This window comes from Nannobrachium achirus (genome assembly GCF_963921795.1).
Source record: "Nannobrachium achirus genome assembly, chromosome: 1".
NCBI lineage: Eukaryota > Metazoa > Chordata > Actinopteri > Myctophiformes > Myctophidae > Nannobrachium > Nannobrachium achirus.
In genome coordinates this window covers 5,871,485-5,934,035 of record NC_137810.1, presented here as the reverse complement: position 1 = coordinate 5,934,035, position 62,551 = coordinate 5,871,485, and the positions used below count along the sequence as shown (strand labels likewise).

General features: G+C 43.6%; 2 protein-coding genes and 1 long non-coding RNA gene across 3 annotated transcripts in view; 2 read left to right on the top strand and 1 right to left on the bottom strand.

Annotated features, from left to right (window-relative positions):
* Positions 1–8,866: 8,866 nt before the first annotated feature.
* Positions 8,867–17,595, top strand: LOC308284499. The gene is made up of 3 exons (XR_013962021.1): positions 8,867–8,996; positions 14,663–14,777; positions 17,465–17,595. It is a non-coding gene; the product is annotated as an uncharacterized lncRNA (long non-coding RNA).
* Positions 17,596–17,891: 296 nt separating this feature from the next.
* On the top strand, positions 17,892–32,629 carry traf3ip2l (TRAF3 interacting protein 2-like; the record flags this gene model as incomplete). Its single annotated transcript, XM_080753789.1, has 8 exons — positions 17,892–18,219; positions 19,475–19,517; positions 19,662–19,723; positions 21,519–21,616; positions 22,499–22,567; positions 24,500–24,616; positions 27,053–27,127; positions 32,420–32,629. Coding segments are annotated over 8 exons (939 nt in total), but the record flags the coding sequence as incomplete, so codon positions are not given.
* An 11,641-nt stretch (positions 32,630–44,270) lies between these two features.
* Positions 44,271–62,551, bottom strand: part of wwc3 (WWC family member 3) — a 144,809-nt gene continuing 126,528 nt past the window's right edge. The window contains exons 21-24 of the mRNA XM_080724135.1: positions 60,561–60,653; positions 54,256–54,507; positions 51,067–51,194; positions 44,271–45,134 (exon numbers count right to left, since the gene is read on the bottom strand). Coding sequence (XP_080580261.1) covers positions 45,068–45,134; positions 51,067–51,194; positions 54,256–54,507; positions 60,561–60,653 — 540 coding nt within the window. The 3' untranslated portion in view covers positions 44,271–45,067. The remainder of the gene's footprint in view (positions 45,135–51,066; positions 51,195–54,255; positions 54,508–60,560; positions 60,654–62,551) is intronic.

The following is a 62,551-nucleotide window of genomic DNA, read 5'->3' as shown; positions in this document are numbered from 1 at the left end:
CAGAGGAGGGCTTGTTTAAAAGTGACCTGATGTTAAAGAGGGCCAGATTTATTTTTTGACATTCTACTGTACTATAGTCCCTACAGGGTATGTAAGTTAAATTTGCTAGATTAGCAGAGCCACTGCTTGTCCTGGACACTCTATTTGAAATTACAGTAGAAATATTGTGAGCCTGCTTAGTAAAAGCGCCTAGAGGAGCATCGGGTCCAGATACGGTTGTTGCTGGGTATAATATCGGACCCAACTGATATCAGTGGCTGAATGTATTGTTCAGCTGGGAGGCCATGTATTGGCCCAGTATTGTCCCAGCTCGTTGAGGTCGTGGAGCCATGTTCAGCTGGGAGGCCATGTTTTGGCCCAGTATTGTCCCAGCTCGTTGGGAGGCCAGGTTCTTCTTTCGTTTAGGTCGTGGAGGGATGGGTGGGGGTGAAAGAACCCAGGCCACAGATTTCTGGGGCATGGCAGGGTCAGTTTCGTCCGTTTTCAAAGATGGTGGTTGTGGAGCCGGGCATTTGGCCGGTGGCGGTTGTGGAGCCGGGCGTTTGGCCTGGCGTCTGGCCGGGGTCATTTTAATCCCTTTGTTAATTAATTCATTCATCCCATTCGTGAAATCTAGGAGGGGCATTGGCGATAGGGAGAAAGAGAAAGATTGGGAAGATGGGGCTTGTTCTTCCACGGTTGACTCTCCAGCCCCTTCCTCTTCCTCTGTCGACTCATCGGTTGACTCTCCAGCCCCTTCCTCTTCCTCTGTCGACTCTCCGTTGTCTGTTGACAGTTCACTCTCATGGTTCGAGCCAGCCACGGCTGAGGCAGGGAAACCATAGAACGTTTCTTCGTTACTCTCCTCTTCCTCTGTCGACTCTCTGTTGTCTGTTGACAGTTCACTCTGCTCATGGTTCGGGCCAGCCACGGCTGGGGTAGGGAAACCAGAGAACGTTTCTTTGTTACTCTCCTCTTCAAATATTTCCCTGATCAACCCAATCTCTGCATTGACGTCATCTGCTTCTTCTGTGGAGTCTTCCACATTCTCGTCTTTGGCAGAGAGGGCTTTGGCAGGGACAACGGTGTCTGTTGTTGTTTTGAAATCTCCTCCGTTCGCCAAGGCCGTTCCCCCCTCGGCCGGGGGGGGCACTTCGGTAGCCAAAACACCATCTTTTGCAGCTTCAGCAGGGGCAGCTGTGACTTCAAGGGTAGCAGATAAAGGTTGCTCATCACTATCTGTTGTTTTGGATTCTTGTGTTCTGGCCGAGGCTAGAGCATGGAAAACATTTTGAGTGAATAGTTTCACCCCTTTTTTGTTTAGTTGTTTCGCATCAGCGAAAAGGTGTCTTCTGTCATAGAAAAAGCTGAAATTGTCAATAAAATGCACATTTTTGTTGGTGTATGCAGCTAAAAGCCATTTGCTCAGAGAAAACAGTCTGCTGAAGTTCTCATCTGTGCCTCTCATAGGCGGTAGGGGGCCGCTGATGCATATCTCTATGTCGCTGAGGGAGCTCAGTGTGTCGAATAGAGCCCTGAATCTCTCCCTTAGGATTTCCGACTGGTTTTCTTCTGTGTCACATGTGCCAGTATGTAGAATCAGCGTTTTCACCGTTGGGTGTTCGTTGACAAGATCCAAAATTCTGTCTTTCATGTCAGAGATTGTGTCTTTGGGAAAACAAATAGCTTTTGCCTTCCTGTTTCTTATGCTTTTGACATCTTTTAAAGCGGCATCGCCCACAATCAAAACATCAGGATCAGTCACTGAGGTGCTTACCCTGCTGGGTGGGACGTTCTCTCTGTCAACAGAGGGACTTCGGGGGGCTTCTTGCAGCTGTTCTGTTAGCCAGCCCGGGGAAATGCTGCCCCTGTCATCGGAGAGGCATCTTTGGTCCTCGGCCAGTGGCGTGAATCTGTTAATCAGCTGCACACTCGGCGTTTGTGGAGATTTGACTGCATTTGTGTTTTTAGCAGTCTTTTTCCCCTTGGCAGTGGCCCATTTATGAAGGGGTGTCGAAGCAGCGCTGTGCCGGGGTAGTGCCGGCCAGTCATCATCGGTGATAAGAGGGCTTTGGGAGGGAGTCCTGCCCGTTATACGTTCTTTCATCTTCTTTGGCTTTTCGCCAAGGGAATTCCAGGCGAGTGGTTTATCCAGTCTTCGGATTTGTTTGAATTGAAATATTTCCGTTTCCAGTACTGCCATCTTCTGAAGCAGTTTTTGATAGTCCTCTGTGGAAATAACAGGGGGCATCCTGGTGCTAGTTAGCTTTAGCTAAGTGCCACGTAACCAGTCACTGGAAATACAAAGTAAAAAAGAAAATGTATTTTGAAACGGCAGAGCAGTCCCAGACGTTTATAGCGATCCACTTGTAGTTTCCCAAAGTGAAAAAATAAAATAAAAAATCGTTATCAGCAGAAGAAATGTAAGCATAGCAAGCATAAGCAGGAGCAAGCAAGGACACGTCCGCACACGACCAAAGCAGCGGGGGGAATTGACAAAATGGCCGCTGTAAAATGTATGTTTTGTAATATCTTGACTTAAATAACATGGAACATTGATTTCAATGGCTAAACCTACAGTTTCAGGGTCAAGGAATCCAATGGTTCAAGTTATCATTCATTATTTTGTAACATCCCATTGAAATGCATAATCCACCATATGGGTAAAAAAAATGGCACAGCTCAGGCAGTAAGTCAGAGTTATTATCTTGAGTTATTTTTATTGAGATGTATTTTAGTAGTGAACTTTGGATGTTTGTGTAACCATTTTGAACATCATGACATGTGTAATCATATACAGTTTCTAGCATCATCATAATAATTTTCATCACTTCAGATTTACACTTGTATTGGACCATCTCAAGGATGGCCTTTGGGGCTGGGAGGACCTCTGTGGTCGTTGGTTTCAGCATGCCAATCAAGTGTTTGAAATACCCATTTCGCAGGGGATCTAGCTGTGGATCCTTCAGTGCAATGGCTGCTTGTGTCCATGCCCTTGTTTGGACATGGACCCTGAAGATGCTCTGCTTCAGAGCTCCAGGTGTTTGCAGAACAGATGCCATGGCATTGCAGGGATTGTCTTGATGTTGATGTATATACAAAAAACTCCAGTGTTGACAGCATTTCTTCCATAATTTCAGCTTCATCCAGTCTGCAGAGCATTGTTAACATCGTCATCTGTTTTGAGGTAGACAGGGAAATCTTGCTCTTTCGACAACGCAACATTTCGACAACGGAGCGTTGGCAGGATATTGCCTCACCCCACGGAGGTTAGGGTTTGGGTTAGGTTTGGTTGTCGAAAATATGACATGTAGAAACAGCGACATATGCTCCCAAGGTAGACTCTGCAGCTAGGTTGCCTTGCCTATACAGGAGAACCTCCCTGTGTGACAGCCTGACAGGGAGCGTGTCGCTATTTATACAAGTCATCTTTTCAACAACCTAAGCGTAACCTCCGTGGGGTGAGTAGCGATACCTGCTGACGCTCCGCTGTTGAAATGATGTGCGTTCGAAAAAGCGAGATTTCACCTGTGTGACAAGAGAAGATATGCCCCATGAAGACCAGACACCTCAAGCTGGAGATTCTACCCACCAAGATGCAACAGATACAGGGTTTACAATCATTAGACAGCACTAGTGGATGGCATGGTGTTTGTGCAGAAGCTGAGCAAAAGAATTGCGACTGTAGTGACAGTCAAGGATCTGAGTGGCTTATTCAATGACAGACTGATGCAACTAACACAAGATTATGACAAAAGATTCTCTGAAGAGTGCAACCAGAGATAAACAAAGACAAGTAGAAGCTTCTATTAAGTATCAAGTCAGAGATGACACCAACATCAAACATAATATGTGTTATGTGCCTGAGGTTGGTGTCAGACAAAGGCTGATCTATCTTGCTGCCAACACTCTGTACAACAGGGGATCTTCCAAGCTGATCATCACATCTGCTTCTAGATACATTTAGACCTGGTCTTTGAAGAAAATAACCATGAAGAAGGAAAACCAACCTAATGCACAGATCTAGCTCAAAACAGATGAATACGTTATCAATGCTCTGTAGATGCTTTTGGATGAAGCAAAAGTGACAGAAGGAATGCTGTCAACACTGGAGTCCTTGTATGTGCAGCTTACTCACCCAAGAGAAACAACATCAAGACCATTCCTGAACTGCGATGGCATACTGTTCTGCAAACATAGAGCAGACGTGACAAGCTCCCTCCAACACCTGGAGCTCTGAAGCAGCACAATCATGAGAGTCCATGTCTGAACAAGGGCATGGACACAAGCAGCCATTGCTCTGAAGGATCCACAGCTGGATCCCCTGCAAAATGGGTACTTCAAACACTTTATTGGCATGCTGAAACCAACGACCACATAAGTCCTCCCAGACCCAAAGGCCATCCTTGAGATGGTCCAATGCAAGTGTAAATATGACTGTTCTTCTAGCAGATGTTCCTACAAAGCTAAGCCTGTATTGACATGTATCATTGCAGCAGCCAGTTCCAGAACGATGATGATTCCCAAGCTCTGATGCACAAAAGTGATGATTGTTGTTGCGACCGAAGGTCGCAGTATACCATGAGAAATGTTGCAGCTTGTCTCCCTCTGTGTCAGTGCTTCCTTCAGTCAGTCAGTATCATCATGCTCTGATGTCACTGTGATGTAGAGGAACCACTCTTAACTGAATGGGTATGCTGCTCTGACATCACACTCCTGGCTTCATGTCCCTTTTATGCCCATATATTTTATACCCATATACATGCCCATATATGGGCATGTTCTGACATATGGGCATTCCCATATCACACTTGCACATTAATTACGTCCTTGTCGGGTCTATGCCCATATATGGAGATCCCTGCCCCGATGTCATCAATATTAAGGGCATATCTGGCAATGCCCATATACAGTATGGGCATGTTCTGCCAATTTCAACAGGCACTGTTGAGATTGGGTAACTGGTCCGATATACATCACTGGCCAGATAGCCAAGAATTGGCCTTTAGGGCAAGGTCGCATGTCGCCCTGAGGCGTCTTACTAGTAATGATTATGATGATGCTTAGAGACTGTCTATGATTTTACACGTCATGGTGTTTAAGATGGTTACACAAACATTTAAAGTTTACAGTTAAATATAAAAGAACTCTGAGTTGGTGTCTGACTTACTGCCTGGGCTGTGTCGGTTTTTTACTCATATGGTGGATTATGTATTTCAATGGGATGATACAAAAATGAAATGATAATTGGACCATTTGATTCCTTGACCCTGAAAATATACAGTAGGTTTAGCCATTAAAATCAATGTTCCGTCTTATTTAGAAGCCAAGATATGACAAAACATATTCCAATATGGCCGCCATAAACACCTCTGGACAAATGGAAACATTGATTTTCTGATTTCTTAGATAATAATCTTTCCAAAAAATATATAGTTTTGGTAAATCTTCAAAATAATCTGACAAAATTACTTGGCCGTTTTTACTAGGCCGTTTTGGACTCAGTCATGCATCTAAGGGTTATTTTGTAATTATTTGAGATTTATAACTACCACCATTGGATTCCTTGACCCTGAAAATGTAGGTTTAGCAGTTGAAATCAATGTTCCAGCTTATTTAGAGGCCAAGATATTACAAAAAGTAATTTTATGGTGGCCATTTTGTAAATTCCAATATGGCCGCCATAAACACACCTGGGCAAATGGAAACATTGATTTTCTGATTCCTTAGACAATAACCTTTCCAAAAATGTATAGTTTTACAAATCTTCACAAAAATCCAACAAAAATAGATAAGGGACCTGACTAATATACGCTCTTGGACTGAAGAGCTGTTTAAACAGTGTGTGCTGCGTTTAAAGCCTGTCAATCAGTTAACAGCGCACGCTCATACACGGCTGCAGACAGTGGTCGGCAGTTATTGCGATGGGACATAGGCCTGTATAATAAATAGTTGTTATTTAAATAATGAGTGACAAAGGAATGAACAATCTGCATGGCGTGAGAACAAACGAGAGAAAGAGAGAGATAGAGAGAGAGAGAGTGAGAGTCTGCTAAACGTTACAGTATTATTTGGACTTTTTGCTTACTGTGTTCCAAATAGCCTAACAAATAGATAATGACACAAAACCCAGAGGATTGTTTCCATTGGGTCACACACACACACACACACACACACACACACACACACACACACACACGCGCGCGCGCGCGCGCGCACACACACACACACACACACACACACACACACACACACACACACACACACACACACACATGATGATGATTTTATAGGTAGACTTGAAATAAGTCAAATTCCTCCTATTTTCTAACGTTTACATAAAACTGAGGCAAGTTGAAAAAAGTGTAAAAAAAAACATCTGTAAAATTTCTGTATAGTATGTCATCATTGTGATATCTTGTTTCCCTCTGTGTGTGTTAATAAGCATGTGCAGCAGCTGTAACTGGTATGACCATACAATGTAACCTTCTTCTAACTAGTATTTGGATCTATCTATCTGTATTGCGCTTCTTGTGCAGATCCAAATAAAATAATTCAAATGTGCGTGCGTGTGTGTGTGTGTGTGTGTGTGTGTGTGTGTGTGTGTGTGTGTGTGTGTGTGTGTGTGTGTGTGTGTGTGTGTGTGTGTGTGTGTGTGTGTGTGCGTGCGTGCGTGTGTGTCACTGTGATCACGCAGTCAGTGACCTAACTCAGTGAGCTAATTGGTACCTGCTTCAAGTTCTGCTTCATTCTGATTAGATAAACAACAAATAACAATACGAAAGGAGAAAAAAAGATGACCAGCATATGAGTAGTGTTGTCCAGATGTTTGAATGTTTATGACCCACAATGGAAACAATCCTTTTCTGTGTAAGAGAGCATATCTAGGGAGTAGGAGGTCACAGGTTTGATTCCCCAGCTTGACTATTTTGTCTCCAACATCTGACATTTTTTATCTTTTAACACAAACCTTTCTTATAGGAGCTCCTGGCACTACATGTTTTCAGATAAGGGTCTGCGGCCAAATCCTTGAGAAAATCTTGAGAACTTCTGCGCGGAACAGGGTCATCAGAGCTCAATGGATACTGCCTTGAGAAGTCGGAGGTATCTCCATATATGGGCACAAAGGGGATTTGTGCCATAGTGACCCCCCATATTTGTGTTATTAAATGTGTTGCAACACGTTGTGAGCTATATTTTGTTGAATTTTATGCATGTTTGATACTTTTATCAGGCTTGCTTTACTAGCATGGGTACAATTTCAACCTTAAAATGCCAAATGTGTACCGTACAGATTTGATGACTGAAGCAAAGTAAGACATCTTTACTAATGACTTCTCAAGTGAATATCAATCTGTATGATCTTCCATGCATTGCCCACAACCCCCAAGCCGGGGGTCTGGGGGTCCTCCCACAAAACATTTTTAACATAGTAGATGTAATTTCCTGTGTTCTGGTGAATTTGGGGAGTTTGATACCAAATCCAGGAGAAATTCAGGAGAAATGCCAATCTTCCAGGAGCATGGCAGGAGATGGGGTCAAAATCCAGGAGACTCCTTATTAGATAAATTATTAAAGTGAAATAAGTATGGATCTATATAAATCCATAATTAAAATAAGACAAAGAGACCAAAGGACTATATCTTAGATTGCTGTATTTTAAGAGAGCAGACAAGGAAGACAGACAGTGAGCATACCATAGCGGCAGCTTTCTAAATCTCTCTCTCCTCCAAGATGGAGGAGAACAGTATATAAAGAGTACAGTTTATGACAGTAAGAAGTCGTGGGACTCATTCATTTGTTCCCAGATCATAACAAGGAAGTAGTGCCACGTAGTGCTTGTAATTTTCCACTAGTGACTTATACAGTATATCATGATTACGTAGTCAGGGCAACCAAAGTTACTATGACCTGTAATCTATTTAGCCTGAACCCACAGTATCCGACCAAAATGTGGTCTCTACTGTAAGTTCAGTTCATATTATATATATTATATGGTCATATGAGCCTCATACACAAACCATGAATTATGTATCATAATTCTTATCTTATCACTCCTGCCAAATCTTTACTTATTAAACTGAAGGCTGACTTACAAAAGAAGCTTCAGCAATGCAAGAGACATCTGCTGAGTGAGAGAGAGAGAGATGGCCCATACTATAGGATTAGATACATAGACATAAGTGACAACCAGAAACTTCTTGATATGTATATATTCTTCGTTCCCTTTCTTTGTTGTACCTTGCTCTTTACTGTACAGTGTTCTTTTTTTTTTTTTTTCATACTTCTCTGTAACTTTGTAAATATCCTTAAACTGCTGTGCTGCCTCCGGGCGACTGATTTCCCCCCTTGGATAATATTGCATCCTCCTGACACATTTACAACAGGATACAGTTGAATGGCTCTACATCCCATAGCTGGAAGGCAGGGATTGAAGGCATGCTGTGATTGGCTAATCGGTCTTTGCGACCAGCCAATTGCAGCGAGATATTGTGGTAAAATGTTGGAGAAAACAAGTGATGAAGCTGTGTGTAATAATTATAATAATGGCCTAATACAAAATCTGTTAATAAGTTGTTATTACAGTTCTCACATTTCTTTAACAATGTTAGTTATTTTTTAGCACTTCTCTTATTTATTCCTTGCATTAATAAAGTTAATTTTTCAGTAAATATGATGAATATTATTCTTATTTTTGTTATCCTATTACCTGTCAAAATTGTTCCACGTCGTTTACTAGGCGGTTGCCTGGCAACTCTATGCGACCTATCAGAGCAGGCCTTGCCCTCAGGGCTATGGGATGGTGAGTATGTAAGCCAGGGTGAGGGAGGAGCTGAGTTCACATGTTCAACAGGACGAGAAGAGAACACATCATTATTCATAATCAATAAATACATGTTATGATACTTTGTAACGGCTGTGATTACACTAGGATTTACAACACACTTCATCCTAAAACTTTACAAGACTTTCTACTTTTATCCAAGACTTTCTATAAGACTCACCTGCATGTGAAGGTAAGGAAGTGATCCTCAGTTATTGGCTACACAAGACTTTTACTGTTTTATCATTTGGATTTGTTTAAAGAAAAACTTGTTTCTTTAATATTACAGGTTTATATAGGCTATGGAATGTTTTTAGCTGCTAGTGAAGAATGAGCAAAGACGGAATGTTGTGTTCTTAAAAGGTTGTGTTTATTCATGTTTAATAAACATTGTGTAATACATGTGAGAGAGGAGAGGAGAGGAGAGGAGAGGAGGGGGGAGAGGAGAGTATAGACAGGAAGACAGATGGAAACTGACAACACCACATTTTTAGAGATTAGAATTAGATTTGCGCTCATCTGCACTTTTCGCCGTGTGTGCTTGTGTGCGTGCATGCGTGCGTGCGTGCGTGTGTCGTGTGTGGGGGGAGGTCAGCAACAAACAGCCACATCTGGGTCAACAGACAACACGCCTACAAGTAACTGTTGATGTTACTCCAAAATTGGCGACCTATAGAAAAGTTGTCTGATAGGTGAAGTTTCAGTGGTTCTCAACCTGTGGGTCGTGACCCCCAGGGGGTCCCCACATGTTTTTTTTTAAACGTTTCTGAACCCTTTATGTAATGGTGCTTGTAGAAGTGGGGATATACTAGCCTACCTGTAGGTTTTTCAAATAGCTTACAAAACATATCTTAAATGTCCTTTTAAAGTCTTTTAATGTGAACCTTTGACATTGTGTTTCACCATTAACGTGAGGTAATGCCGACACGTAACCATTATTCTTCCCAGACTCGTCCTCATGTCAAACATTCTTGTCAACATGTTGTCATATCAAAGTCACAGACTAAGATAGATCACCACCTGCAGTGTAACACTGACAGCCCTCAGGCCTGTGTACACAATGTTTGGATGGTTCATAGTGACTGATCGTCATCCCAGCTCCTTGTAGGCAGGGACGTGCAGAGAATGTTAAAGAGGCAGAGGCTGACATTTCTAGAAGGGCCTTTTGGCAGTGGTGTCAGTTCAGCAAAAGCTAGGATGTGGCAAAGATGGCAGTCCTCATGGAAAAGAGGCATTACATTTTGGATAACACGGTTCTATTGTGAAAATAGCAGATCTACATGCTCGACTTGTCAGTTTTTTACACAGGTTTCTACGGTTTCTTGGGCTGGATATGGCAGCCTGGAATGGTTTTTCAAGTGCAGCTAAACTTATCATCTTAGTAAACGTGCCACAATTAACAATAATGCATTGCACCTGTGCAGCTGACTTGCGGAACCTGGGAATATACCATTTTGGAAAGATGGGGAGAATACAAGTGTGGAGAATATAATTATAATACCTTGTTAAAGTGACCATTATGTTAAATTTTGCATTTGTAGTTATTTTACTGTCATTTAACAACATAATAACCAGCACAGATAGACAAAGAGACATTCATGGATTTATATTTAAAAGTAACTTTTATTTTCCCCCCTGAACCCAGGGTATGGCAGCTGCATAGCCCTGCCATACCAAATTGACGCCCCTGCCTTTTGGCGAAAATATAGAAAATAGCAGACCTCCAAGCACAATGTGTCGCACACTCACCTCCACCCACCCACTTTCACCCACCTCCACCCACTCTCATCCACCTCCAGCCATTTATATCAGTTCGCACCTGTTGGTGACGTCGCCTATAAGAATGCTGGTCCCTCATTGGCTAAAGACGGACGGAAACAGATGGCACCGAATGCAGTACTTGTGTGCTCTGCTGGCGCAAGCTATTAGGCCAAACCCTTTACTTAGTTGATCAGATCACAAACGGGCCACACTAAATATATGATCTACAAGCTCAGCAGCTTGTAGATCAGCAATTCTCTCCAAATGTCCAACCCAGGAAAGAGATGCTAGGGTTCTAGCATTCTCTCGAGACAGAGTCATGACAGCTCAAAGGAAGAGGGACAACCTGAGTGGGCGTTCCCTTTTCTTTGACGATGATTGGCCAGATTGGGATTGAAGTGGTGCAGGGAGTGTGAGCGACGCTGAGCGTATGTTTCAAATGTTTTCTGGTTGTAGTAGGAAGTACCGTAGCCCCGGGCCTGAGCTTTGTGGCCCGTGCGACCGCGGTTTTCCCAGTGAACCTGAGCACAACGGTGTGGGCGTGGGAGTGTGGGGAACACATCACTGACTATTGCTGATGATGGAGAGGTAATAATATATAGTTTTATGTATTGAGAGGCACTCTTGACGATTTTGTAAGAGACTCGTCGCCAATTGCAAGATATTTAAAAGTTATTTGGGGCCATGATGATAACCCCTTCTTCCCACTACCAGACTAAGGATTTATATATTGTCTGTTATTGTTTACAACCACAATTATTCACGTGTGGCAAGATCGCGGTTCCACTAGTTTTACTAGTAGGCTGGTGTAGGCTTTGAAGCCTTTTCAGAAGTTAATTTAATGTTTTCCATTTAATGATTTCCTTTATCCTCATCTAATCTTGTGCTAATGCACGCAACTGTTTTCGCCAGGTTTTAAGGCCCAGTAGGCTTTTCAGAAGTTGATTTAATGTTTTCCATTTCCTTTATCGTCATCTTGCGCTAATGCACGCAACTGTTTTTGCCAGGTTTTAAGGTCTTATTGTAGTTGTTTCTCATAAGCTTGCGACCCTCCTTACCCATCGACCCCCACCGTTGTGCTTAGGTTCACCGGGAAAACCGCGGTCGCGTGGCCCATAGGGAGGTAGTGTGATGTCATGTCCTGTCCCGTCCCGTCCTGTCCCTGGCCTGGACATGATGCTAGCATGTCGCTGGGACCCCCAATCCAGCCCTCGATGCTGAGGGCCAACCAGGGAGGCACTGGGTCCCTTTGTTTTTAGTACTTGGGTATGATGTGGCAGGTGTCATTCTTTCTGGTAGACCAGTGGTTCTCAAACTTTGACATTTAAAGGTCTACCATTAACTCTGACAGTGTACAACTTTGTATACTGTCAGAGTTACAGACTTGTAAGGGTCAAATTAGACCCCACTAAAGGAACCTAGAGAGTCCATTTGAGAACCACTGTTCTAGTACATTAGTAATATGTGCCCAGATATGTGTGTGCCTGTGTGTGTGTGTGTGTGTGTGTGTGTGTGTGTGTGTGTGTGTGTGTGTGTGTGTGTGTGTGTGTGCCTGTGTGTGTGTGTGTGTGTGTGTGTGTGTGTGTGTGTGTGTGTGTGTGTGTGTGTGTGTGTGTGTGTGTGTGTGTGTGTGTGTGTGTGTGGTTAGATCCTTCCGTGACACAAGCCTGGTTTCCGCTGCAGTGTAAAGCATCATTTCCCATCATGTCTCGTTATCAGCAGCACAGACTAACAACCAGGGTTGTCATACCAAATTCTGGGCCCTGGAATCTGGGCCCTGGGTACAAGGATTCACTCACATTTTGTGCTTTAACTGTTGAAAAATAGCAGATATACAAGCTCACAGCGCGGCACCGAGTGCCGCGCTGCGAGCTTGTAGATCTGCTATTTTTGAAAAATCGTGAAAATTTGTGCGGCGTCTGAATATTTCAAATCCTTTTGTTTTTGTTTTATTTTATTTTTGAAAAACCTAAGTTTCTATGTCAGTGGTGCTCAAATATTTTCATGTGAAGGACCCCCAAAATGATATTTATTTGGCCACGGACCCCCATCTCAAAATATTTAGTTCCAGGGACCCCCCAGAAGCAAAATTTGAGTTACAAATGTTCGCTTAAAAAGTACATATATTCAAAGATTTGCACAGATTTTCACGACTTTTCAAAAATAGCAGATCTACAAGCTCGCAGCGCGGCATTCGGTGCCGCGCTGTGAGCTTGTATATCTACTATTTTTCAATAGCTAAAGACAGGCCCCTCCACCTTGGGCCCTAGTAACTCAGTCCCACACCCCCCCCCCCCCCCTTGTGACACCCCTGCTAACAACACTGCTCTATCTGTAGTCAGCACAGACTGATAGCTAGGAAATTAAACCTTTAACTCAAAAACATTATTTTAAAAGGAAAAGACGCAAGGCCAGATCTCAGGACGATAAAAAAATGTTCCTTCCATTCAAAGAAGTTCTCTAGAATACAGAAAGACACAGGTTTATATAGGCTATTGAAATTAAGTCACTCCTCTTCAAGGCACAGCTCCAAGTTCCAAAGTACAAGCAGGACATTACTCAACAAGCAGTCATGGGACAGTGGAAAGCTGAGGCTGTTGATTAGATTCATCGGTTCACATCCTTTGACAACAGTTAAATGAAACAACAAGTCAATGTAGCAGGCAGGCTGGGTGATGAGACAGTCACAAGCTGATAGTTGTTGATTGGATGAGTCAACAACTGAGGCAGGAAGTCATTGTATGTTTGAGTTCATCACAGGTGTAGCCTCCTTTCCCAGTGTGAAGTCCCAGGATCCTCATCAGTACAGCAGGATGTGTCAATAGATGCAGACAGCAGAGGAGTGGTGGTCTAAGTTTCTACTGTATGTCAGTGCAGTGGTGCTCAAATATTTTCATGTGAAGGACCCCCAAAATGATATGTATTTGGCCACGGACCCCCGTCTAAAAATATTTAGTTCCAGGGACCACCCAGAAGCGAAATTTTAGTTACAAATGTTCGCTTAAAAAGTACATAGCCTATATTCAAAGATTTGCACAGATTTTCAAAAATAGCAGATCTACAAGCTCGCAGCGCGACACTCGGTGCCACGCTGTGAGCTTGTATATCTGCTATTTTTCAATAGCTAAAGACAGGCCCCTCCACCTTGGGCCCTAGTAACTCAGTCCCACTCCCCCCCCCCCCCCCCTGCTAACAACACAGCTCTATCTGCAGTCAGGCCCACGGGTGGAGGTTTCTACACAATGACACCAGGTGTTTTCAGCTGCTGTGCTGCCATGCAAATACAGTCCTATAGCATAACATTACAGTCAAATCAGCAACAGATGAGGAACAACTTGCATACAGTTGCATACATATTATCAAGACAACTGTATCAGTTAATTGTAAAGGTGAAGTTGTTCTTGTCCATTTTTATTTGCTTCCATTTTGTACACTCTCAGACCCATAAGGGTCCACTTATGGTTCTTAACTATCTATCATTTAGCTGGGGACCCCCTGGAACTCCCTCAAGAACCCCTGGGGGTCCCCATACCCCACATAAGCGTTCTTGTGCTGCCTTTTTGGACATTTGAATTGCTACTTTTTATGCATACTGAGAAACCCCAATGCTGATGAGCAACCTCTCTCTCTTATTTTGACATCTTTATTTTGTTATTTTGTTGTTACGGTTGTTTAACTCAGTGTTTCTCAACCTTTTTTCTGCATGGGCACACTTTTCATGTCCCAAGAATCCATGGTCACACCAACATGATACGGTGGTGTAAATATCACTGTCGGGAAGAAACCTTATATCTCCAAGTTTCAAATATGTATGTTTCTTCGCTAAGTAACACCCTGCTTCATCATACAAGGCTGTCGCACAACAGTAGTGAAAACAGCAGATCTTGTAGATCTGCTGTTTTCACTAGTTTAAATCATTGCTAAAATAATAAATACCAAACTGGCTTTCAAGCAGTTTCAAGGGGCACACTTGACCCTTCTCAGGGGCACACCAAAGGTCCCCAGGCACAGTGGTTGAGAAACACTGGTTTAACTGTTAGAGACGGCATCTTGTTTTCTTACCCAGGGTTACAGTGAGCATCTTGTGTTTCTCTCCAGGGTTACAGTGATGTCTCCATGGTTACAGTGAGGTTACAGTGACCACATGGACGTCCAGTGGAACAGCCTCCATGATGCTGCCCTCAGCCACATGCTCAGCCTCCAAACACAATAGGTACACACTGTAATAAACACCTACATACACTTATACACACACAGCAACAACTACACTCATTAGTTTCACACCGTAATAAACACCTACATACACTTATACACACACAGCAACAACTACACTCATTAGGTACACCATACAACAATAACACAGTGGATTTCATCTGTTTGTGTTCTATTCTTTATTCGGATCCCCATTACAGTAGCCTCCGCTGCCGCGGTCGCTAATCTTCCTGAGGTCCTCATAAAACATCACAAACATACAATATTCAAACAAACAACTGACACTCGTCAGTCAAAATCTAAGTTACATTAAAATGTCAATAATAAAATACAAAAACATAGGTAAAACATCAGATTATTCAAATTGTGTGCGGTAAATAATAGTTTTTTTTTTGTATTTCTGAATTTGGTTTAGGAAGTTCCAAAGACCCAGAGCTTACCTGTCTAGTTTGATAACCATGTTTTAGACCAGCATTAAGTCATTGATCTCTAAAGAAATCTGGCTTCCCCTCAATAATTGCATTTCTAGGCTCACCAATGGGCAAGTCAAAATCTCAAGGCACACAAAAGCTAATCAAACCTAACGCTAATAATAATAATAATATATAATCTCCACTCAGACTCACAGTAAGTGTTGGTGAGGTGCTGGGGTTTGGCTTGATGTGATTGTGATTCATGCTTAGATTTAGAAACATGTTGGTTTTCTCCTCTCTCTGTCAGATCAGATCAGATCAGATCAGATCAGATCAGATCAGATCAGAGCAGTAGAATGAGTAGATGGTTGAGATAGCAGAGATAAAAGTAGAGCACAGACACTTTCAGGCTGACTGGAGCGGAAAGTTTTAGAACACCTTAAAGAGCTCAGTGGTCTCTGCAACGGCCCCACAGTCAACCTGAGTGCTTCTCAAACTTTAACAACTTTGACTGCCATAGTTTTACCATAACTAATGTAGACCCATTTATTATTACGCAAAAAAAGCAGATATACAAGCTCACAGCGCAGCACGAGAAAAATCTTGAAAATTCATTTTTTTTTTAAACTACCGGTATGTTTCTGTCAGTGGTTCTCAGAATGTTTCATGCCAAGGACCCCCAATACTACATGTATTTGGCCACGGACCCCCATCTCAAAATATGTTGTTCCAGGGACCCCCCCCCCCCCCCCCCCCCCCATCTCAAAATATTGTATCAGGGACCCCCCAGAAGCAAACACGTTTTCACGTTTTTTTTTCAAAAATAGCAGATCTACAAGCTTGCAGTGCGGCACCGCTGTGAGCTTGTATATCTGCTATTTTTCAATAGCTAAAGCATTCAACAATTCTTGGCCTAAATTGGTTAACACTTCTATTAGGGTTAGGGTTAGGGTTAGAATGCATCAGTTACCATTTGACTAAAAGTCTGGGTTTCCGAGGCTACCATTTTACCATTCAGTAACAGCATGTTCTCATGTGTCCTCACCCAGCCATTCAGTAACAGCATGTTGTCCTGTGTCCTCACCCATTTTACCATTCAGTAACAGTATGTTCTCATGTGTCCTCACCCATTTTACCATTCAGTAACAGCATGTTGTCCTGTGTCCTCACCCAGCCATTCAGTAACAGCATGTTCTCCTGTGTCCTCACCCATTTTACCATTCAGTAACAGTATGTTCTCATGTGTCCTCACCCAGCCATTCAGTAACAGCATGTTGTCCTGTGTCCTCACCCAGCCATTCAGTAACAGCATGTTGTCCTGTGTCCTCACCCATTTTACCATTCAGTAACAGTATGTTCTCATGTGTCCTCACCCAGCCATTCAGTAACAGCATGTTGTCCTGTGTCCTCACCCAGCCATTCAGTAACAGCATGTTCTCCTGTGTCCTCACCCATTTTACCATTCAGTAACAGTATGTTCTCATGTGTCCTCACCCAGCCATTCAGTAACAGCATGTTCTCCTGTGTCCTCACCCAGCCATTCAGTAACAGCATGTTCTCCTGTGTCCTCACCCATTTTACCATTCAGTAACAGCATGTTCTCCTGTGTCCTCACCCATTTTACCATTCAGTAACAGCATGTTCTCCTGTGTCCTCACCCATTTTACCATTCAGTAACAGCATGTTCTCCTGTGTCCTCACCCAGCCATTCAGTAACAGTATGTTCTCCTGTGTCCTCACCCATTTTACCATTCAGTAACAGCATGTTCTCCTGTGTCCTCACCCAGCCATTCAGTAACAGTATGTTCTCCTGTGTCCTCACCCAGCCATTCAGTAACAGTATGTTCTCCTGTGTCCTCACCCATTTTACCATTCAGTAACAGCATGTTCTCCTGTGTCCTCACCCATTTTACCATTCAGTAACAGCATGTTGTCCTGTGTCCTCACCCAGCCATTCAGTAACAGTATGTTCTCCTGTGTCCTCACCCATTTTACCATTCAGTAACAGCATGTTGTCCTGTGTCCTCACCCAGCCATTCAGTAACAGCATGTTCTCCTGTGTCCTCACCCAGCCATTCAGTAACAGTATGTTCTCCTGTGTCCTCACCCAGCCATTCAGTAACAGTATGTTCTCCTGTGTCCTCACCCATTTTACCATTCAGTAACAGCATGTTGTCCTGTGTCCTCACCCAGCCATTCAGTAACAGCATGTTGTCCTGTGTCCTCACCCATTTTACCATTCAGTAACAGCATGTTGTCCTGTGTCCTCACCCAGCCTGCACAGCAGCTTCTTCACCCTCAGCCTCAACACTCCTGAAGAGGACGACGAGACCATGAGCAGCAAGGCAGACCCCAGGGACCCCCGGGACCCCCGGGACCCCAGCCCAGACCCCAGGGACCCCAGCCCAGACCCCAGGGACCACCCCGACCACCCCGGTCCCAGCGACCACCTCTCTTCCTCCCACATAGACTCAGTGTACAGCGGCCATCGGGGCCACAGCAACCAGCAGCACAGCGCGCCCCAGGAGGTGCCCTGCGGGTACCTCCCCTACCAGCCTCCTCAGGGCCTGCCGGCGGGGTACAGCCAGCCCACACCCTTCCCCAGCCGCGCCCAGGAGGAGGAGGAGGAGGACGACGAGGACGAGGAGGGGGGCAGGCCTTCCTCCTGGCTGCACCCCAGCCTGGCCAGCGGCTGGACCCCTGGGGGCGCGGGGGGCTTCCTGCCCAGCAGCCTGCCGTCCTACCCCAGCCTCAAGGACCCCTCCCCCCTCAGCTACAGCTCCTCCTGCTCCTCCTACTCCCTGCCGGGCCGCTACAGCCCGGTGGCGGGCAGCCTGGAGCAGCCCCGCTCGCTGCACTCCAACCCCCCAGCCCCCGCCTCCGCCTCGGCCAACCTGCCACACCACCACACCCTGTCCCCCTACTACTGCTCCCCGCCGGGCGCCGCCTGCTGCGCCCAGTGTCCCGCCGACGCCTTCACCAGGGGCCCGCCCGCCAGGCCCGGGTACCACCCCAGCTACGCCCACTACTGTGAGATTATACTGCTGTTTTTATCCTCCTTGGCAGCCGTAAACCTCGTATGTCAGCAACACTGTCTCATTCCCCAAAAGGCATTATGTAACTTCCATTTAGGCCTCGAATTATTGAATGCTTTAACCAGTGAAAAATAGCAGATATACAAGCTCACAGTGTGGCACCGAGTGCCGCGCTGCGAGCTTGTAGATCTGCTATTTTTTTTAAAAGTCATGAAAATGTGTGCAAATCTTTGAATATATGTATTTTCAAAGCGAACGTTTGTACCTCAAATTTTGCTTCTGGGGGGTCCCTGGAACTAGATATTTTGAGATGGGGGTCCGTGGCCAAATAAATATCATTTTGGGGGTCCTTCACATCAAAAGGTTTGAGAACCACTGACATAGTAGTCTCTCAAGAACAGACTAACTGAGCTCCATTTAAGTGAAAAGGACCTTTTCTTTGACGATGGCTGGCCAGATTGCTGACATAGAAACATAGGTTTTTTCAAAAAACCTTAGAAGGATTCAAAAGACACTTATAGAATCGGGTCAAAATTCTAATTTTCACGATTTTTCAAAAATAGCAGATCTACAACCTCGCAGCGTGCCGCGCTGTGAGCTTGTATATCTGCTAATGGTACACAATAATGTGTACCCATGCTAAATGGGTACGGGGACTTGAAGGGGGTTCCTTTCTAATCAAACAGTTCCTTCCTGGGCGGTTCTCAGACCCAAGGCGGTTGGCCAAAAGACAGACAGACTCGTGCCGAGCCAGCCGCCGTGCCGAGGGTTGAGCCGACTCAGTGCCGCTGAGTTAGGGACAGAATCCTAACTCCTGTTCCCCTTAAAGTCAACATGTCCCTTATTGCCCCCCTTCAAGTGACCGTTTGTGCTCACATTTGTCCCAACAACTCACAGTAATACTGTATGCATTTTGGGGATGAGACAGCGTTGATGTCAGCTATAGGATAAGGAATCAACAGAGGATCCTGGCAAATGTTACGTGAAAAAAAAAAAGAATCGTGTCACAACAACGCATTGTGAGTTTGTAGATCGGCTGTTTTTACTTACAAGGTTTCATGCCTGAAAGCAACTATTTGCTGTTGTGTTGTGTTGCTGTAGAAAAGCTCTTTCCTCATTCAGTCTGTGTGTTGCTGTAGAAAAGCTCTTTCCTCATTCAGTCTGTGTGTTGCTGTAGAAAAGCTCTTTCCTCATTCAGTCTGTGTGTTGCTGTAGAAAAGCTCTTTCCTCATTCAGTCTGTGTGCTTCAGATGCAGATGGACAGAGACCTCCTCCTGCTGCCTACGGTGTGAGGTGAGCTTTCTGCCTTATAAGAGCTGTTTATTTAGTTTGTGTTGTGTTTCTTTGAGAATGACTAAAGATGGCCTTGTGTATCACAAGGCACAACGTGGATAGGTAGCAGGTAAACATGGATGGTTTCTCTCTCCAATGCAGCAGCCACTACAGTTCATCTAAACAGAAGAATCCTGCCTATAACAGCCCTCTGTCTCTGGAACAGCGTGAGTACTACTGTATGACGTCCAGTGTTGATTTTTTCACTGACGAAAACTAAATAAAAACTAAGCTATGATGACTAAAACTAAGACTAAATATATTGACAATTTTGTCAACAAAACGCTTTGTGAGCTTGTAGATCTGCTATTTTCAGCACACAACCAAGTGTAAAATCAGTCATTACGATGCCATCAAGGCCTGCCAAAATACATTGTATGATATTTAGTCGACTAAAATTAGACTAAAGCTAATACTTTTCAGGTGACTAAATTATGACTAAAACTAAAATACATTTTATTCAAAAGACTATGACTAAAACAAAATCAAAATTTGCTGTCAAAAACAACACTGATGACGTCTCTGTATGTCCAACAACTGTTACTTTTCAAAAATAGCAGATCAACAAGCTGAAAACCAAAGCCTTTCCACACCCAGGACCCCAAAGTAGCCTCTGTCTTTAACAGCAAAAATAGATGATCGAGGAGATCACACTGCTTCGTGTTGTGATCTTGTACATAGTTCACAACATACTGTAGATTTTTATTTTTTATTTCATTGATGGAGTTCATATGATCTCTGTCTGTCCCAATATTGACTGAAAACTCCCAAGTTCTTATGATAAGACGATAAGATAAGTATATTATATATAGATAAGTATGTATTAGGGGGAAATGGAGCTGATCCAGTGGAATTCACACACAGACCAGATTAAAATACTTTAAGGACCATTCACACTGTTGTTGAAATCTTTTGATTGATTCATTGAATACTAGCAGTTTGCAAAAAAAAGAAGAAAAAATTTTAAACCCAAGAAAGCAATATGCCTTGTTTCCATCGGGGTCCATTTACTCAATTCATTTGGTAGATTCTAGGTTCTTACCTAGTTACCTAATATCATAATGTAAAAAAATAAAAAATAAAAAAAGGTAAATGGTGAATTTATATAGCGCTTTATTCCAAAGCGCTTTACTTAGATTGTGCATTACATTCACCCACACATTCATACACCATAGCTGTGTGAGTGTACATACTGTATCTGTACACTCTCACAGTTACAGGTCTGTAAGGTTAAGGGTCCTCACTTTGAGACTGTATGGAATACTCTATGTATGATCTTAATATCTATCTTCATATAATGCTCCTGATATGTATACAGTATATATCTATTAACGCAAGAACAATGGCTTTTCTTTTCTTTTCTTTTTTTGAAAACATAATCGTTTCTATTAGCTAGGATTCCCCATCGATGATGTCACTGGTAGGAGTGTGGATCACTAGCATGTAGCATCCTTTAAAATTGCCCTGAAAAATCACTTACAGGCAGCAGCCGTTCGCAACTGGTAAAAAACTAACCTAGCCCAACCCTACCCTCCCCTGCCCCTTCTTTGTATATACTGTTTGTTTAGACTTACTGTTTTCTTTTTTCTTTTTCTTTACATATCTACTGCATAGTACTGTGTTCTATTTGTCTGTCATTCAATGTTATATGAGATACTTCAATGGTTTCCAGTGAAAATAAGCTTAGTCTTTTCATGGATCTCCTTTTAGTAGACCTTGTACCAGTGAACTGTACCATCATGAAACTGTACCTTTTCCTATGCAAACTTCTAATAAAGTCTTCAATCAATCAATCAGTATCTGAAGTCTCCACAGCCCTCGATCCTATGAGATGACAGAATGGTAGCATTTTATCCGGAGCGTTATTGAGGACCAATTAGAAGGAATCATTCAAATACTAAAGGATCTCAGCCCGATGTGTGACCTCCATTGACCTCCATCTCATCTCATATTGTTTAACAGGACGGGTGTTTGTGACGTACGAGGCGGACAACGACAAACATGTCAACGAGATCATCAACTTCGTGGCTCTGCTGCGACACAACGGCTTCGACACCCATGTACGTACAGTACAGTACAGTACAGTACAGTACAGTACAGCACTGCACTGCACTGCACTGCACTGCACTGTACTGTACTGCACAGCACAGCACAGTACAGTACATGAGATACTTAAAGTGTGGTTCCTGTGGAAATAAGCCTCGGCTTTCTAGGATCTCCTTTTAGTTGACCTTGTACCAGTGATTTGTACTGTCATGAAACTGTACTTTTTTCTATTGCAAACTTCTAATAAATTCTTCAATCAATCAATCAATCAAGCACAGCACAGCACAGTACAGTACAGTACAGTACTGTACAGTACAGTGCAGTACAGTGTGCTGTTTGATTTCTGCTTTAAAACCCATGGAAAACTACTATAGAGCATCGCAGCGGAAGTGGTTTACTGGGGTCACTTCCCTAACTGGGATCGCCCATTCATTTTCCCCATAGACTTTTACAAAAATATTTATAACAATTATGTTAAGCCTCGAACCAAGCCATCCAGGATGGCAGTGAATCATGACCATAAAACCTTTGTTTCTATGAAAAGAATGTTTTGAAAATTGCTAAACAAAGGGTATTTATTAAATGTAAATCAAATAATGTAATATTAAAATATGTTTTCACATAGGATCAAAGGATTCACTGCCATCCTGGATGGCTTGGTTCTAGGCTTAACATAATTGTTATAAATATGTTTGTAAAAGTCTATGGGGAAAATGAATGGGAGATTTTAAGTGGTACCAGGAAACCACTTCCGCTGCGATGCTCTATAGACTATAGCATAAAGTAGTATTTGACGTCATGTGATGTGTGTGTGTGTGTGTGTGTGTGTGTGTGTGTGTGTGTGTGCGCGTGTGCGTGTGTGTGTGTGTGTGTGTGCGTGTGTGTGTGTGTTCCAGATTGACATGTTCGAGCAGCACTTCAGGAGCATCAGCAAGATAGACTTCATGGAGAGATACCTGACTGAGGTACACACTACTACACACTACACATAGACAATACATTATATGCACACTACACATTGACAATACATTATATGCACACTACAAATAGACAATACATTATATGCACACAACACACAGCAAGATAGACTTCATGGACAGATACCTTACGGAGGTACATTTTACTGTATGTATTTATTATGACAGGACAGTAGCAGTTGATGAACATAAAACATGAGTATAACACAACATGAGTACACGTGTAAACTAGCTGGAGTTAGCATAAGCTATACCACACACTGGTTGTTGGAGGGTTGCCTCTCTTCCCGGTCACGTGTTGGTGGCAGGGTCAGGTAGCGTCGGCTGTTGGTAGATTCTACTGGTGAATATAGTTTTTGTACGCAAGCTACACAGTCTTAAATGCATCCACTGCAGCTACATTGATGATGTCAGTTACACCAGAGCAGTTTAAAACGTCATGCCCAGGACACGCACGCACACGCACGCACGCACGCACGCACGCGCACACACACGCACACACACACACACACACACACACACAGAGAGAGATTCCTGTTACTGAACAGACACTCTATAGCAACGAGTGCTATCAGAATATGTAAGCCATTTACCATGAGAGGGAGTGGGTTGTTGGCTGATTGTCTCCACCAGCCGAAGGCTGAGGGAGAGTATGTTTTCCCCTCCGTCCGTCCGTCCTCGCAGTTTGTGAGCAGCTAATCTCAGTCACCGTTGGCCCGATCGCTGCCAAACTGAGCACACACACTCCCTGGATGCCAATCTAGAACCTCTGCCCCACATTTTTCAAATCAGCCTCATGGTGGCGCTATAACAGGCCGATTTGTGTGGCCTGGTTGTTACCAGCTAATCTCCGGCGCCGTTGGCCCGATCGCTGCCAAACTGAGCACACACACTCCCTGGATGCTAATTCAGAACCTCTGCCCCACATTTATTAAATCAGCCTCATGGTGGCGCTATAACAGGCCGATTTGTGTGGCCTGGTGGAGACCTGTGCTCGGAAGAGCACTGCTTCTAGTTTACCACTGTTTCAGGGTTGTGCCACGAGCCGCAGGCGAGTGGCACACAACCCTTGAATGGTAAATTGCTTTTCTACCACTTCTTCCATATAAATGAAAGAAAACACAGTTGTAACTTGCAAGGATCTTTAGTTACAATCATTAATTGTTTCAGTGGGCGAGGTCCATGAGCCAACTCAAGGTTGTTGGCCTATTTACCACTGTTTTAAACCAATCAGAATCCAGTATTTGAACATGTGACTAGAAAAAGTGGTAGAAAGAGCTATTTAACACTTATTTTAACCAAATGAAATCACTAAGCCTACCTTTAAACAGGAGGGCAGAATGGAAGGAATGGTTTGGAACAGCAGGAGGTTGACAGGCCTGAGTAATCACTGTTTCTGCCCTCATTAAATGAATTCCCCTCGGGGAGAACAGCTTATTTTTATCTTATCTTAATCTCCTGATCTGTGGAGGTGAGTAGGCAGGTTGTGAAACTCGTGCAGAGAACTTCAAAGTAACACACATGTTGTCGCTAACGGTCGCTATAACAGCCCTTCTTCAAAGAGTCTCTTGATGTTTACCTTAGTGTTGTCGAGTCATCGCTTTAGTTTTGTTTTCTCTTGGTTCTCACGCAGAAGGAATGCCTCATCAGCATAATCATTTATTTTTAAATGTATTTTTATCCCATAATTTTGTAACCCATTTTTCACCCGGTGTCAATTATCTAATGTAATCCTGGGTGCCAACCTGGGGAGAGCAACAGATCCTGACCTCATGCTTCCTGCTATGCACGAGGAGTCCAAGTTGCTTCTTTTCACCTGACAGGGGGGAGTTAAACCCAGAACCTTCAAGCTGTGAGGCGACAGCACCGACTGCGCCCCCGTGCCCCCCTGAAATAATCATTTCTTTTGGTTCTCAACAGAAGGAATACCTCATCATCATAATCATCAGCCCAAAGTACCACCAGACGGTGACGGCGCCCCCTTTCAGCCTGGAGAGCGACGAGCGCACACTGAACACTGTCTACATACATAAACAGGTAGAGAAACACTGTCTACATACATAAACAGGTAGAGAAACACTGTCTACATACACAAACAGGTAGAAACACTGTCTACATACATAAACAGGTAGAAACACTGTCTACATACACAAACAGGTAGAAACACTGTCTACATACACAAACAGGTAGAGAAACACTGTCTACATACACAAACAGGTAGAAACACTGTCTACATACACAAACAGGTAGAAACACTGTCTACATACACAAACAGGTAGAGAAACACTGTCTACATACACAAACAGGTAGAGAAACACTGTCTACATACACAAACAGGTAGAGAAACACTGTCTACATACATAAACAGGTAGAGAAACACTGTCTACATACACAAACAGGTAGAGAAACACTGTCTACATACACAAACAGGTAGAGAAACACTGTCTACATACATAAACAGGTAGAAACACTGTCTACATACACAAACAGGTAGAGAAACACTGTCTACATACACAAACAGGTAGAGAAACACTGTCTACATACATAAACAGGTAGAAACACCGTCTACATACACAAACAGGTAGAGAAACACTGTCTACATACACAAACAGGTAGAGAAACACTGTCTACATAAACCAGTAAGACTCCCTAATCGGGAGATAAGCGACCGTCAGGTCGCATGTAAAAATCGGCCTGATGGTGGCGATAAATGGGACAGATCCATGTTGATGACATGACTGTAGACATACTGTGTACCCCTTAGCGTGATTTTAGGGCAAAATGTGTAGGAGCAATGTCCAAAAATGTGTTTTGCAAGAATCGGCCTGATGGTAGAACACCTAGAAGAGGGCCATGTAAGAAATAAGGGAGTGTGTGTGCAAAGTTTGGCATGGATCGGGGCAACGTTGGCAGAGATATGAGTAGGGAAAAGTGCCACATACATAAACAGGTATTAACTCAACACCGTCGACATACACAAACAGGTAGGAGCAGGCATGTGCACACATAGACATCAAAGGGGGCTTGAGCCCCTGTCCTTTTATCTGTCTGCAAAAAGTGCCCTCTCCAGACCATGAATGCAGTTTTTACTATGGTGAAAGAAACGCAAATGCCCCCTCTTTCCATGCCATACATGAAATCCATGCCATTATGCCACATCTCCAGTACTGACTTGATTATGCTTAGTTCAGTTCAGTAGGAGACGCGTTGCCTCTCCTACATTCTCTGCACGTCCCTGTGCAGCAGAGAGAAGACACTGGAGCAGCTCCCATGTAGCATAACAGAATGACTTGAGGTTTACATCTTGCGATCTTCCTTCTGTTTTGCGACGGAATGCCCTGCACATGTTGTACATTTGACATAGTCTACTTGCACACAGTACAGAGCCAAAGGTCACGTTTACTAAGTATTCATGGGTTGCATTTGTAGTCCTAATCGGCCATGTTGAGGACCAACACAGGGGTTTCATTTGTAGTCCTAAACAGCCATGTTGAGGACCAACACAGGGGTTTCAATGTGTCTGATTGGCACAGAACTAATGTTCTACGCCAATCAGAACACCTGTGTTGGTCCTCAACATGCAGTGTTGGGGAAGTTACTTTGGGAGCGTAACTTGTACAGTTACAAGTAACTCACCATGGCAGTAACTTGATCAAGTTAAAGTTATACCCCTGTGGAGAAATATAAAGTTTCAAGTTACAAAGAAAAAGTAATTTGGGTAACTTGAGTTAATTTTTCTTCCGCGTTAAATTGAGTTTCAAAACTGAGTTTTATATTTTATTTCAAAAAGGTTGACATTTTCTTTAGTAAACATCTCAATCTGTGTTCCTAAAATAAAGTTAAACAAATAAGAAAATGATGATCTGTTGAGGACATTTGATCGTAAAATGATAACTTCGCTTGTAACTTGAGCCAAAAATGACTCAAAAAGTATCTCAGTTACTTGACGAGTCTTCCTATCGCCAAAATAAAAGTCTGGGTTTCCGAGGCTACTTGACGAGTTACAGAAATATGAATGTAGTTACATAACTCAGTTACATGTAACTTTAACTTCCCCAACACTGTCAACATGGCCGGTGTAGGACTACAAATGAAACCCATGAAGGTTACCCTTGAGGTTATTAAGTAGTTCAATGTCTGAAAATACACATGAACATGAATCCAACGTACCGTATTAATAGAAAAGATCATGTGTAAACAACCAAACAAAGTAGCTGTCAGACAGACAAGTCTATGAATACATCTGTGAAAATCTTTAATCTGAAACACTATTTTATGTAGTGGGGGTCCCTGCTTCATCTCTCTCTTTCTCTCTCTGCTAAGGGATCCTTGGGCTGGAAAACTTTGAAGACCCCCAGTGTAGAGTTTTCTTGTGACACTGTGTGTGTGTGTGTGTGTGTGTGTGTGTGTGTGTGTGTGTGTGTGTGTGTGTGTGTGTGTGTGTGTGTGTGCGTGTGTGTGTGTGTGTTCCAGCTACAGAATGAGTTCATCCAGAACGGCAGTAAGAACTTCAGGTTCATTCCCATCGTGTTCCCTGGAGGCAGGAAGGTGGGTTCACTTCTACTGCTGAGCCTCCATAAAGACGTCATGTTAATGCATTGAGGCCCAGGATTATTTAACACTTTAACTATTGAAAAATAGCAGATATTCAAGCTCACAGCACGGCACCGAGTGCCGCGCTGTGAGCTTGTATATCTGCTGTTTTTGAAAAATCTTGTTCTTTGAATATATATTTTTAAAGGCGAACATTTGTACCCCAATTATTTGCTCCAGGGTGGTCCCTGGAACAACATATTTTGAGATGGGGGTCCGTGGCCAAATACATGTAATTTTGGGGGTCCTTGACATGAAAAAGTTTGAGAACCACAGATTTAGAAGACAATTATAGAATCGGATATTTGCTTCTGGGTGGTCCCTGGAACAACATATTTTGAGATTGGGGGGTCCGCGGACAAATGTAAATTTGGGGAGTCCTTGACGTGAAAAAGTTTGAGAGCCACAGATTTAGAAGGATTTATAGAATCGGGTCAAAAACATTCAAAGACTTGCACACATAATGTTCACGATTTTTTCAAAAATAGCAGATCTACAAGCATTCATATGAAAAGATATGAATGAAAAATACAACAACTAGAGGGCATTTAAAGGTCATATATTCCTGGGGGGTTGAATGGCATGTTAATTACCTGCCATAAAATAAATGCCATTTTAATGGTTTTCCCCCCACGGCAGTATGAGGTTTAAGTCCTTGTTTTTTTATGTTTTATTCTTGTTTCCTTTAAGTCACACGCATGTACTGTACTGTACTGTACTGTACAGCCGTGGTTCTCAACCTGTGGCCCAGGACACCCCAGATGACAGTGTGAAGTGATAATTTAAGACCTTTTTAATACCTCAAAAAGAAAAAGACCATTACTGCTAACAATATTAGCAAACTGTTTGCCTCATATATTATAAGAAGCAAACATTTTGAAAATAGCCGAGGAGTTGTGAGCTTGTAGATTTGCTGTTTTCACAACATTTATCTGTGGAACCGAGTCAAACTAAATGTAACCCCTCAACTCCTACCATTCCAAGTGCATGATAACTTTACACATTATTTTATGCTTTAACAAAAACAAAAACAAAAGAAACAGCTTTTTCAAAGTGAACATTTGTAACTCAATTATTATTATATTTTTTTTCTCAGGGTCCCTTGAACAAAATATTTTGAGATGGGGGTCCGTGGTCAAATAATTAAAGGACAATTGTTTTTTTTTTTTTTTTTTACAACAAGGGTTCATATTTTTTTTCTTTGTAATTAAAGAAAATAAAAGATTTATTTAATTTACTTCATTTACTCCTTTCTATAGTTTAAGAGATTTTAATGACAGTGGTTGGGGGCATGCATACAAGTGGCTAAATATGTATTTTTAGATACAATAAGCCCATTCCCAAGATGCACTGCAATCTTTCATGGGCATGTGTGACTTATGGGGGCTGGTAGTGGTGCTGTAAATAGTATTAAAGAAATCGCTGGCTTATTGTGTCTAAAAAGACATATTTAGCCACTTGCCACCACCCAAAGAAATCAAGATCGCTAAACATGCTAAAACGATAGAAGGAAGTAAATGAAAACATTTTAACACTCATTGTAAAGGTTGACCAAGGGCCAAGGCTTCCAACAAGTGTCCAACGATGCAAAGTTTGGGTTTTTATTTCTACCCAAAACAACTTCCACCAACAGGTTCAGAGCAATATAAATAGTGGTAAAGGCCTTTAAACAATAAATCAAAATACAACTCTACAAAAATACGGAAAATACTTGACAGCTAAAGAAACTAAAGAAAACAAACTAGGAACTTAAGAAAGGGTTTTAAAGAGGCACCACCTGGCAGCTCTCCCCTTGATGCTTCCTAGTCAATGCTCCAAGTCCAACAGATAACTGCCTTCCCAGCCTCCCTTTTATACTAGGCAGGACTATGCCAAGATAACAGTTCTGTTATTGTAAACCCCTTAACTCAACCTAGAGTTGGCTTACAATTACCCCGTTTTACCATACCAAATTCAAATGCATAAATACATGTCAGGCGACAAAACAAGATAAGATAAGACAAAATAAGAGCTCTTAAAGGTCAAATGACATTCTGTTTTTACCAATCATAAAAGTATTTGCCCTGGTCCTAAAAACATGTTTTAAAATTTTTAAACTTCAAAATCCACTCCATGGAGCTGTGGTCTCTCTCTTTTATGGGCCCTGTTGAAAAAAGGTCTGTCACCTGAAATACTCTATAGTCACCACCAGGGGAGCCTCTCTCTCCCACTCATTCTAACAAATATTAGTATGGTGCAGTACTTGAGTACAATTTTGAGTATTTGTACTTTACTTGAGTATTTCCAATTTTCAATTCTTATACTTCTACTCCACTACATCTCAGAGGCAAATGCACTTTATCTCTCCACTACAATCATTTGGAGGCTTTACTAGTAACTTTGTAGATTTTGATTATTAATACATTTCTATCACTTCAGCCCTTATAGGCCAGCGGTTCCCAAACTATGGTCCCGACCCAGTGGCCACACACACACACACGCACGCACACATACACATACGCACGCGCACGCACTTACAGATCTGCGGCCGCCCCTCCACCAACACACAGAGATGCGTGCTGCAGATACAATGTGGATTGGGTGCGTGCTCGCATTTTCGTTGATTTCGCACAAGACACAGGACACAGACACACACAGAACCATGGCAGCTAAAGAGGCTCAGCGGGGCATTGTGTTCAAAATACGAGCCGAGCCCGAGGCGCGGGTGTTTTTTCTTACCCCGGGAACGATACATTACCGGAGCCTTGTGGTTACATAATGTACCTTCGCGGAGTTCAATTTAGACCGTCCGCGCCGCGGTAACGTTCCAATAGCTCCGCTCCGCTATGCAGAAAAACTTCACGGTCCTTTGCCTCAGTTTAGAGAACCACATTGTCCACATATTGCTTGTGTTTATCATAGCGTTTTACTCTCTGCTCGCTGGCCCGTGCCATTGGGTGTGTGTGCGCTGTGCACGGTCACAGCAAAGACAGCCTAGTGTCGGTAAGAGGAGGGAGGTTCCACTGAGCTCTGTACCCGGGGAACGGTGCACTGTGCTCGGACACAGCTGACACAGAGTGTCGGAGACAGAGGCTGGGAGGAGGCCGAGGAGGAGAGGGGCGTGGCCGAGGAGGAGAGGGGCGTGCACTAACTGCTCATGACGACACAGTCCGAGAGCCAATGATCAGAGCATCAGAGCCTCATTATGCATCAGAGCCTGCGTTTTGCAGGACCACTTACCGATCATCACCACGAAAGCGTGGGATGGCTCAAAGTAGCTGACAGAGTACAGCATCTTGCAATGGGCCTGGTGTACAAGATACACTACACCTCCAAGATTCCCATGTACCTGACAAACTACTTCTTAAAGGTCAAGGATGTTCACGACCACAACACCAGAGGCAGCTCCACTAATCATCATCAACGTAGATTTAACACTAAACAAGGCTCTAACTCGTTCTCCTGCTACACCATCAACATGTGGAACGCCCTTCCTCAAGCCCTAAAGGAGAGCAAATCCCTAGCCTCCTTCAAAATTGGTATGAAAAGTCACCTTCAGACAGCTGCTACCCGTGACTTGTAAATAGACTAAGCCCCCATGCCCCCCCCCCCCCTTTTTTATTATTCTTTTTTCTGCCTTTGTATTTGATGTTATGCTTTTGAAACTGATATTATCCTAGATAAAGTACTATGTTCTATCCGTCTGTCTTTCAATGTTATATGAGATACTTTAAGTGTGGTTCCTGTGGAAATAAGCCTCGGCTTTCTAGGATCTCCTTTTAGTTGACCCTGTACCAGTGATTTGTACTGTCATGAAACTGTACTTTTTTCTATTGCAAACTTCTAATAAATTCTTCAATCAATCAATCAAAAAGCACTGCATGTTGAAAGTTGAGTTTTTTTTTGTGTCATTGAGGCTAGGAAACATTAAAAAAAAACATTAAAAAATTGAAAAATGATTTTCATATCCACTTTAAACATAGGACAAAACCCCCTCTCCTCTACAGTACTTGGTACCTTCCTCCACTCTGTCAAGAGACTGCAGAGAGAGTATATTACAAATATGGAGAGTATATTACACCCACAAACTACCATTGCAAATATGGAGAGAATATTACACCCACAAACTACCATTGCAAATATGGAGAGAATATTACACCCACAAACTACCATTGCAAATATGGAGAGAATATTACACCCACAAACTACCATTGCAAATATGGAGAGTATATTACACCCACAAACTACCATTGCAAATATGGAGAGTATATTACACCCACAAACTACCATTGCAAATATGGAGAGAATATTACACCCACAAACTACCATTGCAAATATGGAGAGAATATTACAAATATACAATTTGACCAGCGATGATTCATTAGAAGTAGTTAGTTGTGTGTGTGTCTCTTCTAGTGTCTTTAGGGCACAGGCTGCCCCGTGACACTCATCTTTGCTTTTCTCTAATTACAATGTAAAATATGAACCCTTGTTGTAAAAAAACAACAAGTTGTCCTTTAAAACTTTGAGCATAGATGACATGTTCTAGGTATGTTTCTTATTGTGTTAACCCCATGTTGTCTCTCTCTCTCTCCCTGTCCCAGCGTCACGTGTTAACCCCATGTTGTCTCTCTCTCTCTCTCCCTGTCCCAGCGTCACGTGTTAACCCCATGTTGTCTCCCTCTCTCTCTCCCTGTCCCAGTGTCACGTGTTAACCCCATGTTGTCTCCCTCTCTCTCCCTGTCCCAGCGTCACGTGTTAACCCCATGTTGTCCCTCTCTCTCTCTCCCTGTCCCAGCGTCACGTGTTAACCCCATGTTGTCTCCCTCTCTCTCCCTGTCCCAGCGTCACGTGTTAACCCCATGTTGTCCCTCTCTCTCTCTCCCTGTCCCAGCGTCACGTGTTAACCCCATGTTGTCCCTCTCTCTCCCTGTCCCAGCGTCACGTGTTAACCCCATGTTGTCCCTCTCTCTCCCTGTCCCAGCGTCACGTGTTAACCCCATGTTGTCTCTCTCTCTCTCCCTGTCCCAGCGTCACGTGTTAACCCCATGTTGTCTCTCTCTCTCTCCCTGTCCCAGCGTCACGTGTTAACCCCATGTTGTCTCTCTCTCTCTCTCCCTGTCCCAGCGTCACGTGTTAACCCCATGTTGTCTCTCTCTCTCTCCCTGTCCCAGCGTCACGTGTTAACCCCATGTTGTCTCTCTCTCTCTCCCTGTCCCAGCGTCACGTGTTAACCCCATGTTGTCTCTCTCTCTCTCCCTGTCCCAGCGTCACGTGCCCACATGGCTCCAGAACACCCAGGTGTACGGCTGGCCGCGCGACCGCGACGACATCCTGAGACGACTGATGAGGGTGGAGAAATACAACCCTCCACCCATAGGACAGCTGCCCACCATCATCCCCATCCCCATCTAACAGACCTCCACCCATAGGACAGCTGCCCACCATCATCCCCATCCCCATCTAACAAGACCTCCACCCATCTAACAAGACCTCCACCCATAGGACAGACCCCCACCCATCTAACAGACCTCCACCCATAGGACAGCTGCCCACCATCATCCCCATCCCCATCTAACAAGACCTCCACCCATCTAAGAGACCTCCACCCATAGGACAGACCTCCACCCATCTAACAGACTTCCACCCATAGGACAGACCTCCACCCATAGGACAGACCCCCACCCATCCCCATCTAACAAGACCTCCACCCATAGGACAGACCCCCACCCATCCCCATCTAACACCTCCACCCATCTAACAGACCCCCACCCATCTAACAAGACCTCCACCCATAGGACAGACCCCCACCCATCCCCATCTAACAAGACCTCCACCCATAGGACAGACCCCCACCCATCCCCATCTAACACCTCCACCCATCTAACAGACCCCCACCCATCTAACAAGACCTCCACCCATAGGACAGACCCCCACCCATCCCCATCTAAGACAGTGGTTCTCAACCTGTGGGTCTGGACCCTCAGGGGGGTCCCCAAATTAATTTTGGGGGGGGTCCCCAGATGATCAACTTAATGTGCAACATTGTTTTCTCACTCAACAGTAAACAAACCAAATAAAGTGTACGTGTATAGAGGGTATTGCACATTTCTAAAGTGACAATTTAAGGACTTTTTAATACCTATAAAATGACAAATTAAACCTTGGCCAAATTGTCAAATATTAGAGGCAGAAATTGTGAAAATAGCAGATCTACATGCTCACAACTTCTCGCAATCTGCTATTTTCACAATAGAACCGTGTTATACAAAATGTAATGCCTCAACTCTTAGTGCTCGTCAGGGTGGGGGGGTCCCCATTTAAAATATGATTATTTTGGGGTCACGGCCTGAAAAGGCTCAGAACCACTGATCTAACAGACCCCCCCACAACCAACCAAGACCACCCAACAGGGGGCATCTCCATGCTGGCTTGTGGTGGAGAGTTTTGTAAAAAAAAAAAAATCCACAGACATAAAAAGTGAGTGGACAATAATATTACCAGGAACACACAACGAGCTAGCCCTGAATGATCAGAACAGCTCTGTAACTCTGAGAGTGTACAGAATGGAACCAAATGGACCCGTACGGGTCCATTTGGTTCCATTTGTACACTCTCAGAGTTATGGTGGTTCCTTTCAAATAGACCATTGTGAGAACCACTATACTACTAGTGGAATGACATTAGTCCAGTGTCATACGTGTTCTGAAGAAACCCTGGAGACTTAACATCCAGTTAACTGGGTCTTATGGATCCGCCATTCTGATGGTGTGTTAGAATAGCCAGGGACCCACTCACCCAGGATGACCTGTGATGTCTTGCCGTACTTTTTATTTCTGGTTATCTATTAGTTTGGTCATTAAGGTCCACAGAATGAGAGGCCTGCTCTGCCGGAAACATCACGAAAAAAGTTATGGCCATTTGTATATTCACTGTCCCATTGACTCCACTACACAGGAACAGAAAAATATTAAAAAAAGAAAAATACTCTGCTTTGAGTAGCATTTAAGTAGCATGTGAGGGGTCAAAACATATTCCTTGGGCTACATATTCCTTGGGCTGAAATTTTGCCCAAGGAATATGTTTCATGCAAAACAAATGCTTGCAATGGATTCAGAATCATGAAGAACCCTTAGTTTGACCCCTCACATGCTACTTAAAGCAGAGTATCTTTCTTTTTTATATATATATTTTTTTTTCTGCTCCGGTATAGTGAAGTCGATGGGACAGTGAATATACAAATGGCCATAACTTTTTTTCGCAATGTTTTCTGCAGAGCAGACCTCTCATTTTGTGGACCTTAATGACCAAACTAATATATAAAACAGAAATAAAAAGTACGGCAGAACATCACAGGTTCAACCCTATTCCTTGAGCTTTTGGGCTTGTGGCTCCCTGACTAGAAAGGACATCTCATCATTTGCCACGGACAAGGACAAGGACACATTTGTTAGTGTACTGACGTGTGTATAACAACCCCTGGTCCCCCCCCACCTTGGACTGGGGAGGGGGGCATGGACCACATGGACCCTAAGCTCCTGGGCATGGTATTAGTAATGGCTAGATCTACAAGCTCTGCTCTTTTCTGCAAAGACATTCTGGTGAAAGACGTGAGTCCAAGTACAGAGCCCTGGGGGACACCCACCCTGGCCAATGTGACAGCTACTGTAAACTTCACACACACATGCTGATGATATATTTTACACTCAGGGTTCAGCACGCACTCATAAAAACTCTCCTGTACATTCCAGAGAGGTACAGAGAGGTTGCAGGACGTGTTGAGACACCTGCACAGGACGGGTGACCTTTTCTCCCTTCTGTGTGTGGCTTTCTTTGAAGATTCTTTTTACCCCTTTTGTTCCTTGACAATTTAGTCTTTATACTGTACCAATGAATTGCTCACCCACACACATTCTGTTGTGTTGTCACTGCTGTTGTATCCTACTGACTCACCTGCCAGTGAGGAGCCCCCACCGGGAGAACTGTACTGTTGTATCTTACTGACTCACCTGCCAGTGAGGAGCCCCCACCGGGAGGACTGTACCCACCTACTGGCTCACCTTCCAGTGAGGAGCCCCCACCGGGAGGACGTATACTGTTGTATCCTACTGGCTCACCTGCCAGTGAGGAGCCCCCACCGGGAGGACTGTACTGTTGTATCCTACTGACTCACCTGCCAGTGAGGAGCCCCCACCTGGAGGACTGTACTGTTGTATCCTACTGGCTCACCTGCCAGTGAGGAGCCCCCACCGGGAGGACTGTACTGTTGTATCCTACTGACTCACCTGCCAGTGAGGAGCCCCCACCGGGAGGACTGTACTGTTGTATCCTACTGACTCACCTGCCAGTGAGGAGCCCCCACCGGGAGGACGTACTGTTGTATCCTATTGACTCACCTGCCAGTGAGGAGCCCCCACCGGGAGGACGTACTGTTGTATCCTATTGACTCACCTGCCAGTGAGGAGCCCCCACCGGGAGGACTGTACTGTTGTATCCTACTGACTCACCTGCCAGTGAGGAGCCCCCACAGGGAAGACGTACTGTTGTATCCTACTGACTCACCTGCCAGTGAGGAGCCCCCACCAGGAGGACGTACTGTTGTATCCTACTGACTCACCTGCCAGTGAGGAGCCCCCACCAGGAGGACGTACTGTTGTATCCTACTGACTCACCTGCCAGTGAGGAGCCCCCACCGGGAGGACGTACTGTTGTATCCTACTGACTCACCTGCCAGTGAGGAGCCCCCACCGGGAGGACGTACTGTTGTATCCTACTGGCTCACCTGCCAGTCAGGAGCCCCCACCGGGAGGACGTACTGTTGTATCCTACTGGTTCACCTGCCAGTGAGGAGCCCCCACCGGGAGGATGTACTGTTGTATCCTACTGACTCACCTGCCAGTGAGGAGCCCCCACCGAGAGGACGTACTGTTGTATCCTACTGGTTCACCTGCCAGTGAGGAGCCCCCACCGGGAGGATGTACTGTTGTATCCTACTGACTCACCTGCCAGTGAGGAGCCCCCACCGGGAGGACTGTACCCACCTACTGGCTCACCTTCCAGTGAGGAGCCCCCACCGGGAGGACGTATACTGTTGTATCCTACTGGCTCACCTGCCAGTGAGGAGCCCCCACCGGGAGGACTGTACTGTTGTATCCTACTGACTCACCTGCCAGTGAGGAGCCCCCACCGGGAAGACGTACTGTTGTATCCTACTGACTCACCTGCCAGTGAGGAGCCCCCACCGGGAGGATGTACTGTTGTATCCTATTGACTCACCGCTGAACACTCCCCACTGACATGTGTGATTTGTAAATTTGAATTAAAAAAATACAGAATTATATAATGATTTAATTTCCTTATTATTTTGTATTTATGTAATTTCTTAGAATTGTTTGTCTGTTGTCTTTCTGATGCTGCAGATCAAAATGCAGATACCTCTCAAGTAGTCACTATGATTTTTTGCTATGGACAGAACAGTCTTCATGCCCCCCAATAAAACTCTCTCTCTCTCTCTCTCTCTCTCTCTCTCTCTCTCTCTCTCTCTCTCTCTCTCTCTCTCTCTCTCTCTCATAATCCCACAGATCAGTGGTTCTCAATGTGGGGTCCAGGGACCTTAACAGGTCTATAACTCTGAGAGCTTATTGGGGGCCCAATTTACAATCTAGGCATTTAGCAGACGCTCTTAATCCTGAGCGATTTACAATAAGCAAGGACAGAACAAGTTAATACATCAAATGCATAGAAACTAATCTAGGATCATAAACTGAGAACATAATTATAATCAGTCTAACTGTAGAATTACCAAAACAAAACAATAATCTATACATTGAAAGAAACTAGACCCACTAGGATGCCAGGTCAATAATGACCTGGCAACAGTCTTCTAAATCAGGGGTTCCCAAACTCTCAGGGCACCCCATAAATATTTTTTTAATCCGAGGCACCCCTACATTATAATTTTCACTCCCAGCACCTTATCTTTATAGCATATCATTGTTGTCGGGTGGAAATCTTGTATGACCATCTATAAAATGTACTAAACTACTGAAAACAGCCGATCTACAAGCACACAACGCCTCGCATCGCGAGGCGTTGTGTGCTTGTAGATCGGCTGTTTTCACTACTTTTGTGCGACAGTCTTGTATGATGAAGCAGGGCTTTGAGCTTTGCGAAAAGACGTACACATTTGAAACTTGGAGATACAAGGTTTTTGCCGACATTGTGGATATTTTAGTGATTATGTTGTGAGGAAAACGTTGAGATAATAGCCATTTTGGTTAGAACTGACTGAAAATAACTTTGTACTTCAAGTTTAGTGTCCAAATAAATTCCAAATATTTTCAAATGATCTCGCGGTACCCCTGGACTGCCGTCGCGGCACCCCTGGGTGCCCCGTCACCCACTTTGAAAACTCCTGTTCTAAATCAGTGGTTCTCAACCTTTTCAGACCGCGGCCCCCCAAATTAATCCTATTTTAACTGGGGACCCCCGACTCTTTGTGTCTCCAACTGCTGGTCGTCAAATGATTGGCTTAGGAATTTGACAAAAACTAAACAATATTCATGAATCCAAGTCTCCATGGGATGAGTGATGGATATCATTGTTGTGAGGTGAACTGTTCCTTTAAAGGTAATCTGTCCTGTAGGCCTGTGGTTCTCAACCTGTGGGTCAGGACCCCTAGGGGGGTCCCCACAATATTTTGGGAGGATCCCCAGATGATTAACTTAATGTGTTAAACATTGTTTTCTCACTCAACACTCAACAAACCTACATAAAGTTTAAGTGTATAGAGGGTATACGCACATTTCTAAAGTGACAATTTAAGGACTTTTAATACCTCTAAAATGACTAATTAAACATTGGCCAAATTGTCAAATATTAGAGGTAGAAATTGTGAAAATAGCAGATCTACATGCTCACAAGATCTGCTATTATTCACAATAGAACCGTGTTATACAAAATGCAACTCTAGTGCTCGTAGGCTGGGGGTCCCCAGTTAAATATGATTATTTTGGGGGTCGCGGCCTGAAAAGGTTGAGAACCACTGCTGTAGGCGCATGTGAGTTATGAATATGAGCTGCGCCTGCATGAGACTGATAATGTGTGTGTGTGTGTGTGTGTGTGTGTGTGTGTGTGTGTGTGTGTGTGTGTGCCTTTTTAATTAAATGTAAACATTGACAGTAGATATGACAGTACACTGTGTATTATATTTTCACCATATCTTATCAACCAGCTGTTGCATAAACGTTCCTGTTTGTTGTCAGAGTGTGAAAACAACAGGCAGTTCAAACAGAAGAGAGTTTGCAACGTTTTAAGTCCTCATACTTTAACCCTGTGCTTCCCAAACCTTTCCGCTCCAGACCCAGAAGAGAGATTAGACGTTTGCCCGGGAACCAAACTAGTGAAACAGCAGATCTACAATCTTCCCGCAGCGTTGTGAGCTTGTACTGTAGATCGGCTATTTTCACAACTTCTTAAACATTTGTTTTCTAATTTATAGATTTTCTTAGATTTTCTTGTATTTATTAAGGAAATTACTAAGAGTAATCATTGCATTTTGTTTTTTATTCATGAAAACCTTAGCTTTTTGGGGAATCTTTTTTGAAAATGTTTTGAAATAATAATTAAAACCAAAATGTAGGAAACCAAAAAGTAAGGGACCCATAAAAATGTGTCCACGACCCACAAATGGGTCCCGACCCACTGTTTGGGAACCAGTGCATTAACCCATTAAGACCTGAGGCTGATTCTACAAATCCTTAACAGTTTTCTGAAAAATGTACTGTATGTAGCGCAGTACAAAGTGACATGCTGTGAGCTTGTAGATCTGTTAAAAGAGAAACAGCCTAGTTTCTTTCTTTGCCGTTATGTGTTCATTTATGCTCTATTGTACGATGGTGTCATGTGAAAAAAAAAAAAAAAAAAAAAAAAAAAACAATCGCAGATCTACAAGCTCACGATACGATGTGGATGCGGCGTGTGAGCTTATTTGGATGGTCTATTTTGGGGGCAGGATAAGGTCCTGTATATGCATTTGGTTTTTAATCTGCTCTTCAGGTTGTGTGTCAGAAAGGAGTGGTGGTGTGTGTGTGTGTGTGTGTGTGTGTGTGTGTGTGTGTGTGTGTGTGTGTGTGTGTGTGTGTGTGTGTGTGTGTGTGTGTGTGTGTGTGTGTGTGTGTGTGTGTGTGTGTGTGCGCGCGCGCGCGTGCGTGCGTGCGTGTGCTGTTTGTACAAAAGGTGAGCTGGCAGTTCCTGTTCTTCCAGGTCACATGTTTGACCTCTTTAGCGGCGGTAGAAAAATGTACTGAGAAAATAAGTGTGATTGTGTAACAATGGTGACAACCCTAGCAGAGCTACACCATTAGTTACACATAGCAGCCTATAGCAGTGCTTCTCAAAGTGGGGTCCAGGGACCCCCAGGGGTCCTTGAGGGAGTTCTAGGGGGTCCACAGTTAAATGATAGTTAGCAACCACTATGGGTCTGTAACTCAGAGAGTGTACAAATAGAACCAAATGGACCCCCCGACTGGTCCATTCACTCTGAGTTAAATTAACATTGATTTGATAATATAAATTGGGGTCCCAGAGATAAAAAGTGCAATTAAATGGGGGTCTGTAGCCCTAATGCATGTCAAACTGGGGGGTCCTTGAAATTAAAATGGTTGTAAATCACTGCTAGAGCTGTAAAAATATTCTCTTATGGGGGTCCCTGCATGGCGTATCTTTTCAAATGGGGTTTCGCAAGCTAATAAGTGTCAAATAGGCTTATTAGGAGGTCCTTGACATGAAAAGGTTTGAGAAGCATTGGCCCATAACATGCTGTTTGCACTGGGCTCTTCTCTTGGGTAGAAGATGGGTAGTGAACTATTTCTTTAACTGTATTTTTCCTTTAAATTGTATTTTTATAGCGCCTTTATCCAAAGCTCTTTACATAGATTGTGCATTACATTCACCCATTCACACACACATTCATTCATACACCGATGGCAGAGGAAACCATGCAAGGCACCAACCTGCTCATCAGGAGCAACTAGGGGTTCAGAGTCTTGCTCAAGGACTCTTCCACACTAACTCTGGGGGAGCCCGGGATCGAACTGGGAACCCTCTGTGTTCTAAGACGTCAACTCTACCCCTGAGCCACTGCCGCCCCCTACTTGAATACATTAGTTGAGTAAATGTACTTGGTTATTTCCTCTCCAGCGCTGCGTGGGAACGAGGAATGCAGAATGTGAACTATTAACGCCCACAGCTACTGGTGAGTGTGACGCTCATTAGGAGCAGAGGCCACGCCCCCCGCCGCCCAGGGGCTCCTGATGATTGACAGCCTGAATGACACTAAGAGATCTGACTGCAAGGGCTTGGAAAGTAACTTGGTACATTTACTGTTTTCTACTCTTTCATCTGCTATCATTATGTGACAGCTAAGAGGGCCTTCAGAGGGGGGTCCCACTTGGGTCAGCGGGGACCAGGGGCATCAAAGGGGGGTGACAGTGGGACTGAGTTACCAGGGCCCAAGGTGGAGGGGCCCTAGTAACTTTAGCTATTGAAAAATAGCAGATATACAAGCTCACAGCGCGGCACCGAGTGCCGCGCTGCGAGCTTGTAGATGTGTGAAAATCTTTGAATATATGTATTAATTAAGCAAACGTTTGTAACTCAAATTTTGCTTCTGGGGGGGTCCCTGGAACTAAATATTTTTGAGATGGGGGTCCTTGGCCAAATACATATCATCCTGGGGGTCCTTCACATGAAAAAGTTTGAGCACCACTGACATGGAAACATAGGTTTCTTGCACACATTTTCACGATTTTTCAAAAATGTACAAGCTCGCAGCGCGGCACTCTCTGCGAGCTTGTATATCGGCTATTTTTCGCTGTCCCTAAACCTCTCCGCGCGGCCAAAATAAACCGCCTGGCTCTCATTGAAAATGAATTACTAGGACGCGGCAACCTCACTCCATCTGAAAGGCCCTTTAGACTCAAGTTACTGTGCAGATTTCGATTATTTTCACAAATTTAACTTAAAACAAAAAGAACAAACAAAAACATGTGGAATATGGGATATTTCTGCATAATGAGTATTTTACTTTTGGTACTGGTGATGTCAATACTTTGGGACTTTTTAACTCAAGTAAAAGTTTGAATACAGAAGTTTTATTGACAACTTTCTACCAGTAATTCTTCCTCTGTAGGCTCAGCCAGGCCATGTGACATGTTTTTGACAGGTTCAACACACGTGTGTGTGTGTGTGTGTGTGTGTGTGTGTGTGTGTGTGAGTGTGAGTGTGAGTGTGTGTGTGTGTGTGTGTGTGTGTGTGTGTGTGTGTGTGTGTGTGTGTGTGTGTGTGTGTGTGTGTGTGCGCGTGTGGTTTGTGTAGGCGGTTGCCTCACACAGGATGTTGTCTCAAGCTGTGGTGGTAAAAGTACTCACATATCAATACTGCAATGTAGAAATACTCTGTTACAAGTAAAAGTACTCACATATCAATACTGCAATGTAGAAATACTCTGTTACAAGTAAAAGTACTCACATATCAATACTGCAATGTAGAAATACTCTGTTACAAGTGAAAGTACTCACATATCAATACTGCAATGTAGAAATACTCTGTTACAAGTAAAAGTACTCACATATCAATACTGCAATGTAGAAATACTCTGTTACAAGTAAAAGTACTCACATATCAATACTGCAATGTAGAAATACTCTGTTACAAGTAAAAGTACTCACATATCAATACTGCAATGTAGAAATACTCTGTTACAAGTAAAAGTACTCACATATCAATACTGCAATGTAGAAATACTCTGTTACAAGTAAAAGTACTCACATATCAATACTGCAATGTAGAAATACTCTGTTACAAGTAAAAGTACTCACATATCAATACTGCAATGTAGAAATACTCCGTTACAAGTAAAAGGCTGGAATTCAAAATGTACTTGAGTAAAAGTATGAAAGTGTTGGCAACTTGGCATCAAAATGTACTAAAAGTATCAAAAGTAAAAGTACAAAATGTCAAGGTACTGTATATGATACAGTAGGTCTAAAGTGCTTTATCTATGTTTTATAATATTATAATTTATATCTGGAAAGTAACTAGTAACTAAAAGTACAATATTTGCATCCGAGATGTAGTGGAGAAGTAAAAAAAAAAATATATATGTATATATATATATATATATATATATATATATATATATATATATATATATATATATATTGGACTTTGGAAATGCTCAAGGAAAGTACAAATATCTAAAAATTGTACTTAAGTAAATGTACTTTCCACCACTGGTCTCAAGCCTCAGGAACAGGGACGTGCAGAGAATGTTAGAGGCAGGAGCTGACATTTATAAAAGGGCCTTTTGGTGAAAATATAAAAAACAGCAGCTATTTTCAGTGCTTGATACCACACTGAACTAAGCATAATCAAGTGAATAAGGGAGATGTGGCGTAACGGCATGGATTTCTACACAGAGAGGGCAATTACTGAAGCAATAAGCCACAAGAGGCGAGTGGTTACCTGGTATTTTACACTGGTTGAGAGGCGTAGGGAGACACGAGGCGCAGCTGAGTGTCTCCAACCCTCTCAGCCGGTGTAAAATACAGGTAACCACAAGCCTCGCGTGGCTTATTGCTTTTCTAAAAGGGTTACAATATGGCAACATGAAAAATCATAGACCAATTAAAACTGTTCTATTTCACTAATAATTCACTATAAGGTCTGCTCTGCAAGAAAGTAGTCCCAAGCTACAAAAAAGTAGTTCCCGGCCAGGCTGCAGAAACAACACACCTGTTACTTGCAATCAAGTTCTCTAGTCTAGCTTCACAAAGTCACATTTTTGACAAAACTACAAGTTCAGAGGAGGGAAGCCAGGACATACAAGATGAGTGGACAACACAGCCTGAATGACCAGAACAGCTCTGTAACTCTGAGTGGGGTACATGGAGTACATACAGTACACTCTCTGAGTTATGGTGGTCCCTGAAAATAAAATAAAAGGTTTGCAATACCACAGTACTTGGGGACTCCTACAGTAAATGTGCCAGAAGTGTCCTAGTAAATCAGGGTCATATTCTGAAGAAAACCTGGAGACTGACCAGGGGCGTCAATTGGGTATGGCAGGGGTATGCAGCTGCCATACCCTGGGTCCAGGGCGAAAATAAAAGTTACTTTTAAATATAAATCCATGAATGTCTCTTTGTCTATCTGTGCTGGTTATTATGTTGTTAAATTACAGTAAAATAACTACAAATGCAAAATTATAATTATATTCTCCAGACTTGTATTCTCCCCATCTTGACAGAATGGTATATTCCCAGGTTCCGCAGGTCAGCTGCACAGGTGCAATGCATTATTGTTAATTGTGGCACGTTTACTAACATGCCAAGTTTAGCTGCACTTGAACAACCGTTCCAGGCTGCCATATCCAGCCCTAGAAACCGTAAAGCATAAAATGTACTTCTTAAAATAAATGTATCATGCCTGTTGCTAAGGTATCGCGCGTGCAAGACACCAGTCATGTTGCCATACCTTAGCTTTTTCTGAACTGACGCCACTGAGACTGTCATTGTCAGTAATCAGGGGATCAAAATAAGAACACAATAATTAAATAAACATTTGCCACAGACAAGGACAAGTCTTGCCACGGACACATTTGTTTGTGTGCGGACATTTTGATGACACCTGTGTTTAATTGAATGTTAATTGGAACACTCATTAGGCAGATCATAAGACTCAGGTTAATTGGAACACTCATTAGGCAGATCATAAGACTCAGGTTAATTGGAACACTCATTAGGCAGATCATAAGACTCAGGTTAATTGGAACACTCATTAGGCAGATCATAAGACTCAGGTTAATTGGAACACTCATTAGGCAGATCATAAGACTCAGGTTAATTGGAACACTCATTAGGCAGATCATAAGACTCAGGTTAATTGGAACACTCATTAGGCAGATCATAAGACTCAGGTTAATTGGAACACTCATTAGGCAGATCATAAGACTCAGGTTAATTGGAACACTCATTAGGCAGATCATAAGACTCAGGTTATCAACATGTCGTTTTTAATGCTTTTTATCTTCACAAGAAGTAACACTGCAAATGCTCATACAGACGTCATTAAAAAAAAAATCTGAATACAGTGTCTCTTATAATCATCTATATATTGAAAAGTACATGAAATAATTAATATTAAATTTAATAACATAATAATAACAAAAGTACAATGACATCTGTTATAAAAGTGGATTACAAAGTGACATGTTTATGTAAATAGCTCTTAAGAATTAGGAGGATAACAGTCTGACCACAGCATGTAAAACACTGAAGTGCTATTGGTTCAAAAGCTACTAAATACACTTAAAAAAAGCACGAGGCCTTTTTGTTCTTTTTATTTCCTTCAAGGAAAAGTACTATAAAATAAGTTACAGTACAGTGAATCTGTTGTTCCCGTCTTCCAGCCTCGTTGTTGTTGTTGTAAGCACGAAAAAAACAACAAATAAAACCATAAAAGGAGGAAAGAAAAATCGTTTTCTTATTTAAAAACAAAAAAATAATAAAATAAGGCCTTTCCTCAAAAAAGGAAAACGCTATCGGTGATATTTACCCAGGCATGTGTGCGTGTGTGTGTGTGTGTGTGTGTGTGTGTGTGTGTGTGTGTGTATGTTCATTGGTATTGCCACACGAAAATGCCTTTGAAAACGCAAAAATTAAATAAAAAATAAAACCGTTGAATCTTCAAAAACCTTTTGCACGTCACTTTGCCCGCCGCTGTGTCCGTCCGTTGGTTGAAGAAATAAACTACACTGTTTGTTCTATTTTACTTCATGAGTTGAGAAAAATCAAATAAAAAAGGGAGAAATACTTCATATGGGCTCTGCAAGGAGAGGAGGAGGAGGAGGGACCCTCATACGTCGTCGGCTGGTAAAGGAGGTATGTTGAACCTTGGTCTGGTGAAAAACGCCATCTTCTCTCTGTGGACAAGATAGGAAAACCTTATTGTACATAAAATACAAATGTGTCTTTGGCAGGGCATTCACCAAATATTCGAACATTCAAATATCAAAGTCACTATTCAACGTTGTTCACCGAAGTCGAATATATATATATATATATATATATATATATATATATATATATATATATATATATATATATATATATATATATATTTATTTATTTATTTTTCTCTTTAAAAAATATATAGTTTATAAAGCTTGGCTAGATAGGAAGTCATAAGAATGAGTTGTCAATGCCCCTGGTGGATGAATGTGTTAATGCTCTATACCAGGGGTTCTCAAACCTTTTTAGGCCGTGACCCCCAAAATAAACACATTATCAGTTTTCTCCAGATTTGGACACGGTTTAGTATCATTGATGTCAGGTATATCAGACAGACATTCTGTTGTTTATTAGTAGGATATAATGGACACATTTACACCTGTTGTAATAATAGTTATATAAAGGATGTATGTTGAGAACCATGTGTTAAAAGAGTTTAAGATGGACATGTCTGAAACTGCCATGACTGTCTGATGTTGTTGTCGGGCAGAAACCTCTCATCTCCGGATCATTTGTTGGTAAATTAACACTTTTATTTGATCACACTACAGCGCCACACGCAAGCATTAAACATAGCAGATCTACAAGCTGGAAACATGGCACAAAGTGACACGTTTTGAGCCGTACTGTAGGGTTCTCCCCAGACAGACAGTGTCAGATCACACAATGTTCAAACGCTTCCTTCTGCCCAGCGCTCTGTGCAACGACAGAGTGTTGGAAGCCATGCTTTTAGATGAAATTAATACAGAGCAGAAACGGCTGATCTACAAGCTCACAAAACATCACTGTGGCCTCATCTGCTAGTTTAGAAATGCCTCTAACAACATGCTGAAAATAGGAGTCAGGCTTAACAACGTGCTGACATTCTGTTCATTCATCTTCCTGACGACAGTCAGTTAGATTAACCTCATTGGGTGTCCTATGTGATGACATCATCACGCAACAACATCACAGTGTTGTCATCAAAACATGTTATTAAAAATGAATTGTCAAAAAGAGAAAAGTAATTTAGCAGGAATTCAGCTGTCTGTAGGAAATCCCTCCTTACTGAGAGCTATCTGTAAATACTTCTCAATAAAAACTCGCCTGCTGTATAGACTATACAGAACTATACAGTGTAGTGCGGGTGTGGGATTCAATCCACTATATTAGGGAGAACAACAGTCATCGGCTTCCTTGATTGTCCAACAACCCAACTCATGTCAAATCTCAGGCCTCCATTCCTTTACAGAGCCAACTGGACCTCCAGTGATAATTGTTGTGTTGGACGGTAAAACAGAAAGGTTTTACTAATCCAACTGGACCTCCAGTGATAAATGTTGTGTTGGACGGTGCATCAGAAAGGAGCTCCAACAGGATGCTGTTACGCAGCGGTCGCAGTGAGACACGAGGTGTACACCTTTGGAGATCTCCACGGCGGCTACTTGGGTAGAATTACTGTTAACGTCTTCAACACTGTCTCTTTGCGCTGGATGAAGTCGACTACTGGACAGTTGAGGTTTACACCGGGCTACACCGCTGTGCTGATAGGAGACATGGTTTACATCTGGGGTCGGGTGCTCTACGCGTTCGATGTGGACGCCCACAGATGGCTCAAACCCAGGGTTTCTGGGACGGTTCCAGAGGAGAGGAGGAACCATTCAGCCTGTGTTTTGGGGAAGGTCATGTATATTTATGGAGGACTGAACAGGATGAATAGACGCACTGATGACGTGTACACGTTGGACACCAGCACTATGGTCTGGTCTTTCATTAACACCAGAGGAACTCCACCTCCTACTTCATGGTGTCACTCTGCCACCATCATCGGGACAAAGATGTTTGTTTTTGGAGGCTCGGGGTACAGGGTGTACAGGGGGTACTACAACACCATCAGAGTGTTTGACACAGAGACCAACTGCTGGATGAACACACATTCTGCACTGAATCTTCAAGCAGGGCACAACATTCATTCATCCTTTGCCTACAATGGAGAGCTGTACATATTGAGAGACAATGATGTGTGGAAACTGGAACTGGAAGAAGGTTAAGACTAAGGGGAAAGACCCATGTTCATGTATTTACACATCCTGTCTGGTGGGACAGCGTATGCTTCTGGTTGGAGATTCCAATGAGCTGTTCATTTTAGACTTGAGTCCTAGTCTTAAGACTTTATGTAACATAGCAGTTACTCAGTACGGCCTGGAGCAGTCACAACTCCCACACAACATCAGGTGGGAACTGGCAGCCATGAGTAACAACATAAACAGGAAAGGAAAGCCTCCCCAAAAAAAGAAGAACAAAACAAACTATTAATAAGAATTAATACAATTGTGTATTTCCCCTTATGGGTGTGGGGGGCGGTAAGGGACCTGGATATTGGAAAAGGGCCGTTCCCCCTATTAACACTTTCCATGCCAGGGCCAAAATGGCCCCAAGGTAGCTGTGCCAGGATTTTGTATGTTTTTCTTTACTATGCAATGAAAAAAAAATATTTTTATTTTCCCCACAGAAACAGACACAGTTGTTGTGATTCAGTGGCAAAAATAATTTTGTCAATCAGACAAATGGTTCCAGAGATAGAGCTGAATGAAAAAATAAAAAGTGTCCATCCACTAGAATGGACACACATTTTCTCAATCAGCTAAACGAGGGAGCCAACACACAAACAGAGAAAAGCATCTCTCTGATCTCAGGTCATTTTGACATCTTTAAAAAATAAATAAATACAAAAATAATAATAATAATAATAATAAAAAAACAATTTGTATTATTCTCGCCAAAAGCCGTCATTGGCAATGACGGCGATTCAATGATTCTCGTCAATCTACCTCTGTGGCATGGAATGAGTTAAGGCATATTCCCACTGAGCCAGATAAACAGATAAGAAAATATCTTTCTCCATTCAAGTGGATGGTAAGACAGTTCTGTGTTCTACCTTTCATGCGGGTATACGCTGTATGCTGTGAAGATTTCTTTTTTGAGCGGTGGTAAACCGCTCCATAGAGTGGCTGTGCGTGTGTCTGTAGTCACTTTCTCCTCAGCGTTTTGCCATAGCAATGTGTTTTTCCTCAGCGTTTTGCCATAGCAATGTGTGTGTGTGTGTGTGTGTAGCCTGTATTACATCACCAATTACATCCTAGTCTGTAGCCACTTTTTCCTCAGCGTTTTGCCATAGCAGTGTGTGTGTGTGTGTGTGTGTGTGTGTGTGTAGCCTGTATTACATCACCAATTACAACCTAGACCTATATCCTAGTCTGAAGACGTTATGCAAGCACGACCACCGCTCACTTCACATTGGGTGTGATTTTTTTAAAAGTGTCTGCCCTCGTGAACCTTTCAAAGTAGCGTATCTGATAGGCATTATGCACTGGCGTCTGCCCTGGCAACATGAATAGCCACAGATCATAGATTATAGTATGCCCTCAAAAAGGTCTAGAAGAACACACCATATTTTATATCTGTATTGTGCTGTCAAAGCCTAAACAAGCAAGCAAACTTCAAAGCAAGTCACTTAAATGAGCAAGCCAACATCAAAACAAGAGCCTAATTGATCCGCAACTGATGTCATTCACTGATTGGAAGGGAGACAGTAGTGGCGTTTCCATAAAGCCTCTTAATGCGCATTTAAGGCTTATTCGCAAAATCTTTTTATGGAAACACTTCAAAATGTGGATAAACTTTCATTATCCGCAAAATGTTGTATCCGCTTGGAGGAGGTGGATTTTGAGGCTTTATCGAATAAACTAAATGCGCATTTGTGAATGGAAACGGGTCAGACAATAAATGCGAATAAATTATGACGTTCTAGTCCATATCGTCCTCCTATAACACTTTCCCCCGCCGTTTAATTAACATCCATTGTATAACGTTAGCCCACAAAACAAACCGGTTGTTACACACGGAGTGACCCTTCGTCATCACGCCGTGTTGCGCGTGCCAAAAGTGGCCGATCTACAAGCTCACAGCAGCTCGCATCTGCGACGCTGCAGGATGCAGTCTGCCCGGAGGACTCAATGCGAGCGAACTTTCTCCGCAGTGGTGCGTCGCAACCGTCTCTGGGTCGGGATGAGTGTACAGCAGTGCTCACGTCTCTCGGCCTGAAAAAATCAGCCCCATCCCAGCTCTGTGCACTGAGTGCAAGCCCGCGGGAAGTATTTACAGCACGTCGGTCAGACGGACCCAGGCAGGATCTGCCAAGAATCGCATTTCATCAGTTTAATGGAAACTAAATTTGCGTTGTCTTAATACGCATTTCTGATAATTCGCTTCCCTAATTCGAATACGTTTATGGAAACATGGCTACAGTTTTGCCCAGAACAGTCAGAAATGTTAGTGCAGCAGGACAAGCACTGTTTGTACTCTGGAGGAGTAAAAACTAAAAAAACAAGAAAATAACCAAAAGATTGGAGCTGGGAAGAGAGGACCTTATCCACGCCATCGAGGGGAATGCCACTGGTGCCATAAGTGTTACTTTGTGTTAGAATTATGACATTTGTGCTTATCTCTACTCTATGCTTACAGTATGTTTGATGCTACTGCTACAGTATAAGTATGTTTGATGCTACTGCTACAGTATAAGTCACTGTATGATGCTACTGCTACAGTATAAGTCACTGTTTGATGCTACTGCTACAGTATAAGTCACTGTTTGATGCTGTACTGATGCTACTGCTACAGTATAAGTCACTGTTTGATGCTACTGCTACAGTATAAGATGCTACTGCTACAGTATAAGTCACTGTTTGATGCTACTGCTACAGTATAAGTCACTGTGTGATGCTACTGCTACAGTATAAGTCACTGTGTGATGCTACTGCTACAGTATAAGATGCTACTGCTACAGTATAAGATGCTACTGCTACAGTATAAGATGCTACTGCTACTGCTACAGTATAAGATGCTACTGCTACAGTATAAGATGCTACTGCTACAGTATAAGATGCTACTGCTACAGTATAAGATGCTACTGCTACAGTATAAGTCACTGTTTGATGCTGTACTGCTAGTATAAGTATGTTTGATGCTACTGCTACAGTATAAGTCACTGTTTGATGCTGTACTGCTAAATGATTATGTTTGACTGCTACTGTATGTGTAATTGAGTGATGATGTAATGCTAAATGCTTGATGTTTAGTCTTTTTTTCTGTAAAGGTTTTCAACCTACTAATTCCTAACTACACTACTATTCACCACTATTCCTATATAAAAAGTCAAAAAGAAGAAGGAAGTTGTGTTTATTGAGTTGAACCACAGATTCCCTCTGGTTAAAACATTTTCAAGTTTGGGCAGAAGGTCCCCCAAAATCCCATATAACTTGACATGTACAGTATCTTACCATTGTAGTAGATTAGAGGTTATCATGATTGATTATGTGAGCCGTTATAGAGTAGATGATGTAGTCATTGATTATATTAATATCTAGGTCTGTATGACTAATACTTGATAGTTAGGAGTCGAGAGGTCTTCAGTAGGCCTCGGTAACTATTGTTTTGGTAAAGCATATCTTGTTATGGTACAGATCGTTCCAGAGGCCTTGAAGCCACATGTATAACTCAGTGTCTGACCATTCCTCTTGGCAGAACTATCATACCACTGCCCAGCGTGTTAACTGTACTTCTGTCCATGATATCATGTTACATAAACTTGACCACACCACCACCTAATATAATTGTCTTGTCTCCTCATTTTATCATGATTATTGATTGATCTGAATTCCACCACAGCATCCACTTGAATGGAGAAAGATATTGTTTTATCTATTTATCTAGCCCAGTGGGAATGGGCCTTTAGGGTTCATTACCTGAAGGTCTGGACAGGTAGAGGCTCCTTGCTGCTCTAGGGGTAGGGGTAGGGTTCATTACCTGAAGGTCTGGACAGGTAGAGGCTCCTTGCTGCTCTGTCCTCTCATCTGCAGAACCTCCTTGTTGGCCTTCCTGAGCCTCCTCTCTGCTGCCTCCTCCTGGCCACGCTCCTGCTTGCTTTGGTTGGCCTGGCAACACAACATAACAACACCATCACCACAACATCACAACATAACCACACCGGTCCCATCCTAATTTACAGTACACTTTAAGACAGAATAAGACATAATAAAGCCATAATAAGAACCAATGTGTTGGTAATTAGAACTAATATGTTTTATTAGACAGAAACAAAGACAGAATAGCAGAAAGAGCAAATACATTCTCTGGCACCGGCACCTGCCGACCGGCAGTTGGACCGTCAGTCGTGCTGCATCGCTGGCGACAGGACCGGCAGCCACGGAACTGTAGGTAGGACCGGCATCGCTGGTAACTGCCGCAGCAGCCACCATCGCACGGACCGGCAGTTTACCACGACGGGACCTGCCGGTCAGTGCGGCGGCCACCGGTCCTATCGGCAGTTCCGCGGCAGGTGCCGGTGCCAGAGAATGTATCCGCTCTTTCTGCTATTCTGTCTTTTTTTCTGTATAATAAAACATATTAGTTCTAATTACCAACATTTCTTATTATGGCTTTATTATGTCTTATTCTGTAAGTGTACTGTAAATTAGGATGGGACCACAACACCATCACCACACAATAACACAACACCACCATCACCCTGAGGATTCCCCTTTGGCTTAGCGCCCCAAGATGTTTGTGTTGTTCAGTGTTTGACCACCTGGATTTGAACCCTGGTCTCCTGAGGCAGTGGTAGTGTTTTTATCTACCTGTATCTGGGCCTCTGGGAGGAGGCAGCGGTAGTGTTTTATCTACCTGTCTCTGGGCCTCTGGGAGGAGGCAGCGGTAGTGTTTTATCTACCTGTATCTGGGCCTCTGGGAGGAGGCAGCGGTAGTGTTTTATCTACCTGTCTCTGGGCCTCTGGGAGGAGGCAGCGGTAGTGTTTTATCTACCTGTCTCTGGGCCTCTCGGAGGAGGCAGCGGTAGTGTTTTATCTACCTGTCTCTGGGCCTCTCGGAGGAGGCAGCGGAAGTGTTTTTATCTACCTGTCTCTGGGCCTCTGGGAGGAGGCAGCGGAAGTGTTTTTATCTACCTGTCTCTGGGCCTCTGGGAGGAGGCAGCGGAAGTGTTTTATCTACCTGTCTCTGGGCCTCTCGGAGGAGGCAGCGGTAGTGTTTTTATCTACCTGTCTCTGGGCCTCTGGGAGGAGGCAGCGGTAGTGTTTTATCTACCTGTCTCTGGGCCTCTCGGAGGAGGTAGTGTTTTATCTACCTGTCTCTGGGCCTCTGGGAGAAGGCAGCGGTAGTGTTTTATCTACCTGTCTCTGGGCCTCTCGGAGGAGGTAGTGTTTTATCTACCTGTCTCTGGGCCTCTGGGAGGAGGCAGCGGTAGTGTTTTATCTACCTGTCTCTGGGCCTCTGGGAGGAGGTAGTGTTTTATCTACCTGTCTCTGGGCCTCTGGGAGGAGGTAGTGTTTTATCTACCTGTCTCTGGGCCTCTGGGAGGAGGTAGTGTTTTTATCTACCTGTCTCTGGGCCTCTGGGAGGAGGCAGCGGTAGTGTTTTTATCTACCTGTCTCTGGGCCTCTGGGAGGAGGCAGCGGTAGTGTTTTTATCTACCTGTCTCTGGGCCTCTGGGAGGAGGCAGCGGTAGTGTTTTATCTACCTGTCTCTGGGCCTCTGGGAGGAGGTAGTGTTTTATCTACCTGTCTCTGGGCCTCTCGGAGGAGGCAGCGGTAGTGTTTTATCTACCTGTCTCTGGGCCTCTGGGAGGAGGCAGCGGAAGTGTTTTTATCTACCTGTCTCTGGGCCTCTCGGAGGAGGCAGCGGTAGTGTTTTATCTACCTGTCTCTGGGCCTCTCGGAGGAGGCAGCGGTAGTGTTTTATCTACCTGTCTCTGGGCCTCTGGGAGGAGGCAGCGGAAGTGTTTTATCTACCCGTCTCTGGGCCTCTGGGAGGAGGCAGCGGTAGTGTTTTATCTACCTGTCTCTGGGCCTCTGGGAGGAGGCAGCGGTAGTGTTTTATCTACCTGTCTCTGGGCCTCTCGGAGGAGGCAGCGGTAGTGTTTTATCTACCTGTCTCTGGGCCTCTGGGAGGAGGCAGCGGAAGTGTTTTTATCTACCTGTCTCTGGGCCTCTGGGAGGAGGTAGTGTTTTATCTACCTGTCTCTGGGCCTCTGGGAGGAGGCAGCGGTAGTGTTTTATCTACCTGTCTCTGGGCCTCTGGGAGGAGGCAGCGGTAGTGTTTTATCTACCTGTCTCTGGGCCTCTGGGAGGAGGCAGCGGTAGTGTTTTATCTACCCGTCTCTGGGCCTCTGGGAGGAGGCAGCGGAAGTGTTTTTATCTACCTGTCTCTGGGCCTCTGGGAGGAGGCAGCGGTAGTGTTTTATCTACCTGTCTCTGGGCCTCTGGGAGGAGACAGCGGTAGTGTTTTATCTACCTGTCTCTGGGCCTCTGGGAGGAGGCAGCGGTAGTGTTTTATCTACCTGTCTCTGGGCCTCTGGGAGGAGGTAGTGTTTTATCTACCTGTCTCTGGGCCTCTGGGAGGAGACAGCGGTAGTGTTTTATCTACCTGTCTCTGGGCCTCTGGGTGGAGGTAGTGTTTTATCTACCTGTCTCTGGGCCTCTGGGAGGAGGCCCTAGGGTTAGGGTTAGGGGTAGGGGTTATCTACCTGTCTCTGGGCCTCTGGGTGGAGGTAGTGTTTTATCTACCCGTCTCTGGGCCTCTGGGAGGAGGCCCTAGGGTTAGGGTTAGGGGTAGGGGTTATCTACCTGTCTCTGGGCCTCTGGGAGGAGGTAGTGTTTTATCTACCTGTCTCTGGGCCTCTCGGAGGAGGCAGCGGTAGTGTTTTATCTACCTGTCTCTGGGCCTCTGGGAGGAGGCAGCGGTAGTGCTTTTATCTACCTGTCTCTGGGCCTCTGGGAGGAGGCAGCGGTAGTGTTTTATCTACCTGTCTCTGGGCCTCTCGGAGGAGGCAGCGGTAGTGTTTTATCTACCTGTCTCTGGGCCTCTGGGAGGAGGCAGCAGTAGTGCTTTTATCTACCTGTCTCTGGGCCTCTCGGAGGAGGTAGTGTTTTATCTACCTGTCTCTGGGCCTCTGGGAGGAGGCAGCGGTAGTGTTTTATCTACCTGTCTCTGGGCCTCTCGGAGGAGGCAGCGGAAGCGCTCGTCCCTCAGGGCCCAGTGGGGCAGCTCGGCCGGCTCTCCGCCGGGCCCCTGGCCCCCCTCGGGGTCCTCCAGCCGCAGCTTGAGCTCCCTCAGGGTGCTCAGCTCCTCCGTCAGCTGCCTCTGGCGCGTCCTGCAGGCCTGGAGGTCCAGCTCCAGGTCCAGGGAGGTCCGCGTGGGCTGCTCCGCCACCGAGGAGCTGTACGACTGCTGCTGCTATGAGAGAGAGGAAACACCTTTTAACTGTACGACTGCTGCTGCTGTGAGAGAGGAAACACCTTTTAACTGTACGACTGCTGCTGCTGTGAGAGAGAGGAAACACCTTTTAACTGTACGACTGCTGCTGCTGTGAGAACACCTTTTAACTGTACGACTGCTGCTGCTGTGAGAGAGAGGAAACACCTTTTAACTGTACGACTGCTGCTGCTGTGAGAGAGAGAGGAAACACCTTTTAACTGTACGACTGCTGCTGCTGTGAGAGAGAGGAAACACCTTTTAACTGTACGACTGCTGCTGCTGTGAGAGAGAGAGGAAACACCTTTTAACTGTACGACTGCTGCTGCTGAGAGAGAGAGAGGAAACACCTTTTAACTGTACGACTGCTGCTGCTGTGAGAGAGAGAGGAAACACCTTTTAACTGTACGACTGCTGCTGCTGTGAGAGAGAGGAAACACCTTTTAACTGTACGACTGCTGCTGCTGCTGTTGTGAGAGGAAACACCTTTTAACTGTACGACTGCTGCTGCTGCTGTTGTGAGAGGAAACACCTTTTAACTGTACGACTGCTGCTGCTGTGAGAGAGAGGAAACACCTTTTAACTGTACGACTGCTGCTGCTGTGAGAGAGAGGAAACACCTTTTAACTGTACGACTGCTGCTGCTGTGAGAGAGAGGAGACACCTTTTAACTGTACGACTGCTGCTGCTGAGAGAGAGAGGAAACACCTTTTAACTGTACGACTGCTGCTGCTGTGAGAGAGAGGAAACACCTTTTAACTGTACGACTGCTGCTGCTGTGAGAGAGAGAGAGGAAACACCTTTTAACTGTACGACTGCTGCTACTGTAAGGGAGAGAGGAAACACCTTTTAACTGTACGACTGCTGCTGCTGTGAGAGAGAGGAGACACCTTTTAACTGTACGACTGTTGCTGCTGAGAGAGGAGACACCTTTTAACTGTACGACTGTTGCTGCTGTGAGAGAGAGGGGACACCTTTTGACTGTACGACTGCTGCTGCTGTGAGAGGGAGGGGACACCTTTTAACTGTACGACTGCTGCTGCTGTGAGAGAGAGGAGACACCTTTTAACTGTACGACTGCTGCTGCTGTGAGAGAGAGGAGACACCTTTTAACTGTACGACTGTTGCTGCTGTGAGAGAGGAAACACCTTTTAACTGTACGACTGCTGCTGCTGTGAGAGAGAGGAAACACCTTTTAACTGTACGACTGTTGCTGCTGTGAGAGAGAGGAGACACCTTTTAACTGTACGACGACTGCTGCTGCTGTGAGAGAGAGGAGACACCTTTTAAATGTACGACTGTTGCTGCTGAGAGAGAGGAGACACCTTTTAACTGTACGACTGTTGCTGCTGTGAGAGAGGAGACACCTTTTAACTGTACGACTGCTGCTGCTGTGAGAGAGAGGAAACACCTTTTAACTGTACGACTGCTGCTGCTGTGAGAGGGAGGGAACACCTTTTAACTGTACGACTGCTGCTGCTGTGAGAGAGGAAACACCTTTTAACTGTACGACTGCTGCTGCTGTGAGAGAGAGAGGAAACACCTTTTAACTGTACGACTGTTGCTGCTGTGAGAGAGAGGAAACACCTTTTAACTGTACGACTGCTGCTGCTGTGAGAGAGAGAGAGAGAGGAAACACCTTTTAACTGTACGACTGCTGCTGCTGTGAGAGAGAGAGAGAGAGAGGAAACACCTTTTAACTGTACGACTGCTGCTGCTGCAAGAACAACAATTAAAACCCTTTAAGGCTGGGAACGCATCTGTGTCGCATTAGATTGAACCGCTTTAACTATAAAAAAAAATAGCAGAGTGCCGCGCTGCGAGCCTGTAGATCTGCTATTTTTTTGTTTTTAAACAGTGAAAATTTGTGCAAGTCTTTGAATATTTTGTACCCGATTCTATAAATGTCTTCTAAATCCTTCATCTAAATCTGTGGTTCTCAAACTTTTCAAAAATTTCCCCAAAATGACATGCATTTGGCCACAGACCCCCATCTCAAAATATGTTGTTCCAGTGACCCCCCAGAAGCAGAAATTTGAGTTACAAAAGTTTGCTTTGGAAAATATATATTTAAAGATTTTCGTTTTCACAATTTCTTTACAAGCTCGCAGCACGGCACTCGATCTGCTATTTTTCAATAGCTAAAGTAAAAAATGTGTCCCAATCTCATTGACAGCCAGTCATCACGGCAAGTACAGCTTTAGACAGGGACTGAAAATACCTTTTTTTTTTCTCACTAAAATGTGATAAAGCCACTAAAGCATTTCATAAATTTCAGGCTACATTTCACTTAAACGCCAGAGCTTAACTCTGCATGTAAATAAGACTTTTTTTAATTAATGTGAGAGATCGTGACAATTCTGTTGGTCCTCCCAGCCATGTAGCTACAATGCATTGTTTATTTTTAATCAAGCCTCAGTTTGTCAGCCCTTTGTAGTCAAATGCGGTAAAATCGGCGCTCCATTACCTAGCGTTGCAAACCACAGTATTTATCCCGTTAATGTAGTGCCACGTATGTTCCAAATGAACCACGTTACGTTGTTATAATGATTTAATCTATTATTTATGTATTTATTTATTATTGCGCTGTTTCTGGCGCTGTTCTTCTTCTCGAGTTTGGAAAAAAAGGATCCGTTTCCGTTTCCTGCCTGAGCCGGTCCTTTGTTGTCCCTGCTTAGCATTGACTTAGCATTGAGAACAGTGTCATGATCGTAAAACTATCTAGTTTTAACGTTCAGGGCGTTTTCTTTTTGGACAATAAAAACATTGACAGACAGGGGAAAAAGAATCCACGAAGGACACGGAATGCAATCGTTCACTCGCCGTTGGAAAATTGACTTATTATACTATTCTGGATGAGTGGCTAACGGCTAACGCTAACGTTAGCTAGCGCTAGCTGCAGGCTAACGCAGGCATGGTATACACAATTATACATGGAATAAAACGGCGACCCAACTCTATTTTTGCTCTTCTACAAGCTCACAACGCGAGGAGGTTAAGCGTCAGATTATCCTTCTGACTGAAGTTACACAAACACTGATTATGCTACATTTAGCACAGTTAGCCCGACCAATTTAGATAGGGCCTGAGTTACGGTGTTGCGCACGTAATAAATTCACTTCAACCTCGTGTTGAGCAGTTAAACCTATTTGCTACGTACGTCTACAAAAACGTTCATATTTCAAAGATAAAGTGCTTACTGAAGTCTCACAGATGTCACAGTATGGTACGCTCAAGCAGAATTACCCGTATCTTTCGTATTGTTTAATAAACAGCATTTTAATCCGATCAGACGACATTTTCTGTTGTTTTTCAGCCATGCGACCCCATCGGTTGCGAGGTGTACTGCACTTAGATACATTAACTCATATGCTGCCTAAAAAATACCCCTTTGTACTCCCCTCTGCCATGCCCGTGAATCCCTTAAATGTAATAAAAATTAATAAAAAAAAATAAAAAATATTTTTATTATTTTTTTTCCCGGAACTAATGTTTCGTGATCATCGTTTCTACACGGACACATTATTGAGCGGACCAGTTTAACATTGAACCCCTAAACCGGAAGTCCGGTCGGTCGTCTATTTTGGCCCGTCAGCTTACTGTGTGAAGTCAACGGCTTACAGATGGAGAACGGATTGATCAATTTTCAATGTTTCAACGGATTTGAGAAGCTGATGGATTACGCGAACGCACGATGCATAGCAGTGTCCGATCGCGCACGATGGGAATTGGATGAGCGCCCGCGTTAACAGGTAGGAGAAGCAAGCAGTGAGCGACATAGAGAAATCTGCGGGATTCACGGCCATCGCAGCATATGAGTTAATACCTTTTTAAGGAAACGACGACCGATCGGATTAAAATGCTCCTCGTTAAATAATATGATCATTACGGGACATTCTGCTGGAGCGTACCCTATGGTGACATCCGTGAGCCTTCACTAAGCAATTTATCTTTGTAATCTGACCGTTTGTGTAGACGTACGTAGCAAATTGGTTAAACTGCTCAACAGCAGATTGTGTTGAATTCACGGTTGGCGCAGCGTAGCGTCTTTACATTTAGCCCAATAATGCTATATAGGAAGAATCTTATTTACCTAAGTAAAAGTATATGCCCACTGCAATTTAGATATACTCTGTTAGTCCGGTATTAAATAAACATATATTTTTTAATACTACAATAACACATTGCGGTGCGACGCGTTGTGAGCTTGTAGATCTGCTATTTTCAAACATTTTGTACTTTTACTTTTGGTACTTTAAGTACATTTGGATACGAATACTTTTGTACTTTTACTCAAGTACATTTTTAATTCTGGACTTTTACTTGTAACAGAGTGATTCTACATTGCAGAATTGATACTTTTACTTAATTATAAAAATGTAGGTACTTTTTCCACCACTGTGTAAACGTTTGTGTTCTCATGCCAATAAAGCTTCTTTGAATTGAAGATTGAATTGAAGATTGCTCCCCATGTGGCAGAGTCAGGTCATTGCAGGTTAGAAATTTATTTAAAACTTGAATATCTCAAAAGTACTATTTCAGCATGGCATCATTCTATAAGCCATATCTTCAAAACTGTTGGGTCAATCTCCACAACCAATATATCAATTTGTAGCTATGATCCCCAGCTTTCAAATGAAATGAAAACATGAAAATGAAAAAAAAAAAAAAAACAATGACTGGCTCTCAGTGAGATTGGGACACAAATACTTCCAGGTCTTAATGGGTTGATTTATAGCGAAACAAGTGTAACAGGGTTGAGAATTCATAGGACACACAAGTTGCTTGGCTCTTTGTCATGACAGATTATTAGGCCTCATGGTCAGTTTATATACATGGCCCTGGCTTACAAATATAAGTATGGAGAATACTCAAACACAGGCCATATGGGTTTCAAAACTAAAGACTGATACTGCAGTGATGTTACTAGGTTTTCAAAGTAATGGGTCCCGGGACCCACAGGTGGTCATTCAAATGGGTCCCAGAAAAGTTTTATGAGTCCTCAATACAATGTTTTCGAGCGCTGTGAGCTTGTAGATCGGCTATTTTCAAAATGTTTGCCTATTTCTTATATTTATTTCACAATTTGGCTAATGTTTGAACTTAGAACTAGGATTTCTAAATACACTAGGCTACAGACACCCATTTAATTATATTTATATCACTGGGACCCCAATTTATATTAAATGGTAAAATACTAGAGTACAAATGGAACAGGTCCCAGGTCCATTTGGTTCCATTTGTTCACCGAGTTACAGACCCATAAAGTTCTATTTGGTTCCTAACTATCATTTATCTGGGGACCCCCTGGAACTCCCTCAAGGACCCAGGACCCCACTTTGAGAACCACTAGTGAAAATAGTTTTTAGCTGTTCCAGGTTTAACTGATAATAAATCTTTACAGTGTTTATCTTACACAATACATTAAAAAACGAATTAAACTATCTAAACTAATATAGCAACTTAAGTAGAAGAAGTAAATGATTTTAACATGGACTCCAATGGAGGCGCATCCCCGGGACCCCAGGACCATGACATGAATGAGTCCCTGAGCGACTTGAATGAGTTTTTGATGCGGGATGCGCACGTAATGACATCACTGATACTGTAAATCATCGGTGGACAAAGTACTTGACTATTTAAAAGGACAAATTGACCAAGTACATTTTCAGACATATTTTAGAAATCAGAGATTGTAGATCATTTATTTTCTCTATACTTGAAATAGGGCTTTATAACACTTGTATAAATACCACATACAAAATAATAATAATAATAATAATAACTAACTAATACAAACCCAACTAAAGCTAACCCTAACCCCACTTGGGAAACTTATGAAGACACAAAAACGAATGGATATGCAACATTTTAAGCTGTGTGTGTGTGTGTGTGTGTGTGTGTGTGTGTGTGTGTGTGTGTGTGTGTGTGTGTGTGTGTGTGTGTGTGTGTGTGTGTGTGTGTGTGCGTGCGTGCGTGCGTGCGTGCGTGCGTGCGTGCGTGCGTGCGTGCGTGCGTGCGTGCGTGTTTCATACCTGCTTGTATCGCAGTGTTCTCCGCTCTAACGTGTTCCTGACGAAGGGAGACTTCTTTGGCAGAGTGGAGCTGTCACTGTCACTGCGGTACAACTGGAAGGTACAACATATTATATTATTATTAGTCACTGTCACGCTTACAACAGAGGAACCATTAGCAACATTGTTCCACATGTTATGTCATTATACTGCCAAAGTCTAACAGAAACAAACTTTACAGTATCACCCATTTTCTATCCAAGATCATAGGATCATAGGACATCACACAGCCACACCTTCTGATTATGAACAACAAGGCCATCATCATCACACGCTTACTACTTTCAATGACAAATGACACTGATCATCCTCTATGTCAGTGTTTCTCAACCTTTTATCTGCATGGGCACACTTTTCATGTCCCAAGAATCCATGGCCACACCAACATAATACGGGGGTGTAAATATCGTCACTGTCGGGAAGAAACCTTGTATCTCCAAGTTTCAAATGTGTACGTTTCTTCACAAAGTAAAGCCCTGCTTCATCATACAAGGCTGTCGCACAACAGTAGTGAAAACAGCAGATCTACAAGCACACAACTTGTGTGCTTGTAGATCGGCTGTTTTCACTAGTTTAAATCATTTTTAAAATGATAAATACAATACTGGCTTTCAAGCAGTTTCAAGGGGCACACTTGACCCTTCTCAGGGGCACACCAAAGGTCCCCAGGCACAGTGGTTGAAAAACGGTGGTTGCAAAAAGATTTCTTCTCCACTGAACCCCATTCATTTTCCTCTTTGATTTTCTAACCTTAATAAACATCGTCATAAATACTTTATGGTTCCTGTCGCTATTGAAAAACTGCCTTTCAATTACCATGATATGCATTTTGTGCAAATATGGTCCCATTTATGATAAAATTGATGATAAAGTTGCGGGGGGCGTGGCCAACTAAACTGATACCAGCCGGCTGTGTTCTTCTTCGTGCGCTGTATTTCGGGAGGCTCCGACCACATTCTCCCATGTATCCCTGCGGTTCCACGTGACCGTTGGCAGCCAATAGCATTCCTTATGATTCCTGGGGTACCATTCAAACAATGATGGCGACACCCATACAAGGGACAAAAAAGCGTCATTTTCGCCGCATAGAAACCAATGGCTTCGTGTCGTCCATATTTTTTTTACAGTCTATGGTGTGTATGCGTGTGCTCAGTGCTCACCCTGCAGACGTACTGACTCCTGGCTCCAGTGTGTGTGTGTGTGTGTGTGCGTGCTCACCCTGCAGACAGTGTGTGTGTGTGCGTGCTCACCCTGCAGACAGTGTGTGTGTGTGCGTGCTCACCCTGCAGACAGTGTGTGTGTGTGCGTGCTCACCCTGCAGACAGTGTGTGTGTGTGCGTGCTCACCCTGCAGACAGTGTGTGTGTGTGCGTGCTCACCCTGCAGACAGTGTGTGCAGGGACGTGCTGGGCCCCTGATTCAGCCCGGGAAAAAGAGTTGGAGAGGCCCTCATTGCGCGCTACAGCGAGAGATCTGTCTATAGCAGATTGCATTAGTTATATTTTGTCGTCGTCGGGTGGAAACCTTGTATGTCCAAAACCGTTTTGTATTTATCATTTAAAAATGATTTAAACTTGTGAAAACAGCCGATCTACAAGCAATCTGCTGTTTTCACTACTTCTGTGCAACGGCCTTGTATGATGAAGCAGGGCTTTGCTTTGCGAAAAAAAAATTACAAATTTGAAACTTGGAGATACAAGGTTTCTGCCTGACAGTGACGATTTACTTTGTTGGCCGCCCAGCCCCCAAAATGGAACGAGGGCCGACATTTTATTTGTATTTTTTTCCTAATGGCCGGCCTGGACCGTCCGGGAATGTACCGGCCATTCGGGAGTTGTCCCGCTTTTCCCAATGGCCAGCACGTCCCTGAGTGTGTGTGTGTGCGTGCTCACCCTGCAGACAGTGTGTGTGTGTGCGTGCTCACCCTGCAGACAGTGTGTGTGTGTGCGTGCT